General features: G+C 38.9%; 2 protein-coding genes, 1 long non-coding RNA gene and 1 other non-coding gene across 4 annotated transcripts; all 4 read left to right on the forward strand.

Annotated features, from left to right (window-relative positions):
• The first annotated feature begins 16,960 nt into the window (after positions 1-16,960).
• LOC141627131 (uncharacterized) lies at positions 16,961-18,088 on the forward strand. Its single transcript, XR_012536691.1, has 2 exons — positions 16,961-17,047; positions 17,851-18,088. It is a non-coding gene; the product is annotated as an uncharacterized LOC141627131 (long non-coding RNA).
• A 7,555-nt stretch (positions 18,089-25,643) lies between these two features.
• Positions 25,644-26,000, forward strand: LOC141630302 (uncharacterized). The gene has a single exon (XM_074443143.1). The coding sequence runs from the start codon at positions 25,644-25,646 to the stop codon at positions 25,998-26,000; it is 357 nt and encodes a 118-aa protein (XP_074299244.1).
• A 665-nt stretch (positions 26,001-26,665) lies between these two features.
• LOC141630303 (uncharacterized) lies at positions 26,666-26,986 on the forward strand. Its single transcript, XM_074443144.1, has one exon. It carries the CDS (start codon positions 26,666-26,668, stop codon positions 26,984-26,986), a length of 321 nt encoding a protein of 106 aa, XP_074299245.1.
• A 25,277-nt stretch (positions 26,987-52,263) lies between these two features.
• On the forward strand, positions 52,264-52,370 carry LOC141635532 (small nucleolar RNA R71). Its single transcript, XR_012540214.1, has one exon. It is a non-coding gene; the product is annotated as a small nucleolar RNA R71 (small nucleolar RNA).
• Positions 52,371-72,089: the final 19,719 nt, after the last annotated feature.

The raw sequence follows: 72,089 nt of genomic DNA on the forward strand, positions 1-72,089 counted from the left end.
AGCTTGAAGAGTCTTCCTTGATTGTTGGTCCATTTGATAGATTTTATCCATCCTTTCTGCTGTTTCGCGTCGGTTTCTGTGATTAACGCGGTGGGGTTGAAGCGATCGTCTTGAAGTATCATAGTAATGATCTCATCCTGCGCGGCCTTAACGAATCGATCTTCTCCAAATAATAGGCTAACAGCTTGTTCGTCTAAGCAAGGTGCTTGACGGGTTTTGACGGTAGGAACCGTTTCTGGAGGGATGAAGTAGCAATCGTGAACGATCTCGATTCCGGCTAACTTCTTCTCGAGATAATGCCAAGGTTCGGGAAATCCGTGAAAGAGTTCTAGACTTCCTTCTTGAACAAAGTACCCATTTAAAGTAGGGAGATAGGGCCTCATTTGGACTCCTACGTGCTTGCGGTTTTGGACTTGGGCGAGCATTTCGAGAACCTCCTCTTTTGTAGGTTTGTACCCTAGTCCAAGTGGTACCCTTGTTGAGTTGCCTTCCTTGTATGGTGCGAAGGTATTCTTCCGAATAGGGTTCAAAGGCATTCCAGGGAAGTATCCCTGGGATTTGAGTATGTGGTTGACCACCAAGTTAGAGTAGGGATTATAGTATAAGGGTGCCAACTTACTTTCTATGACGCTTACACTTTGGAAGCCCCCAAGTTCGTATACGGGATCCGCAAGGATTTGATTGTTCGACTGTTTTTCGATTATTGCCTTGATGGGTGACGAAGTGATCGTCACTACTTTGCCATTTAGTGGGATCTTGATCTTTTGATGAAGGGTGGATGTTACCGCTTTGGACGCATGAATCCAAGGCCTTCCCAGAAGTATGTTGAATGAAGCTTCAATGTCCACTATTTGGAAGCTAACCTTTCGTTCGATTGGTCCCGTGGCTATGGTTAAGTTAGCAAGTCCTACTACCTTTCATCGTGTACCATCGTATGCACGCACGCCTTGATTGGTAGGGGTCCAATCCGACTCTTTCATGCCTATCTTGTATGCCGTTTTGAGGGGTATGACGTTGACCGCGGAGCCATCATCCACCAAGGTCATTGGCACATTCTTCTTTAGACAAATGACATTGATGTATAGAGCAAGGTTGTGACTAGCGCCAAAAGGTGGCAAGTCTTCGTCTGAGAAAGTAATAGGATTACTTAGCTTAGGTGATTCTTGGAAGACCAAGTTGACTACATCTTCAGGAGTGGAGTTATGTGCTACATTTAGTTTGGCCAAAGCTTGCAGTAAGGCTTGGCGATGTGGGAATGAGCTTGCTACTAGTTGCCAGACTGAAAGATCAGCCTTTGTTTTCTGTAATTGCTTGAGCAAATGATCAGTGGAGTCATCCTCGTTGTCATTTGGTGTAACAACGTTGGTTGGACCGTTTTGAGTAGCGTTTTGATATGGATGACCCGAACGAGTTAGGTGGTCCACATCTTGGTCTTCACCATTTTGGACTATTTCTTTGACTAGGGAGTTTTCAATGAGATATTCGTCCTCATCATCATCGGCCCAAACTCCATTGATTGCAGCTAGTTCCCTCATTCTCACGATATCATCTTCTAGTCGTATGATTTGATCGACTAGTTTATCAACCACGGTGATTATTTCTTTCATAGTGGCATTTTGAGAGAAGATTAGTGGCACACGTTCTTCGGGTATTGCGTTGGGATTGCGTAAAGTTGTTACCATGTTTTCTAGTTCCCAAACTTGCCTATCTACACTCCTTGCCCATGTGACAAAGTCGGAAATGGTAGGGGAGATAGTAGAGTAGAGCCCTTCATTCTTGATTGCATGAATTTCATTTTCGATGGGAGAAATGAGGTGTGAGCAATCTAAGGTAGATTCATCACTTGTGATCACTAGAACTCCAAGAGGATTCTGAGTGTTGTTGGGCTTACCTCCTGGTGGTATTGGGAGTCGACCATCTTCAATCATGTCTTGAAGCACGTTTTTCAACTTGTAGCATTTTTCTCGTGTCGTGCCCCTTGCCCCTATGGTATTCACAAGATGACGAGTTCTCGTCCCAAAACTTGGACTTCCTTTCGGGTTCGGGAGTAGGTCCAATGGGTTGGAGTTTACCTTGCTTCATTAACCTCTTTAGAGCGTTGGAGTAAGTGTCCCCAAGGTTTGTGAATTTCCTTGGTGGGGTAGTCTTCTTGGATGGCTCAAGAAGGTTAACTTCATCGGTCTTACTAGTAGAGCCGTATGAACGACTTGTGGACCCTTGATATCCTCGACCTACCGTTTTGGACAAGAGTCCTTTACGGATGTCGTCTTCAATCCTTGTCCCTAGTACGGTCAAGCCTTTGAAAGTCTTGATGTTTTGGTATCTCAAATGATTGGCATAGATGGGCTTGATATTATCCACAAACTTCTCCACAAGAGTGGCCTCGTCCGGGCGTTCTACTAGTTGAGTGCTAGTCTTCCTCCACCTACTTAGGAAGTCGGTGAATCCTTCTTTGTCATTTTGGGTAAGAACCTCTAGAGTACGCATGTTGACTTGGATCTCGGCATTATCCGCATATTGCTTGGAGAACTCGATTGCGGCATCTTCCCAAGTAGCGACCTTCTTGTGATCTAAAGAGTAGAACCATTGCCTTGGGATGGTATCGAGAGATGAAGGAAAGATCCTTAAGAACATCTCGGGTTTGATACCTTTGATAGACATGTAATCCTTGAAGGCACGAATGTGGTTCAAAGGGTTCTCGTGTCCCTTGAACTTAGGGATATCCGTCATACTAAAGTTAGTTGGCAATTTGGAATTGACGGCCTCATACTTGCGATTGTTCTCCCTATAAATGTCATCACCCTTAAGGTACATCAATTGCTCCTCTAGGTATTGGAGTCTTTTCTCAGCTACAGTCATCCCCATGAGAGGATTTTCATCCTTGGATTCGTTGTCAGAGTCACGTAGTACTTCACTCTCATGAGGAGGCAACCTTCCCTCCACGGCAAAGATACGTCCTTCGATGAGCTCAAGGCGGTCATAGCTTTGTTCTTGAGTAGATTGCATTTGGGCTAGCGCGGCTAGGATTCGATCATTACTATTTTGAAGTTGGTTGAAGTTTGCTTCATCACTTGATCCGGGCATCGTGGAAACTGGATAAGATATCGGTGACTAATAAAAACACGATCGACCATTCTAACACACTTGCTAAAAGAGGAAAAGTTTTGCCTCGTGAAGTGGGTGTGTGCCACTTGTGCTGAGTGAGTTTCGAAGAAAGACAAGGTCTTTGAAAATGTGTGTCCTAGTCAACTATAGTGTAGTTGTAGGAGTGGACTCAAAGTGAGGTTTTGAAATGGGCTTGTGGCCCGAATTTTGACACGACAAATGGACAGAGTTTTGACCGGATTTTGCGCGAATTAAAAGCCCATTTCGAAATTTTGCTTGAAAATGGGTTTTGATTTTTGAAAAATCGTCATGGTTTTGTTTAGAAATGGTGATCACATAAGGTATACACATTTATAGAAGCATTATAACGGGATGCTGAGTGCATTTAGAAGGGTTTTGGTTTAAAGGGTGGGTTGCCATACCGAACCATCAAACCCAAAGTCTGTGGAGAGGTTCGTACCAAACAAGAGTAAGGCCGATTCCTAGTCCATTTCCTCAAGTAGTGAAGGCCCTTGATACAAACAAGAGTAAGCACCATGGTATGGATGACGTCAATCGCTATCCATCCTTAGGCTCAAATAAGAATTAGGACCGTTTAGACGGGACGATTGGTCGAATGGGTTGGGTTGGGCCTAGGAAGGCCGAATAAAACGGTCTAGGAAGACCGAGTTATGAAAACCGACAATTGTCTTGTACAAACTATTCCCTAACCTTGTTCAAGTTTCACCCTTGGCTACACGTAAGTGTATTATCCCCAGCGGAGTCGCCAAACTGTGGACAGCGGGGGCCACGGGGGCGCTTGGGAAACAAGCGTTTGCATTTTGTATGGAGTCGCCACCAATTTTTATGGGAAATTGGAACCGTTCGAGTACCTCGCGTCATGTCAAGACACAAAGTAGAGACATGAACACTAAGCAATCGTTACCCTTATCATTCTATGTCTAGAATGACTCTCGTGGATGCCAATGAACACGGGTGTTCACAGATATCTGGAGTAAGGGGTGAGGGTACGTATTAGGAAGCTCTTTTGATCGAACACCTAATCCCGCCCGCCTCGATAGCGGCCTCTACTAATGATTAGGGAAGTTATTCGTACTTGATATATCGTCGGCTATATGCATGCAATGCAACATCCAAGTTTTAATCCTAGCATGTGAGAATTAATACTAAGTCGGTTGACACGTAATTTAATATGCAATTAGGTCGAAGTAGGATTTAAGTTCGATTACATGTGAAAACATTCAAGCAATAAAAGAAATACAATAATTATAAATTACAATAATGAAAATTACATTAATTACAACGGAATAGGCGATTTATGTCGAAAATACCTTTTAAAACGAATAATTTGAGAAAAAGAATAAAGGAATAAAAGAAATAAATAAACTAACGAACAGGAATTAGCGTGATATTACGGCTAATAGTTGATTAATACGTAAACTAATTAAACTAGGTCAAGGCATAAACGGAGTTCGGGGGACAAATCACCCTGAACAGCGCGCAAAGAGATCGCCCTTTGGAAGAGGCGCAGACACCGCGTCTGTTCCAAGGGTGAGTTCTCAGGCGTGGCGAATCGCAAATCGTTAACATTAATTGGTAAATTTAAGGATTGATTACGATATTTACTCGGATGAAAGTGATTAATAGGTTATTTAACATATGAATGGGTCATAAAAGCAATAAAATATGAGTGAGACGGGATTGAACGAATTAATCATAAGATGGAATAATGACAGAAGTGAAAAATATATCAACAAACTAAACGAATTAATTGAATTGATTAACTTAGATACGATGGATTAATGACAAATATGCGATAAATACGACAAAAGACAGATGAAAACTATATCAAAGACGAATTCCAGAAACCCAATATTGATGAATTGAATCTCTACAACCCGGAATTGAATTTAATGACGAAAACCCGCAAATATTGGATTATTTGGGATTTAAGTCGGATTTGTATAATTAAAACATATTAATGATAAATAATAAATATACATGTGAATTATATACTGTCATGATGAAGAATTAACATACAAACGAGACAAAATAGAAGAACTTTGACGAATAACGAGGATTTAACGAAGAAGAAAGGAAGCGAGAAATCTGCGGCCCTCACGAAGAGGCGCAGCAGGTACTGCGCTCCTTCGAAGAGGCGCAGCTGTTGCTGCGTCCTTTCTCGACGGTTATCTACTGGAAATCCGTAAAAAGAGGTTTTAAAGCATAGTTTTAGAAATCGGTTTTAATGGTATTTTCGACGTAAACCTTACAATTGATTATACAATAAATAAATACAATAAATAAAAGGAGAGATTTACACCCTCAGACTTACATGTTGACGAAACGAGAAGGACTAAGATATCGATTTGTGATGCTCGACGCGAATGCAAAGAAAGTGCCTTCGTAAGAGGAAAACGATTAAGTTAATTAAGTTGATTATTGTGGAGTTGGTCAAATTGGTCGGTCATGCAACGGGGAGGCTGGTACTCAGAAGGATCCGAACTTACGTGGTCGAAAGTTCAAGCACGTAGACGCCAAAAGTAAGAACAAAGTCTAGAATGTAAAGGGAGAAGAGAAGGGCGGACACTCGCGTGAGGAATATGAGGAGCGAAGGCTCCTATTTATACTAATCACGTGAAGGAATTAGGGTTTCGGAGACTCTTTGGAAGTGAATCTCGGAAAGATATGAAAAAGATACGAGAAACATGCAGAAAGGGGCCTGGGAAGAGGCGCAGCAGCCACTGCGTCTCTTGGAAGAGGCGCAGCACCTGCTGCGTCTGTTCCCAAGTGGTTTCCTCCTACATAAGAAAGATTTCCGTGTTTGAGTTATGGTAGGACGGAAATAATTCGGTTTTCCTTAATATCTTACGTGAATATTACGGGAAATTGCTTACTAAAAGATAAAATTTATGAAATATGGAATAGAAATATCCGGAACATTCCAAACATTCGACTCGGATTTAACGGTTATCGAAAAAATGGAGACGGTTTTAGGCCCGACTCGAATGTACTCTAATTATCAAAAACGACCGTATCGGGACGTAGATGACAACTAAGAGGTAGACATTAATATTTGAGCAATCACTTGACGATAATCTTACGAATTGTCACAAATCGTTCCGCGTATCAAACATGCGGCCCAATCATCACCGGGTGGTTTGCGGGAGGTGCAGAAATGAGGTATCTACAGGCTGGTTTGGGGAGGTCCCTTATTCGCGCAATCTTGTGAGCTTTCCGTATTTACTCTCTTTCTCTTTTAGTTTGCATTTCCTTTCCATGATTTGGTACAATGGGGGCATTATACGGTTTGGTTTGGGGAGGTTATGCATCCATATATGTGTCTGCATTGTTATTTTTATTGCATTTTTGTTATCACGTTTAATTTCTATATGCATGGTTGTTTATTTCTAATAAAAATTCAAATCTCAAAAAAAAGAAATTCAAAAAAATTCAAAAAATTTCACGTTTATTTTTGCATATAGGTTGAGTCGGAACGGTAGATTTCTATGATGATATTGCACTGAAACTGTCTTTTTGCTTAAGCCCTGCATTTAAACTATTATCTTTTAGCTTTGTCTTATTGCATATCTACGAGTTTATGTTAAAATTTAGTTGAACAAATAGACTTGACCTGAGATTTTGGCAACCTACTTATCAATTCTTAGGTTTTAGAGCTTAATAAACTGGTGTCATTTATGATCAGTTTCATGTAGTATTGTATGTAGTTTACTCCTTGCATAGCATGTTCATCAATTTGCAAATATATGAAATTCAATTGCTTATTGCCTTCATACATTCGGGTTAGTGGTTGGTGTCACGTGCAGGGAGGTGCATACAATCTCCCTTTCTTTCATTTTTACCCATTCAACTCCACAATAGCCAAATTTGCCTGTTGACCCTTAGCTACATTCCAAATTTAGCCTGCCTTGTCAAGCTAGTTAGTGTATGTTTTGCGGTATATATTTCATTGTGCCAAGTTTAGCTTGTATATGATGATTTGGAGTTGGTAATTTATGAAGAAAAGGAGAATGAAAAAAAAAAAAGAAGCTGTGAAAAAATCGTGAAAAAGAAAAAAGAAAGAAAAAAAAAATAGAAAAAGAAAAAAAAAGGAGAAACCGAAAAGAAAAGAAAAAATGAAGGAAAAGATGTTGTTTGATGAGACAGTTTCTGCTCCTATGCTTTATTTACATTTATTGAGGAGTATTTTCAGTTCGGTTTGGTGAGTTTGTGCCAAATGAAGGGCATATGCGCATAATTCTATAATTGAGTTGGAAACGGATGTTGTCATATGGTTTTGTTTAGGTACTAGCTTGGCCACCTGTACCTCCACATTCCCATAAATGTTTTGCCTTTTCTTACCCATTGCCTCACTTTACCATATTTTTTTAAGCCCTCGGCTGTGACAGGACCTTGTTGGTTGGAATGTATGTACAGTAGTTAGAATTGTCTATCATATTAGTTGCATGCATTTTTATGTAACTCGTAGTTTAGGTGAGCGACTATTTTCTTTCTCTCTTACATTCATATGTTCACCCTTTGCTTCATGAGAGAAGAGTGACCCGTGAGAGTCTAGTATTAAAGGTCTTGCAAGGTCGATGGTTCAGCTATTTTATAAATATCTTATAACTCGTTTGCATTTGACTGTTTGCTATAAGTGTTAGTTCGCTTGCATTAAATTGGTTTAAGTGGCCATTTGTAGCTAGCTGTGAGTTATCTTTTCCGTTCCATTAGTTTGCATTTAGTTTACTGGAGGACGAGTAAAGGTTTGGTTTGGGTATATTTGATACGTGCATTTTATATAGTCCTTTTTGGCCTTTTGATGCACGTATTTCTATGATATTATCGTAGTTTTATGCTACGAAATGCTCCGAATATGCTACTTTGGTTTGTTTTGTTCTATTTGCAGGAATGGATTAGAAAATAGTGAAATCGAGCCTTTTACCGTTTGTTTAGCATGCATTTGGAGGAAGAGTGAATTTGGAGCGGGAATGTAGCTATTTTGAGATGCGCAAAGAAGTAAGATAGCTAGGCGAGCAAAGGAAGAACTTCATATTGCTAGTGCCTACTTTGAAGAGCCATATCTCGAGTTCTAAAACTGATTTTCAGGTGATTCTAATTGGAGATGAAATCTTGTCCTCTTAGCTTTCAACGCCACCGGAAACGCCCTGTTTGCCTAAGTAACGAAGAAATGGAAGCCGTTTGAAGTTCAGTGCGCAAAGCAGGAATTGTGCGCTGGAAAGTACTCGATCGAGTACAATTATGTTCGATCGACTCCTTTTTCTACTCAATCGAGTAGTTGCATTTAGGGTTTACTCAATAGAGTATTTATTTTACTCGATCGAGTGGTTTGAGCTTTATTTTTCTCGATCGAGTGGTTTCAAATCACTCGATCGAGTGGTTTCTTATTGGGCCCGGGCTTTTTAGCTTTATTTTATTTCTAGGTCAAATAAAATCGTCTTTCCTATAAATAGGAAGACGACAGTACACCTTAGACATCACTTTTACAATACTTTTTCCCTGTTACTGTTACTTATTGCTTTCCTCTCTTTTCCGGATCTTTTCTCTGTAATTTTCTCTCTTTTCCCTTTTCTCTTTATTTAATGTTTATTATTTCTCTTTCCTTTGTTTTTGTTCTTCTCTTAACCGTGTCTAGCTAATTTCCCTGCTAGGATTTAGGGGAGTCGATGATTATTGTTAATTGTTAATTAGTTTGCAGATTCGTCGTTGTTATTATGTCTCTGTTGTTTATCACTGCTCTTAATTGTAACTAGTTGATTGAATCGATGCAATTAGCTTATTTAACTTTGGTAAGCCTTGACCTAGACCGGAAGGTTGAAAGGGGTGAGACCTGCAGTGAGCATTAGGGCACTTTAGTGAGGGCGGAAGCTAAGCTATTTGTGTTTTAGGGCGAATTGAGACCGGAAGGAGATATTTGTTACCCTTTAGACCGATACAACTGACTGATTTGTGACCTTAGCTGCAATTGACCGATAATCATTGATGACCATAGATCCCTTTTCTTATTGTTAATCTCTCTTTTTATTTCCTCTTGCCTTAATCTCAGTAGTTTAGTTAAATCAATTCAAACCCCCTTTTGGTGACTTTAGACAGACCGAGTTGACAAGTAGATAGTGACCGCCTCCCTGTGGAGATCGACCCTACTTACTGCTAGCTTCTGTTTGTGTAACTAGGTATTTTATTTTTGGTACCTGACGACGGTATCAATACTTGCGATTATTCTCCCTGTAGATATCATCTCCCTTAAGGTACATTAGTTGCTCCTCCAAGTATTGGAGTCGCTTTTCAGGTTCAGTAGGACCTAGTGGGGGGGTTGACATCTGGTTGTCCAACAAAGGGTAGAATGTTATCATGCACGCTCGCGTCAGGAACATCATTCTCTACAAGAGGAAGCCTAGTTTCCATGGCAACAATTCGGTCTTCAATAGCATTGTGGCGAGCGTAAGCTTGGTCTTGGCTTGTTTGGAGACGGATGAGCGCATCTAGGATTAGATCACTATCATTTCCGGGTTGTTGGGGTTGACCATTAACGCTTTCGTGGCTAGTTCCAGGCACCTTGGAATCTGGATAAGAGATTGACGATGAATCAAAACACGATCGACCATTTTAGCACACTTACTCAAAAAGAAAGACTTGCCTTGTGAAGTGGAAGTGTGCCACTGTGTTAAGTGAGGTTTAAAAATGACAAATTTTGAAATGTTTGTCCTAGGCAACTGTAGTGTAGTTGTAGGAGTGCTGACTCATGGTGGAGTTTTTGAGATCGGTTTTGAGGCCCAAATTTTGACTGGATATTTGGACAGAGTTTCGACTCACTTTGCTCTATTTTAGGCCACTTTTGAAAGTATTTACATTTTAAAAGGGATTTTGATTTTATAAAATTTCGTCATGGTTTTGTTTACAAAATGGTGATCACGTATATGATACAAGCATATATACAGGCATTATGACGGTATGCTGAGTGCATTTAAAAGGTTTTAGCTTAAAAGGTGGGTTGCCATACGAAGCGATCAAACCCTAGTCTGTGGAGAGGTCCGTACCAAACAAGAGTAAGGTCGGTTCCTAGTCCATTTCCTTGAGTAGTGAAACACTACGCCAAATAAGACCTTCAATAACGGTCAAATAATGCAATTACCGTTATTAAATAGAAACACGAAACAGTTATTGCAACGACTGTTGTTAAATATATACCACGGTTGTACACGAACACGCGACCGTTATATAACATCAATAACGGGTCTATAACACCGTTATCACAACTCAAGAACCGTTATAAAACTGTTGTTAAATATTTTTATGGCAACGGGTATACTTTTAAGAAACCGTTATTAAATATTAATAACGGTTTCAAACCCGTTGTCATAGTTTACTCTTGACAACGCTTTAGTGGTTCCAAAAACGTTGTTAAATATTATATATGATAACAGTTCATTTCATTATCTTATTTAATTAAATGTCAAAATTTAACAACGGTTTTATTGCGTGCTAAACCGTTGTTATATTTATCAGTTGATCAAACTTTAACAACGGTTCTTCTTAAATAAACCGTTTTTAACATTTTGAACTCGACAACGGTTATCGTTCGTTATCTTATATTTTTGGCGGTTTGAATGGGAGGGAAAAGATGTCAACGGTTATTTATCTAAATAAAATTGTTGTCAAATAATTGTTTGTAACGGGTTCTTTTTAACCGTTATCATTTTTAATTTTTTTTTTTTTTAAAAAATGATTTTAGCTTGTTCTAGCAGCCGCTGAAATGCTATTTTTTCAGCAGCGTTTGTGGCACCTGCTGGAATGCTATTTTTCAGCTACTGCTGAAAATAGCATTCCAGCAGTTGTGAACTGCAAACATTCAATCCTGCATCAAAATATTACACCCCGTGATCAATTAAAACTAGTTTCAAAACAGTACAAACAGGATGATCAAACGCCATAAAACACAACTTCCTCAAAAAAACAAAAGAAGCCAATACACAATGGCTCTATATATACACACACACACACACACGTACATAAAGCATGAGCAAACTATTGAGACTCTGCTAATGAAACAACATAACTGGCCCACATATTTCTTATCTGATTGATGTCCTCTGGCGAATATTCTGGGGCTTTGTATCATTGCGTAACCAAGAAAACCATGAACTTTAGTCCAAGCTGGGTTGACCTTTTTAACGTTCGTATAACCACCTTGACGAAGCATATCTCTCATCCAAGTAAAACTTCTCGAAAAAGCCTTACCATTGTCATCATATTTGATTGGAAGGTTGTGTATAATACACGTAATAGGATGGACATAGCGCGTATTTGATTGTGATTCGGCGGGTGTAGAAGACGGCGACAACATGGTGATCGAAGTGTAATATTTTTAATTAAATTATAGGCTATGATTAATTGAACTTTAAATTGGTGAATATGGTTAATTGATCACATTATAAGTGATATTTATAGGATAATATGTATGCATGTGTGGATATAATAATGGACGGATATTAAATAATGGTCAAACAAAACAATGTATGCAACAGTTCATTATTTATCATACATGCATCGGTTGAATATTAAACATTGAAAAAAGTATGAAACAGTTATTTTTCACCCGTAAATGATAAATGACAACGGGTACAGAGGAACCGTTATATCATAATAGCAAATGATAACGGTTACAAGAAACCCGTAGCTATAACATAACAACAGGTACCAAAAACCGTTGCTAGTGTTAATTTAGTAACGGTTTTCGAAACATCGTTTTCTTAAACTGGTAACAGTTATCTAACAACCGTTGATAAGGGTGATTATATAACGAGTTTATGGAAACCGTTAAACGTTTTTTATAACGGTTTGTCAAACAACCGTTGTCACATTATAATAAGAACGGTTTTCGACGGAAGACGTTATTCTTATTAGCGCGGTCTAGGTTTTTGCCAATATTTTGAAAACGGTAATCTAAGTGTCGTTATTAAATGAATTAAACCGTTGTGATACGCACCTTATTGATGGTCCGATTTGGCGTAGTGCAAACTCAATTTTTCTTGCATTCAGTTTAATTGGATTTGGCTTGAAAACAAAGATTACACAAAAAATGGCTTCTTCTCAAATAAACAAAGCTTCATACCACACTCGTTCTATCAGTTTGTCGTCCACATCTCACCCAATAACAGCTCAATTTGATGAGCAATTGTGTAGATTAAGGTCTTCCCAAGCTGCCTATACATCTTCATCCTCGTCACTGTAAAGTATTGGTATTGATATATGAATTGAATGTACAACCTAACTGATAATTACAAGGTATATATAGTGTATAAGGTAGAGTTAAATATGGCTAATGAGAGGAGCCTCTAGACAAGAAATATAATCTTCCTATAATTACATGTGAATGTATCACTTGTTTGAGGATTGATTGATTGTGTTGATTGTCTTGCTATTTTTGCAGATTTCTGAAGATATGGAAGATATGCTTGGAATATTGTTAATACGCCCCCTCAAGTTGGACGTCGGAGGGAGAAGTCCAATCCTGTCTCGTAGTTCCTGGAAACGAAGTTTGTGGAGTGGTTTGGTGAGAGTGTCGGCCAGTTGATCTTTGCTTACAACATGTTGGATACGGATGTGACCAAGTTGTAGTTGTTTACGAACGAAATGAAAAGAGAGAGCCATATGCTTCATTCTTGAGTGGAATACCGGGTTCTTGGCATAGAGCGTGGCAAACATATTGTCACAGTAGAGCGTCGAGGGTTAGGTGATGGTTATGTTGAGTTCAGTGAGCAAGTAATCAATTTCTCAGTTTTAAATAAATGAACTCACTAGTGAATAATAGAGCTATGAGGCTGTAAAGATTCAGTATATATGTCCTCAGTTATATATTGCATTGCATTGTCTTCTAACATCAAGCATTTGCCTATGTGTTTGGATCATGTAATAAATTTCTCAATTTTTTTTTTTTTTTTTTTTTTTTGAGGGGAAAAGCCCGAAGGCCTTACTTCATTAATGGAGAATCAAACATCAGAGCATCGTTCGCGATCGGTGGTAAAACATCCGACCACACTACTCTACCAACTACCATAGGCATGATATGAGCTAACGCATGTGCCACGCTATTGTTTACACGATTCGTATACGACCATAAAACCGAAGTAAAAGAAGAACAAGAATGTAAAATATCCTCTAAAACTAAACAAAAAACACTCCTCCCAGTAGCCTTCTTCTTCAAAGCCTCAATAACCAGAAGGCAATCGCTTTCCACCACGATCTTTGAATGTCCTCGTCGTCCCGCTTCCTTGACACCGTCTAGAATGGCCACTGCTTCAGCAATATGAGGTTCCCACCATTGATCTTGCACCGTGGAAGCACCCCAAAACACCATCCTCCCTTCATCCCGACACACCACACCTGTACTCACCACTTCTCCTTCCTTAACCCCCGCATCCATATTAATCTTCACAAACCCCGCTCCCGGCCTACTCCACCCCCGTTGTTCCATTCGCTCCTCCTCCCTACTCTCCTCCATTCTCCCTCTATCTTGTATATACCCACCCCCATTAATTTCCTCAATCACATCTCGGGCTCGTCTCATTACTCCCAACGGGTCGACCTCAACCGAATAAAAAATGACACGGTTGCGATGTTCCCACATCGCCCAACAGCCCACCATGAATAAGGCGTGCTCTCTATGCCCGAACTCCCTCCACCTCGCTTCAACCCAATCCCGCAGACCCCCTCCCCCATCACACTCATCGTCATCCTCCTCCAAACCAAGTCCCTGCCAAACTAGTTTTGCAATAATACATTCACGAAACAAGTGAAGATCCGACTCTAGAAACGAATTACAAAGAGAGAAATATGAACACTCACCTCGTACTCGCGTTGAAATGTTCGCCCTTGTTGCCAGAGCCTCGCTGCACAGCTGCCAAAACAAGAGCTTCACTCGGGGCCAAACTGGGACTTTCCAGAGCCTATTCCATAACCATTTTTCCTTTTCCCATGTCGAAAAACCCCTAACATCCACAGCCTCCCTAACCCCAGCCATCCATCTATAAGCCGATCTTACCGAGAACATCCCGTCCTTTTTCGTCGTCCAATACCATGTATCCCTCGGCCTATTCACACTTACCCGGATATTGCACACCCGTTCACTCTCAAAGGGCAGGAGCAACGAGTCCACAAGCTCTTTATTCCACAATCCCCCCTGCTCGTCCAGCAGCTCAGCCACCAACATCACCTTATTTCCCGTACCACGAGGTGAAACAATATACCCTGTCTGTGTTCCCAGCAACCAGGCATCCTACCACACCCGTGTAGTCATCCCATCCCCGATACGCCTACGCCAACCTCCTCTCATAGCATCCCTTGCTTCCAAAACCCCGCGCCATGTGTAGCTTGGATAATATCCAACTTTCGCTGACATGATATCACCATTTGGGTAATATTTCGCCCTCATAAGCCGAGCCCACAAACCTTCAGTCTCCGTCATAAGCCTCCACACTTGTTTACCAATCAAAGCAGTGTTAAATAAATGGAAGTCTCTGAAACCCATCCCCCCCAAGCTCTTCGGCCTACATAAATGCCTTCATGACACCCAACTTATGCCTCTATTTCCCTCTTCATGGCCCCACCAAAACCGAGCTATAAGAGATCGAAGCTCATCACAAAAGTTTACGGGAATTTTGAAAATACTCATCACATAGGTAGGGAGTGAATTGGCCACTGCCTTTATAAGGACCTCCTTACCCGCCCTAGACAATATTTTCCAGCACCAACCGCTTAGCCTCTTGTTGAGCTTGTCTCGTAAAATGTCCGTCAACACCTTCTTGGATCGTCCCACTACAGTAGGAAGTCCAAGATATCGGGCCTGCTCTTCGACCTCCACAATGCCCAATCTCGTTGCCAAGTTACTCCTATTCTGTCTCGAGATGCCCTTGCTAAATGAGATGGTGGTTTTCTCTAAACTAACCTTTTGACCCGAAGCACTTTCATACCGGTGTAAGATATCAGCGACCACATCAGTCTCATCATTATTTGCTCTTAGGAAAAAAATGCTATCGTCCGCGAACAAAAGGTGCGAGATAGGGGGCGCTTCACTCGATATTCGAACCCCGTGCAAACTGCCCACTTCCACTGCCCTTCTCATTAAGTTCGACAAAACCTCAGCGCAAAGAATAAAGAGATAGGGCGAGAGCGGATCACCTTGCCTTAGCCCTCATGACGGTCTAAATGCTTCCGATGGGTGACCATTAATGAGGACAGAAAAAGGAGACCGTGGTCACACAAGCCATCACCCTATCGATCCATCTTCTATCAAACCCCATAACCACGAGCACCATCTCCAAAAACCGCCATTCCACTCTATCATACGCTTTGGCCATGTCGAGCTTGATCGCCATATGCCATTCAGTACTTTTCGAAATTTTCATAAAATGGAAAATTTCAAAAGCTATCATGACATTATCCGATATTGCCCTCCCCGGTGTAAACGCACTTTGATTCTCCGAAACAGTGTCCCCCAGGAAGCGTTTCAAACGGTTAGCCATAACCTTAGATATGAGTTTATACGCCACATTGCATAAACTAATTGGACTAAAGTCGTGGATTGTATCAGGAGCTTTCTTCTTCGGAATGAGCACAATATTCGTCTTATTCAAATCTCTGGGTGATAGATCTCCTCGTAAAATTGCAAGCACAGCACGGACCACCTCCTTTCCCACCATACCCCAATATGTTTGATAGAAAAGTCCGTTCATCCCATCGGGACCCGGAGCCTTTAACGGGTGCATCTAATTCAGGGCGTCAAGAACCTTCTCCTCTCCATAATCCCGCCTCATGCTTTCATTCATGGCATTCGTGACCCTACTGTCGAGGTCCTGTAATTCTGTAAAATGTCAGGAGGGATCACCGGGTCCGAAGAAGTGAACAGCTGTTGGAAGTATTCATTCGCCACCTTCGCTACTTCTTCATCCCCACATTTCATGATTCCTTCATCATTAAGTTTTGCTATATAATTCTTGCTCTTGCGTTCCCCCAGCTCGAGTATGAAAGAACTTCGTGTTCTTGTCCCCATCCTTAGCATAGTGGTTCAATGGTACAAGCAATCGCCCAATTTCTCAGTTTTAAATAAATTTAATTTGTTTGATATTTTCAAGATCGACGCAAATAAACAATTAATACAATCCTGCAAATAATTCAGTGTAGCTCGTGCATATCATTTACTGTAATGTGGCCCTCGACATGATATCAGTCATAAGATTTATACAGATAAGCTTCGGATTTTAATCACGTTTTTTTAATAGGAGACAAGGAATCATTTCATTCGTGTGCATTAATAAGCGAAAATGCAATGAACTTTGCTCAGCTTCCAACTGCTATGTTTCCAGTTTGTCGTCTCCTGTCCGTCATCACAGCTAAGATGTATAATCATTTCATTCTGATTAGCGGTTTAAGTTAATCAATGTCAATTCATCAATCGTGCTTGCAGAATAGCATTTCTCGACATGGTCGTAAGTGCATATTATAAACTGTCCATTGTCCCCTACCCAATATCATATCAATCAATCAATCAATCAATATATATACTTAAAAGATGAACTTTTAAAGCGATTTTATTGGCTATTGTAATGGAGCGATTTCATTAGCTATAATAGGATATTGCTTATTAAAGATAAAGATCAATTTTAGTTTTAATAAAATATGTTTATTATTAAGATAAATTTTAATACGGAGTAGCATATAGGTCAACTACTTTCCCTATTAAACTAAAAGACCTAACATACCCTATAAAAAGCGTTTTACCTCTTTAATCAGTAAACCATTATTATTGTGGGGTTTTTTCATGTATGATTTTTAACCCCTTCCCTAAGCTCATCAGCATTTGGTTTTATTTTGCAGGTACTCCGTACAATATAAGAGGGTACATTAATCAACTTGATTCAATAAGGTATGTAATATATACATGTCTGTAAATACTTTGTATTAATTAGAGCTTTTTTTTTTTCAATAAGTCTTACTTGTGACGGGTCAAGTATCACCATATGGGTAGATAATGATAAAAATTAAAGTGTCTAGGGAGTCAAAAATTATTTGTCTTTATCTAGCCATGCGAGTTTTACTTGACCTTGAGTAATCATACAAAACAGTTAAAAAAAGAATTGGCACCCCTTAAGCTTGATACGATGGAAAAACTACATACACGAGTACATAAACTATCTTATTCTCAAATTGCCAAAGTATTTTAGTTGTCATAGTCCTATTAGAATTCATAGCTATAAGAATCCTATCTAATTCAATATATTTATGTGATCTAATAGTCATGTCATATGTGTATACGTTTCTTAAGTTGTATAGACTATAGTCTACAGATGATGTAATATTTTTGAGATACCAATGAGCAAGTACACCAATTTCTAACTATATACCGCGTAGATAATTTGCTTTGGCGTTGAATGGGCTTATTTGGTGATATAGAAGAGGGAGGAAATGTTAAATGAATTAATCACGATTTTTCTCGAATACGGAGTAGTAGTATATTACATTCCAAGAATCTGATGCGTAAGTTGGTGGTGGTTAGTTTTTTTGGCTTGCCTAATCAATTAATTATAGTATCATATTTTATGATTAAATAATGTTCATTATGATGATGATCGATATGCATAATTTTGAGTTTCTTTTTTATGTCTGTTTTACAATTGATTAAATTTATGATCCTTAATACCTATAAATCATACGGCTTAATGTTAACAGGGAAAAGCAGAAGACTGAGAAGAAGAAGTAAAAGGGTTTCCAGAATGGAGATGACAATCATGCTACACATCGTTATATCTTTTCTTTCCATGCAAGATTTTAGTAGTAGTTGGCTTAATTTTGGAGCACATATTTTTCTACTTAGATGGATAATCAGCGGTACAAGAATTTAATATTCGTAGTACTTCCTTTGTCCCATTCATTCCCACTATTGTATCATGTATTGCAATTATTTGTTCACAAATTCTTATTTACCACCGAGTTATCCGTCTTAAACCTTAAAGCGGGTCAAATAGTTACCAAATCAAGTAACAAGTTCCCTAATAAATTCCCAAAGTTTTGATTTGTTAATTATGTAAGTACAAACGTATACAACTTTTAGAAAAAATCGTAATTATTTGATGTAGTACACATAGAATTACTATTGGAATTTATTTTTATGTTTTCTAATTATTTTATTTTTCACGTTGAGTATATGTTGTACTCTAGGACATGTATTTTTCTTTTGGTTCGGATCAAAACGAAATGACACCCCAAGAGCGGATGTATAAACCCCTTTCGGGGAGGTGTATAACCAGGGAAGTGAGGTGATGCGTGGGTAATCAAACCCAGGGGTAATCGTTATCATTTGCCTTCGAATATTACAACAAGTATTTATCTATGGCAATTTGTTAAAGCCGTGTGTAACAATTTGGTGCCAAATGAAACTGATGCTTTATTATCTTTATGTGGTGAGTTTTAATTTCTCACTCTAATTGTCCATATATCCCGTCTTTATTATATCGAGACTCTTCACTTATAATCACATGGTGAAGTAGATAATAATTATTAATGATTTATTATTTATTTATTATTTATCACAAGAGATTGAAATTGAGTTTGAACACGGTACAAACCTCACATAGGAAAGTGGGATTGAAAGATAAAGATAAAAAATGCAACACATCCGATTAAAAGAAAGTGTTTTGGTAATTTCTCATATTAATTAGTAAATATATAAATTGTTACAAGTCGTTTTGAAACACGCGGTTTAAGGACGAGTCAGGAAAAAAAACTCTTATTAAACAGATTTTAGGGTTTACAAACACACTCTTAAACATATATGGGTTGCTTTAAACACACTCTTAAACATATATGGGTTGCAATCCAAGCAATGTAGTCGCAACTTATAATGAAATAAAGATCAGGAGATTTTGGCCGGCAATATCTGATATCCACCACCTTGAATTGACCTTAATATAAAGTGTTGGAAATATAGGGGCTTTTATTGCCTTTGGAGTGTTTCCAATTGTCCCACATTGGTGAGGAAAAGGAAGTTTTATGGGTTTATATATACCCACCCTCCTTACCATATCACTAGTGGGTCATGGGAGGCTTTTGTGGAAGCTTTGCGAGGTGCTTAATTCAGCTCGCACACGCGCGCGCGCGCGTGCCCGTGCCCGAGCCCGGCCCGGCCCGGATTCGTGATTCGGGATTCGGGATTCGCCTGTCGCCTGCGGCGGGCTGTGCCTATCTTTTTGGGCCGGAGCCGAGTTATGAATTGGGCTGTTTTTTGTTGTTAGTTGTGTTGAATAAGTCAGTCAACCTGACTGTTAGTGGGGAGAGTCTTTCTCCCACTAACTCGGATTTGAGGCACAGTTTCAGGAGTCGGTTTTGGCTCCGTGAATCGCTTCTCTGGCTTGCTATAAATTCGAGTCTTCAGCAGCTTCTAAATCACACAAAAACTCAACTCTCTTCTCTCTCGTCTTATCTGCTCTCTCATAAAATTAAGGTGCGATATTTTCTTCGTTCCAAGTCTCACGATTCCCGAGTGGGCGGAACTGCGTGGGGACTGTAGTGTTAACCTTGGGGAACTACCGGCACTAGGCGATCGCCACCACGGTCGTCTTAGGAGAAATAGTTTTCAAGGCAGTGGTTTATACACGGCACTACATTCGGGTTTTTCTCATCGCTTATTTTTCCGTCTTCGACTGGTATTTCCTTTCTCCTTCCCTTTCTGCATTGTTTCGAATAACAATTTGAAAACTATTTAGTTCTTTGTAACTATGTCTCATTATGTCGAAAATTGCTCCTGAATTGGCGAAATTGGAGTCGTTAGACGGTCACAATTATAAGCGTTGGTCCCAGAAACTTTTGATGTATTTTGAGCAGTTAGAAATTGATTATGTTTTACTTAATGACCCGCCTAAACCTATCACCCCTACTGATGTTGAGACGACCCCTCCTGCTGCAAAAGATGTTAAGTCTAATGAAGAGGACATTGCGAAATTTGTAAAGGATAACAAAACTGCTAGGTGGCATATTCTGAATAATATGACTAACACCCTTTTCGACTTATTTGCTGTGAATAAGTCTGCTAAGTTTATTTGGGAGTCTTTAGAAACTAAGTATGGGGCTGATGATGCTGGGAAAAAGAAGTATGTTGTGGGAAAATGGTTGGGATTTCAGATGGCTGACGGGAAATCTATCATGGATCAAGTCCATGTCTATGAAAACTTATGTGCTGATGTTGTGAATGAGGGCATGAAACTTGATGATATTTTCGTAGCTAATGTTCTGCTAGAGAAATTCCCTCCCTCCTGGTCTGATTACCGAAACCAACTTAAGCATAAAAAGAAAGACCTGTCCCTTAAAGAACTTATAGGACATATGAGGACCGAGGAGGCTAATCGCCTTAAAGACCTTCCTGCTAGTCAATCTGTGACTGTTCCTGCTGTTGCTGCTGTTAAAGCTAATTTGGTTGAGTCTGGTGGTCCGTCTAATGCTGAGAATTATAAGGGTAAGGGTAAGGCCAAGGTTGGTCAGGGTAAGAACCAGGGTCCTGCTAAGAAGAATGGTCCAGGGAAGCATACCAAACCGGTTCCTAAGATTCAGAAAGCTGCTAAGGGTCCTATTGTCTGCTATGTGTGCGGAAAAGCTGGTCACAAAGCCTACCAATGTTCTGAGAAGAAATCTGCTGAGGCCAATGTTGCTGTGACTGATGATGTTATTGCAGCTGTGGTTGTGGAAGCTAATCTGGTGGGTAATGTTGCTGAATGGGTCTTGGATACTGGAGCTTGAGACACCTATGTCTTTGATAGGGGTTTATTTCTTTGAGTTCGAGGAAGTTCTTTGATGGGGAATGCGTCTACATGGGTAATTCTTCATCTGCAAAGATCACAGGCAAAGGCAAGATCTTTCTCAAACTCACCTCGGGGAAAACACTTGCTCTCAGTAATGTTTTATTTGTACCCTCATTGCGTCGAAACCTTGTGTCTGGTGCCTTATTAAACAAAGCTGGTTTGAAACTTGTTTTTGAGGCTGACAAGGTGGTAATGTCGCGTAATGGGGAATTTGTGGGCAAGGGTTATCTTTCTGGGGGTCTTTTTGTATTGAACTCTGATTCTGCTATTAATAATATTGCATCTTCTTCTGCTTATATCGCTTTGAGTCTGTTGATATTTGGCATGGTAGGTTAGGTCATGTGAATGTGGATTATATTAAAAAACTTAGAACTATGAGTTTAATTCCGAGTTTGACGAGTCAAGAATTCTCTAAATGTGCTAGCTGTGTTGAGGCTAAGTTTACAAAGAAACCTAGTAAACCTGTGACTACTAGGAACACGAGTCTTCTTGAGTTAATTCACACCGACCTAGTTGACTTCAAAAATGTTGCAAGTAGAGGTGGCAAGAATTATTATGTTACGTTTATAGATGATTGTTCTAGATACACCCGTGTCTATTTGCTTAAGACTGAAGATGAAGCTGAACACTCTTTTATAAACTTTAAGAATGAAGTTGAGAACCAACTTGACAGAAAAATTAAAAGGGTAAGATCTGATAGAGGTGGTGAGTATAAATCCAGTTATCTAGCTGACTTTTGTCTTTAAACGGTTTAATACATGAGACTAGTCCACCTTACTTACCCCAATCCAATGGTGTAGTTGAACGTAAAAATAGAACCTTAAAAGAAATGATGAATGCTATGCTTTTAAGTTACGCCTATCTGACGACATGTGGGGGAAGCAATACTTTCTGCTTGTCACATTCTTAACCGTGTACCTCATAAGAAAATTGACAAGACCCCCTATGAGATTTGGAAGGGCTATCCTCCTAACCTAAGTTACCTTAGAGTGTGGGGGTGTTTGGCTAAAGTGGGCTTACCTGATTTTAGGAGACCTACCGTTGGACCTAAGACCTATGATTGTGTGTTTATAGGTTATGCTCAAAATAGCTCTGCTTATAGATTTATGTCTTTAAGTGACCGTTCTATATCTGAGGCTAGAGATGCCGAATTCTTTGAGCATGTTTTTCCCTTTCAGAAAACTGTTGTACCATCTCCTAGTTTATCTGTTGCATCTCATGATTTGTCTTCACATGCTAGTAGTAGTAGCACTTCTATTGATGTTCTGTTGAACCTAGAAGAAGTAAAAGACCTAGATGCCCAAAGAACTTTGGTGATGATTATGATACAACTATGTTGTCGAACTAGGATACACTTTGTTTGTGCTAGTGATGAGTTTGTTTCAGCTTTTTTAATAGAAGATGACCCAAAAACTTATAGTGAGGCAATAAAATCCATTGATGCTAATTTTTGGAAAGATGCTATTAAAAGTGAACTTGACTCTATTGTGTCAAATCAGACTTGGGAGTTGACTGATTTACCTAAAGGTAGTAAACCCATTACAAGTAAATGGATCTTTAAAAAGAAAATGAGACCTGACGGTACAATAGAGAGGTTCAAAGCTAGACTTGTAGTTAGAGGCTTTACACAAAAGAAGGGTATTGATTATTTTGATACTTACTCTCCTGTGACCAAAATTTCGACTATAAGGACTCTTGTCGCCTTAGCTGCTATTCATAACCTTGTTATACATCAGATGGATGTTAAAACTGCCTTTTTGAATGGTGAACTAAGGGAAGAGATCTATATGTCTCAACCTGAAGGTTTTGTGATTGAGGGTCAAGAGAGTAAAGTGTGTAAACTGAACAAGTCACTCTATGGATCAAAACAAGCACCTAAACAATGGTATGAGAAATTTAACAACACTTTGATAAGTAATGGCTATGTGGTTAACAATTCTGATTCATGTGTTTATTCAAAGGTAATAGAATCCGATTGTGTGCTTATATGCCTTTATGTTGATGACATGTTAATACTTGGTAATAATTTAGAGGTGATAATTAGAACCAAAGATTATTTGTCATCACATTTTGAGATGAAGGACTTAGGAGAAGCTGATGTTATCCTAGGAGTTAAGGTCATCCGAAACCCCAATGGAATCTGTCTAAGTCAATCTCATTATGTTGAAAAAGTGTTGAGAAAGTTTAACTGCTTTGATGATGTGTCTGCTAGAACACCCTATGATCCTAGTGTACACTTGTGTAAAAACTTGGGCAAGAGTGTTTCCCAAGAAGAGTATGCTAAAATCCTAGGTAGTGTGATGTTTTTAATGAATCGTACTCGACCGGATATTGCTTATGCGGTTAGTAGACTGAGTCGTTATACACATAACCCTAGTAATGAACACTGGAATGCTCTTCGTCGTTTACTAAAGTACTTAAAAGGAACAGAGACTTATGTTTGCATTATAGTAAATTTCTGCTTTGTGTTAGAGGGATATTGTGATGCGAATCAGGTTGCGAGTAACGATGAGATCTGTTCTACTAGTGGTTATGTCTTTACCATGGGTGGAGGTGCTATATCGTGGAAGTCTTCTAAACAGACTTGTATTGCACGCTCTACCATGGAATCTGAGTTCATAGCTCTTGAGTTGGCGGACAAGAGGCCGAATGGTTGAGAAACCTTTTAGGCGATATACCGATATGGGGCGGACGGCTAACACCGGTCTCCCTACACTGTGACTCGCAGGCTGCTATTGGTGTTGCAAAGAATAGTGTCTACAATTCAAAGAAGAGACACATTCGAATAAGGCATGCTGCAGTTAGACAACTCCAAGACAACGGAGTGATTGCTTTGGACTATGTGAAGTCCGAAAACAATCTTGCTGATCCCTTTACTAAAGGGCTGGCTAGGAGACTAGTCGTTGATACGTCGAGGGGAATGGGGCTTAAGTCCTTAGGTCAAGAGTGAGACTTGACTAAGTCTAAAGCTTCTATTCCTATGGCGTTGTATGATTCATAGCCTTAATGGTGGTGTTTTTGAGACGCACTTGATGGATCATACACCAGGTTGGACTTAGGTCCTTAATGACTCACGTGAGAAGTCTTTGTTGAGAAGCACTTGAGCCACCTATGCAAGTGTGATGATCACAAGACTATGAGAAGTCATGTGAACATGTCCGCAATACCAAGTTAAACGCATTACTCTAAAAGAGCGCGTTGCACTTTCGCGGAACGATCTTAATCTGAAGGTATGATATGTGTTGTGGGGGGTATCGACTGAAGCTCAGCTAGGAATTCAAATCGCAAGATATTCTCTCGCTGTAAGTAAGTTGTTTCCTCATTTCACTAAAGTGTCAATTCAAATCGAAAGATATTGATACCTAAGTATCCAATCCTTCCTTTACCCAGGATTTTCTTTCTCTGTCTCTGGCGCCCCTAGTGGGGGATTGTTGGAAATATAGGGGCTTTTATTGCCTTTGGAGTGTTTCCAATTGTCCCACATTGGTGAGGAAAAGGAAGTTTTATGGGTTTATATATACCCACCCTCCTTACCATATCACTAGTGGGTCATGGGAGGCTTTTGTGGAAGCTTTGCGAGGTGCTTACTTCAGCTCGCACACGCGCGCGCGCGCGTGCCCGTGCCCGAGCCCGGCCCGGCCCGGATCCGGATTCGTGATTCGGGATTTGGGATTTGGCAATCGCCTGCGGCGGGCTGTGCCTATCTTTTTGGGCCGGAGCCGAGTTATGAATTGGGCTGTTTTTTGTTGTTAGTTGTGTTGAATAAGTCAGTCAACCTGACTGTTAGTGGGGAGAGTCTTTCTCCCACTAACTCGGATTTGAGGCACGATTTCGGAGTCGGTTTTGGCTCCAGAATCGCTCTCCCGGCTTGCTATAAATTCGAGTCTTCGGCGACTTCTAAATCACACAAAAACTCAACTCTCTTCTCTCTCGTCTTCTCTGCTCTCTCATAAAATTAAAGTGCGATATTTTCTTCGTTCCAAGTCTCACGATTCCGAGTGGGCGGAATCTGCGTGGGGACCGTAGTGTTAACCTTGGGAACTACCGGCACTAGGCGATCGCCACCACGGTCGTCGAGAAATAGTTTTCAAGGCAGTGGTTTATACACGGCACTACATTCGGGTTTTTCTCATCGCTTATTTTTCCGTCTTCGACTGGTATTTCCTTTCTCCTTCCGTTTCTGCATTGTTTCGAATAACATAAAGACTTAGATCCAAAGTTGGATTGATGTTTTTTGTTTGATTTAATGTTATGCTATGTAAAAACACTAGCAAATAAGAAATGGTTGAAAAGAATTATGGAAATAGTCCATTTCGATTTATTAGAGTGACGTCGGTACTTTAGACAACAACTTTACTCTTAATCCGTCAATAAACATAAATAATCTACGCTACTGTCATGGTAAAGCAATAATCGCAAGATAAATATCAGAAATTATTTTTTGGTATTACCCGGCCAACGGCCGGGCATGGAATCTAGTACAGTAAGATGACCGTAAAAAAATTGATTTTTTAAATACGAAACGGTGTTCATGTACTTAATATAAGATTCCTCTTGTCTTCTCTTGTTTTCATATAAATAGGTAGAAGCAAGGAAGAGAAGTCATCATCAAACTAATAACTTTCATTCAACTTTAAAGCCTCGACCTTCCAAAAATTCCTAATAAAAAAAATGGCTTCTTACCACACTCATTCGATCAGTCTACCATCCACATCTCACCCAATCACAACTCAATTCGATCAACAGTTGACCAGATTGAGGTCATCTCAAGCTGCCTCCACTTGTTCATCTTCGTTGCTAACCTACAGACTTACATGCCTTACAGAACTGTATGTCGTTGTCGACGACATGCTTCAACTACCTTCTTCCAAACAATCGTTGTCACAAATCCAGACAGTATTGGACGGTTCTCTAAGGCTTCTAGATGCTTGTAGCACATCAAGGGATGTCTTGCAACAATCCAAAGAACATCTTCAAGACATTCAATCAGTGCTCCGCAGAAGGTGCAGTGGTGCAGTGGTGAACTGATACGAGTACGGATACGGCCCAAAGAAGCTGATGGCACACGGTCCATGGCAGCCATATTTGAAGCTAATAAAATGATATCTTTTATTTACTTATTGCTAATAATGTAATCAATAAATTTGTAATTACTTTAGACCTTTCATTTTACTATATGATTGTATTTAGCGAGGGAGTAATGACAACTCCTCACTTAGCTAAGTTTTTCAAGCCTTGACTGCCTATATAAGGCCATGAGCTTTCAACAATAAGGGAATTCAGAAATATATGAAAGATTAAGAAAAGAAAACGCTTGTGTTTTTTGTTGTTTTTGAGTATGTAGTTCACATACCAAAAATCCGTTAGTTTTCGACGTGTTTCGAGTCTAACTCGATCGTAACTCAATAGGTCTTGAGTTCAATCACCATTACTCGTGTTATAGGTCTAGCACCGAGTAAATATCCCAGTGACTTGAATTCAAAACATGAATTCAAGGCAAATATCCTTTTGTTTTTATTTTTATGTCCTATTCCGCTTCCGCATATTCGCGTCATGAATATTACTAGCGAAGTCACTGAGTACCTTAAGACGAGAAAGACCATTAAGAAATTAGTCAAGAAGTGCTTAAAAAACATCAAAAGTAACAACATCAATGCTTCTGAGATGTTGTTGTTGATGTCGAAGATATAACAATGGACATCTTTAAGTCCTTGTTGTCTTACATTGGCGGTACAAAGTCACACCCAACAAAAAGTTGGTCTTTGGTCACCAAATTGATTAACAAGACATCCGAGAAAGAAGCATTAGAGGCACAAACCAGCAAATTTGTTGTCGTTGATGCGACTTTGGCCTCACTAGAGTGCCAGAAGAAAACAAGAGTCAATATAGATGATACTTGGAACCAAATGGTGAACTTGGAATCGGAAATTGAAGAATTTGACGAAGTATTAGAATGTTTATTCAGGCATTTGGTTAAGACCAGATCAACACTTCTCAATATACTTAGCAACTAGATCGAAAATCATACATGTACAAGATTTAGGTCTATATCAAACATCTGAATACATTATACTGTTCCACAATTCTGTGTTGTTTTCATAATTATTCTAGTCCAATTTTTTCCATTTTGGAATGTGAATTGAACGAAAATATACTTTATTTGTCCCATTTACTACAATTTGATGATGAATAGCTGATGCTCCCAAACAATACGCGTTAAATAATGAAATGAAGCATCATAGCACCGGCACCTTGTGGAGATACAGATTAACGAACCTAGTCTTCAATTTATTACAAAGCTCTCAGGCTGTAATTATTCAACATGTCCTCAAGAACCCGAGACAAGTTTGGTATAAAATAAAGGGCCTGATAATGTCGCTATATGGTTTGCTTGGAGTGAAGTTCCAAGCCAACCTTCAGTCTATCAGGTACTACCAAGATCCGATATATGGTTCCCATAGCCGACATCAAACCAAAATGACGTTTATGACAAATACAAAAAAAAAAAAAAAAAAAGATGAGCTAAATTGTGACAGTTTACATCCTACCATGCCTCAAGAGGCTAGAATAGGATACATCTTGTGTGTTAGAGATTGTATATGCACGAACAGGAATTGACAATAAAACCGCACCGAATCGACTCCGCTTTCCTAATAGAATATTTAATGCCTGGGTGAAACCGAATTTTCTACTGAGATAAGACGGTGCCCTCTCATTTTTAGCACAAAAATCAGAGACGTAATATAGAAGTATTGTGTGTAGTTTGTTATAATTTCTTAGATGCAAAAGGATGGAAATTTTCAGTGTAAATTTCCTTCTCATCCTTTATCTATTTCTATAGAAAAGGAAACAGGGGTAGGGAATCAGGGGGATGCATTCCTGAAGGGTTGTAACTCTTAAGAAATTCAGATTCAGATTCAAAGTAACTAAATTTCGCGGAATTTAATTACTGCCAAAGTTATTTGAACGAAAACTATACCGTAATCCGGTAAATAATTATGCAAGCGTACACTCCGTACTTCCCAAACTCGCATTATATTATTTAGAAATTACCCATCTACAAACCAACCTTAATTACCCCAAATGAACCGGTAATTACTCTTAAATCGCCAACATTGTGAAGAGAAAAAGAGCCGAAAACAAAAATACAGAGTGTATTTTGAAATTGTAGAATCGGTTCTGACTACTTTAAGGGTCATCAATCAACTTTTTAATGATAACGATGCCATTCATCTGGCCTATATTATATCGGTTTAATGTCAGTTGTATTAGTTATATACACCGGCCTAAGCATGGTTGCATAGTTCAAATCTTCAAATCTCAGCCAAATAAAACATATTCGGATAAGGCGAATTATCCGATGCTTGCAAGAAACTATACTTATGTGAAAATAAAGAGAATTCACGAAGAAAGTACATTGCAATTTGCAATCCATCGTCATTCGCAGAATGAAGCTATGTGCAACTAGTACTGCATATCTCGTCTTTCGTTTAATTGCTAAGAATGTTGAGCAGAGTAGCTCTGGTCTTAAACAAATATTGAAACAATCATTTAAATACCTCAAACTCTTGAATTTCGGACTCTAATTAAACGATCTGGTTTCTAATATTCTTTACCTTAAGGCTGGTTTTCTTCTAGTGGTATACTAGTGAATTAGTGATTCCAGAGTTGCATCGACAAGTACTAAAAAACATCAAAATCATTAGCCAAGGCTTCTTTTTTTCACTTTCAATTTCTCTTTCACTTTCACTTTCCCTTTTCTTCCCTACCGGGATTACTTTGTCCCTATAGGGTATTAGGTAGGGATGTCAGCGGGGCGGATACAAGTGGGTACCGCCCTGCACCCGCCCCAGTTGGGGCGGGGATGGGTAGAGCTTTGGCGGGTGGTGAGGCGGGTACAAAAATTGTACCCGCCATGGGTCATGGGGCGGGTATGGATTTCGCATCTTACCCACCTAATATCCGCCTACCCACCGATCATTAAAAAAATTAGTAGGATTATGATAATTTTATAAATCTTATTTAGTTATAATTAAGATATAATGATAATAATAGCTATTTTATAAAGGCTTTTACTAATTTATTTGGTGATAAATAAAAATTATAAAGATAAATTAAAGAAAAACCAAAATTAATAATGATTAAACCAACTTTTACGAAAAAAATTATTGAATAAAATTATGGTGTAGTGGGTTAATAGGTAAGCGGGGCGGGTACGGTTTTATATTTTTACCCGTTGGGGCGGGGATGGTTTTGGAAATTTGTACCCGCCACGGGTGGTGGGGCGGGGATGGGTACGAGTTTATGTTGGTGGGTACGGGTACGGTGGAGCCTATATCCAGCACCGCCCCGCCCCAATGACATCCCTAGTATTAGGATGGAGGGCAGTCTAACCAGCTTTGTATTTCGTTTCGGGAAATATAGCAAATCAACCCTTTTGTGAAGTTTGATACTATCTGCAAACAAACCCCTTCACTTATAAATATATCGAATCGGTCCCATAAGTTTCTCTTAATGTGCAATTAACCAATATCTAATTTTTAAGAATGAAATTTACTAAATTAAATATTATTATTATTATTAAAAGTCAAAATTATTGATCAAATGTTAATCCTAAAATTCTTAATTATTAGAAAAAACATGTTGAGAATTTTTTTTATTTATTTCGGTGAAAAAATATTCATAATTGATAATTTTTAGTGAAGCTACACTGAAAATTACGAGACCCAATTTTTGTTTATATTAAATTTGGTTCACATTTTTCATTAAATATGTAAATATTGTATTTAATTTTTAATAGATAAATTTTAAATGGTTTTTATAATAGAAAATAAGAGGTTTTAGTTTAAAAAAAGTTGGAAAACTTGATTTGTGCTTCATTATAAATTTATGGAAATTTATGGGGCTAATTTGCTACAAGTGAAACTTAAAACTCTTTATTTCTTGGCCCGTTTTGCCATTTCATCTCGCTTTATTCCCGAATCGGTACCTACGACCTACAAACATTAAAATAACAAAAACAATACCTAATTCTATCAAAATAACAACTATTCGCAATAAATGTTACTCTCTCGAATACACACCAAACTACCCATTTGACTTTTTATGGTTTACAAGACGACACTTTGACCACGTTTTTCTTCTTTCATATATTATTTTTTCGTGTTGAAATTATAATTTTTCAAAACCTCTTTCTATAACAAAACTAAATATGTGAATTTTAATATTTTATATATAAATTTTGAAATTTGATTAAATATAATCAAAGTCACTATTTAGCAATTTTAACCCTAAAAAGTGAACGAGGACTTTGGCCTGGATTGGAGGTTGTATAAAATTAATAAATTTTAAATAGTTAGTAAAATGAGTTTTTTTACAGATTAAACACAAAATCGAATCAAATAAAGGGCATAAATGGGTGGTACTACTAATATCACTCTAACTCATTTTCCTAAATGGGTGGTAAAAGTAAAACACTACTAATATCACTCTAACTAAGGCTAACAAATAAGAATATAGATTAAGCTAAGGCTCTCTTTGGTAAAACTACCTAAAAAGGTAGTTGAAACCTGAAAAGGTAGCTGAAAACTCAAAAGCTAACTGAAACCTGAAAAGGAAACTAATAAGGTAGCTGAAAATTAGGAACTGATAAGGTAGCTGATTATATTAAAAAAAATATTTGGCAAACTAACTGAAAAGTTAACTGATTTTGATGAAATGACGTAAAGGGATATGATAATTATTTAATAGTATAGATTTAAAGGGTAAAAACGGAAAATCAAACCAAATCAAGTACTTGGAATCTCAAATGCTACTCTAGGTAGCATTTAATTTTAGGTAGCTTATTTGGTTAAATAAGTTATTTGCCAAACACTTACAAAAAAATAAAGTACCTGGAATTTTGATCAAATAAGCTACTTCGACCAAATCAGATACCTAAAATGCCTTGTCAAACAAAACATAAGTTAGTTGTCTAGCCTCTTTATTCCAATCCCAAACATGTACTCCATCCTTTTACTACTCAATACTCCATTACAACCTTCTTCCTCACTCCATCCAATTATTTCTGAGGGCTTGTCAAGCGGGCTCAGCTCATTTAAAGCCCTAATTCCATCTACCATTCTTTATTCCATTCCGCAAGTAAGTTCTTCCTTACACCATTCCATCCTTCTTCCTTACTCCAATTATTTCGTATATAAACATAAACCATTTTTTAATTCTTACAATCACATCACAAACTAAATAATCAAAACCCAATAAACTCAAAAATAAAATCCAATTATTTGCCCATGTCTGTTGAGTGAATTAAATACAAACATTTCTTCTTCTAATTTCATCACAAACTATTTCGTCATTCCTATATTTCGTTTTCCAACCCACTCCATCTTTGGCTCATTCCTTCATATTTCGCTTCACAGTCGTCTCAGGTTTTCTCCACCGATCGAGAGGTTCATTCTGTAAAGGATGAATATAAATTGTATTGATGAATTAAACAGAGTACAAGGATGAGTATATATACAATTAGGTTAAGAGAAAGACTAGATAACAGTATCGTAGATACAAGCTAACAGCAACTACAAATAAGGGATATAATAGACAAAGTCAAAAACAAATTAAGTAAGACTAGGAGTAGAAATAGGAGCTACTTGATTCGGTTGAGGTTGACTCGGTGTTATATTCCTAATACGCTCCCTCAAGATGGACGGTCGTAGAGTAAGGCCAATCTTGGAAGTAAGTAATGAGAAACGAGGCTTAGACAGAGGCTTGGTTAAGGTGTCCGCAAGTTGATCATCGCCATTGATATGTTGAATTCGAATTGTGCCCAATTGAACTTGTTCTCGTACAAAATGAAAGGCAAGGGCGAGGTGTTTCATTCTTGAGTGAAATATCGGATTGGCAGAGTAGTTTGTCGCTCCAAGGTTGTCACAAAATATGGCAGGGGAATTTGGTAACTCAAGACGGAGCTCGGATAAAAGCGACTTTAACCAAAGAATTTCCGAAGTTGTATCAGCAACAACACGAAATTCTGCTTCGGTGGACGAGCGAGATAGAGCACGTTGCTTTTTAGACGACCAGGAAATGGGATTTTGTCCAATGAAAACAATATACCCGGTAGTAGAAACATAATCAGCTTGATCACCACCCAAATCCGCATCACAATAGGCATGAAGTTTAAAGGGAGCATTTTTGAGAAGATGAATACCGTGATGTAAAGTATGTAATACTCCTAATATTTTTAATATTTAATATTTTTATCGATATGAAAGATTATTTATTGAGTTTTTATTTATAAATCAAAATGGATATTTTAAATTATTTTATTATTGGTGTCAATATATTTTACGCTATCAAGCCCATCCTATATTACTAAAACCCTAAAAATATAAAGAGGTTAAAAGTTGGCTCTTATCTCACAACTTCTCAATCCTCAGGTTAAATTATCGATACTCTCGCCTCTTAATTCCCTTGGTTACCTCTACCAAAGATACTATAAATTACCACCATGTTACCTTGCTATTATGATTCTTGACCATTCTCGTAATCATCTAAAGATCAAAATTATGGTTCCCTTCTTCTTGTTGACTTTTCCCTTGCCATTCAGTCTTATGCGCCTTCTGTATATGCTACCCATATATTGGTCATCAATATTCCTCTTCGTGCTTGATGTTAAGTTATTGACAGTGGCCTAATTTTGTGAGTGGTTATGTACTATTTAAATTTACGTGCCCGATTCAGGTAACACGATTCTACCGATCCTAATACTCTTATTATTGTTCGGGGTTGTGTGTATATGTGAAATTATTTGTCATTAAATGATAGTAGTGATTAATTGTTGTGGTATAATATTATACGTATTACATATTAGTAATTCTATGTTTTTCCTCTTAATTTTATTATCTTGTGAGACGGGTTTACAATTACTGTCTTAGGTGGCATGAGAGTTTGACTTAATTGATAAAGGATAATCCGTGCGAAAATTGTAAGGTTCGTGTTTGGTTGGAAGGTACACTGAACGTGTATTTTATGCTGGAGTACTTGTGAGTGAGTAATTAGCTAAGAGGAATTGTTAGCAGTAAGAGAGGAGATAATCGTGAGTATTCTATTGTACACGTGCATTAATTTAAAGAACAATTTTATGAGAGGATGTGATTATACATGCATGAAGACGTGGAATTGGATTTTTATTGTTGGCATGAGCTACGGCGGTGTGATCTATATTTGGTAGTATTGTATTTTATTTGTTGTTTTCTTTGATCTTGACTCGTGGGTGAGTAGCTTAGAGTATTACTCTAAGTGTTGAGCTCGGTTCCTTGAACCTTTGACAATATCGATATTGAAATTGAGATGGAAAGTGGTTACTGGTATTGAGTTATGAGTTATGGGGCCTTTGAGCCGAGTTATGTTTACGGTCCAGAGTGACCATGGTTATTAAGTTATAGAGTTATTTGAGTTTGAAATCGATATTGAGATAATTCGTTTAATCTTTTATTTATCGTATTCGTTATTTAATTTAATTCCCGAGTCATTTATATAATTAGAGACGGGTTTTGAGTCGGGTTGGTTAAAATGGAAAACTGCTATATCGGGGAAGTTTCCATTTAAGGAAACTTTCCATGTTAGGAAGTTTCTATTTTTAGTAACCTTCTATTTTGGGAACGGGAATAGTTAAGTAATCCTTTATCATCTATTTATCTTTCAGAGGGCGAATTGATTGTGGAATATTATTGAGCATCTGTCCATTTGACTGCAGTACTGAGGTAGGGGAATACACTGATTGAGTTCTTACGATTATAAGGTGTTGGCATGTTCGGTGATTACATGACATATCTGACTATCTTATTTATCTTGTTGAGCATTATTGTTTCATACGTTTCATACATTGCATTTGCATCGGAGTTGGAGTTGGAGGAGATGAGATTATTGCGATTAAGGCCCCGAGGGGTTTCTGCAGGACTTGCCCTGGTGTCCTCGACTATGAGTGGTATATCGACGACGGTCGATTGATATAGTCTGCCGGGGATCGGTATGGTGGGCGTTCGGGGATGTGTGTGATGGAGTTGAGATTGGAGGATCATATCATTGCATTCTTTATTATATCTTATTACCTACTCAACCTCGCGGTTGACCACCCTGTGTATTCGTATGCGCTTTGTGATGATCCATTTGCTTGGGAGCGGTTGACGAGTTGTTGAGACAAATGGGCTGCAAGGAGAGAGCATGGATCACCGACTTAGAGCTAGCCCACTTTTATTTCGGTTTAGCTATCGAGACTTTATTTTCGATTCGGGACATGTTCCATTTGAGTTGTAAACATCTATAACTTTCAATTTAAAGTCTTTTTATTTTCCTTTGTTATCTCCTGCCTCGGGTTTCCGAGATGGTAACACCCTTCTTTATCCGAGGAGTCCTAGTCCAGGCCCTTAAATAAATGGGGTGTTACAAAGTGGTATCGAGCGAACGATCCTCGAGCCTAAAAACAAATGAACAAGAATAATGAACATAGGAAGAGTCAAACAAAATGAACCCGGGCTAGTAATCTGTTAGGAGCCCCGAGTTGGAATGAGTTAGGGGCCCCCTCAAACCAAGCCACTGGCCCTTTCAGTCTAACCTGGTAACCCTTGAGTGATGCAGAGAGTGGGTAGTAACAAAATAAAGGATCAGACCTTGCCTATATTATACTAACAGTTTTGCAGGAGCGGAATGAGGTAAGTAATGATGTGATACACGGTTAAAGATGTGCAATGAAAGAATATGGTTGATATTGGCATGCTGACTTATTTGAATAATTGAGTGAAATTTTAGTGTATGGATGACATGAATTGTGAATTATGAATTATATGATGATATGCATGCGGCTTTCTGATCCCTGAACCCTTAGGTAGAGATATAATATAATGATATGTTTAATGAGTTGATCATAGAGGCACCATAAGCTATAGCTACCTAAGAGGTTAGATGTAGGAAGGATATGACCATGATTGACTGGAATGGTTAGTAGAGCCAACCAGGCTATGTTGTTACAGGATGAAGAATCAAGTTAAGTCCTATGTGTAAAGCTAGTAGACCGAAACGGGTGTCGTGTCCGTTGATAATTGTTTTGCTGTTATTCTAAGTTTGTATATACTTCTTGTTGAATGTCTTATTCTTTGCAAGAGTTTACTATTTTACTTACTAGGCAAATGTGATCGAAATTTGAGATTTATGATTGTTATTATTTTACTAATTGCCTTAGCAATCCATGTCTAGTGGTATGTGGAATGTGTTGCCCTAAGCCATGAATGTTATATAGTTGTGTGTTGAAAATTTCATGCCAATTTTTACGTCTAATTATATACATTTAATTTAGTTATAAGGTTAGTATTCAATAAGTAACACCTTAGTGATTTCTAGGATATATTTTCGTATTTAAATAAGTTGTGATTGTTACGATGAGAAACTAATGCATTGTCTATACATACATGATTATTGAGTTATTTAGTTGATTTTATTTTCGGTTTTGCAATCTTTACCGTTTTCTAGATGGCAATTACATGTATATGGTGCAACGTGATTTCTATGCCTCAAATGATATGTAACATGTGTTGGAGGAAGAATGGTTGTGTGATAATGTGAAGTAATTTAAAGGAACCAAAAATTTTAATAAATTCCAGAATGTTACCTTGTTTGTACAGGCTGCCATTTAAAATGTGTTCTCTATATGATGGTGAAAATTTTATGTGTGTTAACATTCTGATTTAGCTTTTCAATGCTTTTAGTTTCATGCTAATATGAATTATATTTTGAGAGAAATAAATATTTTAGTTGACAAAGGTCGATTGTTACTTTGCACATTCTGTTTCGACCCATGTTTTTGAAAAAGAAACCATTTAAAACGTGTTTATTGTTTATGCATAATTCCAACTCTACTGTTTAGAATATTCATTCATGTTTTCAAAATGATAAGCCACGTAAAATCTTAACGAGTCGTTATTTAATAGTGATTTTTGCAAGTTGCCCAATTTTCTGTCTAATTGCTGTAAAGTTTTTGTTCCGACCAACTGAGTTGTAAAATTTGTTATAAATAAATTCCTTAAGCTTTGCAATTGATTCTCTTTCTTATGATTAGTTAATTCATTATATTTCCTAAAAACGATAATAGCTCGCGAAATAGCTAAGCGGTTATTTAATTATGAATTTTGAAAGTTGTTGCATGATGTTTGATTGTTGAAATTGTAAGTTATGTGAGTTTCATATAAAAGTTTAATCAAATATGAATTATGTGATGTAACCATGTAATACTCTGATATGAATTCTGTAGCATGAACGGTAGGCATATGATATGAGTATGAACCTTGTTATATGATAATATAATCTTATTTGTTTCGGTGAGTTTTATGTAAAGTAGTCTCAATTATACAAACGCTATTACATTGCTTGAATTTTGCCTAGTGTCTTTCTCTAAACCTGATTTGCAGAAATATGGATTTTAATTCTATGATATGATTACTGATATGAAATATTTTAATTCGTCAATTATGAAATATGAGTTAGTTGATTGTCTACATTGATGTAAATGTGTTAATTTGGTGTCAAAGCATCCAAATATTTGTTACCTTGATTTTTATGTAATGCGTAGCATGAAATTGACAAGTGTGTTTTGTTGCTTGAAAAGTCGGATGCTAGTTGGCAGTATAGAGTAATTAGCTTATCAGATGAATTGTGTCTATTGTTTCAGTAATCTTCTTGAACATTGGATGTGGAATTTTATAATGGGGTTACGGGGACGTAACCATGTTTTAAGGAGGATAGGATTGTAAAATCTTGATGGTTTACGATCTGGCTAAGTGGTATGTTATGATTGGCTGACTGAGAATTGACCATGCATGGAGTCTGCTGTTTTAATTTGTTATTATTCGGTCAATGTTGTGGCTCTTTAAGTGTCACATACTTCTGTTTGTTATTATTCGGTCAATGTTGTGGTTCTTTAAGTGCCACATACTTCTGTCGTATGTTCAACTTTGTGGACAAAGTTTCTTAAGGGGGATAGAATATAACACTTCGCATTTTAGAGCTTATGTATATGTACTACTTGTGTTTGTCTTATGCTTGTGGATGTTTGGTTATCGTTACGGGGTGGCGAACTTCGGGGACGAAGTTTCTTTTAAGGGAGAAAGAGTGTAATACTCCTAATATTTTTAATATTTAATATTTTTATCGATATGAAAGATTATTTATTGAGTTTTTATTTATAAATCAAAATGGATATTTTAAATTATTTTATTATTGGTGTCAATATATTTTACGCTATCAAGCCCATCCTATATTACTAAAACCCTAAAGAGGTTAAAAGTTGGCTCTTATCTCACAACTTCTCAATCCTCAGGTTAAATTATCGATACTCTCGCCTCTTAATTCCCTTGGTTACCTCTACCAAAGATACTATAAATTACCACCATGTTACCTTGCTATTATGATTCTTGACCATTCTCGTAATCATCTAAAGATCAAAATTATGGTTCCCTTCTTCTTGTTGACTTTTCCCTTGCCATTCAGTCTTATGCGCCTTCTGTATATGCTACCCATATATTGGTCATCAATATTCCTCTTCGTGCTTGATGTTAAGTTATTGACAGTGGCCTAATTTTGGGAGTGGTTATGTACTATTTAAATTTACGTGCCCGATTCAGGTAACACGATTCTACCGATCCTAATACTCTTATTATTGTTCGGGGTTGTGTGTATATGTGAAATTATTTGTCATTAAATGATAGTAGTGATTAATTGTTGTGGTATAATATTATACGTATTACATATTAGTAATTCTATGTTTTTCCTCTTAATTTTATTATCTTGTGAGACGGGTTTACAATTACTGTCTTAGGTGGCATGAGAGTTTGACTTAATTGATAAAGGATAATCCGTGCGAAAATTGTAAGGTTCGTGTTTGGTTGGAAGGTACACTGAACGTGTATTTTATGCCGGAGTACTTGTGAGTGAGTAATTAGCTAAGAGGAATTGTTAGCAGTAAGAGAGGAGATAATCGTGAGTATTCTATTGTACACGTGCATTAATTTAAAGAACAATTTTATGAGAGGATGTGATTATACATGAAGACGTGGAGTTGGATTTTTATTGTTGGCATGAGCTACGGTCGATCTATATTTGGTAGTATTGTATTTTATTTGTTGTTTTCTTTGATCTTGACTCGTGGGTGAGTAGCTTAGAGTATTACTCTAAGTGTTGAGCTCGGTTCCTTGAACCTTTGACAATATCGATATTGAAATTGAGATGGAAATTGGTTACTGGTATTGAGTTATGAGTTATGGGGCCTTTGAGCCGAGTTATGTTTACGGTCCAGAGTGACCATGGTTATTGAGTTATAGAGTTATTTGAGTTTGAAATCAATATTGAGATAATTCGTTTAATCTTTTATTTATCGTATTCGTTATTTAATTTAATTCCCGAGTCATTTATATAATTAGAGACGGGTTTTGAGTCGGGTTGGTTAAAATGGAAAACTGCTATATCGGGGAAGTTTCCATGTTAGGAAGTTTCTATTTTTAGTAACCTTCTATTTTGGGAACGGGAATAGTTAAGTAATCCTTTATCATTTATTTATCTTTCAGAGGGCGAATTGGTTGTGGAATATTATTCAGCATCTGTCCATTTGACTGCAGTACTGAGGTAGGGGAATACACTGATTGAGTTCTTACGAGTATAAGGTGTTGGCATGTTCGGTGATTACATGACATATCTGACTATCTTATTTATCTTGTTGAGCATTATTGTTTCATACGTTTCATACATTGCATTTGCATCGGAGTTGGAGTTGGAGGAGATGAGATTATTGCGATTAAGGCCCAGGCGGGTTCTGCAGGACTTGCCCTGGTGTCCTCAGCTACGAGCTGGTATATCGACGACGGTCGATTGATATAGTCTGCCGGGGATCGGTATGGTTGGGCGTTCCGGGGATGTGTGTGATGGAGTTGAGATTGGAGGATCATGTCATTGCATTCTTTATTATATCGTATTACCTACTCAACCTCGCGGTTGACCCTGTGTATTCGTGTACGCCTGTGATGATCCATTTACTGGGGAGCAGATTGACAGGTTGTTGAGACAAATGGAGCTGGCAAGGGAGAGAGCATGGATCACCTGACTTAGAGCTAGCCCACTTTTATTTCAGTTTAGCTATCAGACTTTATTTTCAGTTCTGGGACATGTTCCATTTGAGTTGTAAACATCTATAACTTTCAATTTAAAGTACTGTTTATTTTTCCTTTGTTATCTACTGCCTCGGGTTTCCGAGATGGTAACACCCTTCTTTATCTGAGGATTCCTAGTCCAGGCCTTTAAATAAATGGGGGTGTTACAAAGTACCTTTGAGATAACGTAGCAAGCGCTTCAAGGCAGACCAATGAGCGGATGTAGGGTGCGTAAGAAATTGGGCAAGCTTGTTGACGGGAAATGCGATGTCAGGCCGTGTCAATGATAAATATTGAAGACTACCAACAGTTGCACGGTAGGAGGACTCATCTTCGATCGGTAAAGAATCATGACGAACTAGAGGAGGATGAGCTAGCATGGGAGTAGTAGATGGACAACAATCAAACATGTTGTAGCGAATAAGAATGTCGGAAATATACTTAGTTTGATTAAGGTGTAAACCGGCGGAGGTGGGAGTGACTTCCATCCCGAGAAAATAAGATAGCGGACCCAAATCTTTGAGCGAAAAACGTTGAGAAATAGTACGAATGATTGAGTTAACATCGTCTGAACTTGAACCTGTAATTATTATATCATCCACATATACAAGAGCAAACAAGCGAATATTAGTGCGATCATAAATAAATAAAGAAGGATCGGAAATAGAATTTCAAAAACCCGCAGCTAGGAAATAATGTTTAAGCTCAGTATACCAAGCTCTTGGAGCTTGTTTCAAACCGTAAATAGCTTTTTGTAGTTTGCAGGCATGAGTTGGGTTATCGGGATTTGCAAAACCCGGTGGCTGAACCATGTACACGGACTCTGTTAACGTTCCTTGGAGGAAAGCATTATTAATAACGATTTGACGAAGACACCACCCATGAGTCACAGCGAGAGAAAGAATAAGGCGAATAGTGGTAGGCTTAAAGACGGGACTAAAAGTGTCAGTATAATCAAAACCCGGTCGTTGATGAAAACCTTTAGCAACAAGGCGAGCTTTGTGTTGCTTGAGACTCCCATCCGGATTATATTTTATACGGAAGACCCACTTACAACCAATGATGTTTCGTGCTTGATCATGTGGAACAAGTGTGATGTGACCATAATTAGAGCATATTTAGTCCCCAAATTAGCCTTGTTCCCATGTTTTTTAGTGCATATTTGGGTCATTTATTGTCTTTAGTCCTTTGTTTTGCATATTCTTTGAGGTTTTGTGTTCTTGGTAGGAAAGGAGTGCAAAACTTGCATTTTCATGGCAAAATGAGGCTAAATTGATTGAATTCAATGACCAAGCATGAAAGAGAAGACAAGATTAGAAGGCCTTTGTACATATTATAGTAGATGGGCAATGATGAGAAAAGATCCTTGCATCCCCGAGGAAATACCCAAGGATTTTATGAAGAAAATGGAAGAAAAGAAGAAGGAAAGAAACTGTAAGACAATCCGGGCGGATTGTCCCCAAGACGCTCGTCCAGCACCCACAATCCGAGCGTCTTCCTCCACAAGACGCCCGTCCAAAAAGCCCAGAATCCGCCTGTCTTCCCCTTTTGGACGCCCGTCCAGAAACACCCAAATCCGCCCGTCCCGTGCCTAAGACGCCCGGATTCCCTTACAGCCTTTTCGTCTTCTACAAGCTTCAAGGAAGGATGCGCATATTTTTCTAAGACCGGCGAAAAGGAGACCGGAGTCTCCCTAGAGACCGGCGATTCCTCAAGGACTTAATCGTCATTTAAGCTCTTAGTAAACCCTAATTTATGTAACTAATCCCCACTATAAATACCCCATTAGTCTAATTAGAAGAGCATGTTCTTCTTAGCAATCTTTAATGTAGTTAATATCAATCAAATCTCTCTTTAATTTTGTAATCAACATTTAATCAAGTTTTAATACAAGTTTCATTTCCTTAATCTCTCTCTTGTTCATCCTTTGTTTTGGGTAATTGAAGACTATTTGGGTTATTATTGAGAGATTGACAACCTTCCCATCTATCATCAAGTACTTCTATTATTCTTTGCTTTTGGAATCATTAGTAGGTATAATTCTCTTAATCCCTTTTTAATTATTGTTAATCACTTTCATTTATTCATCATGTTTTACTTTGTTGGTATGATTGACAACCTTGCTAGCATGTTCAACATGATAATGAGTGAGTAGTTTCCTTAGCTAGGGTTAATGGGTAATTAGGGGAAACCAACATGGGGGATGATTCATGCTTAAATTAATATGTCTCCAAATTGGGAACTACCGTTCGAGATTATGTGTGATGCTAGTAACTACGCCATTGGAGCGGTTCTTGGCCAACGGGTAGGAAGAGCTCTTCAGGCTATCTATTATATAAGCAAGACTCTTGATCCCTCCCAAGTGAATTATGATACCACCGAGAAAGAGCTTCTTGCCATTATCTATGCTTTGGACAAATTTCGTTCCTACTTACTTGGATCCAAAGTGATTGTCTTTTCGGATCACCGTGCTCTCCGACATCTCTTGATAAAGAAGGAGGCAAAACCAAGGTTGTTGAGGTGGATTTTGCTTCTTCAAGAATTCGACTTGGAAATAAGAGACAAGAAAGGAGCCGAAAATGTAGTGGCGGATCACTTGTCAAGGATCCGGTTTCATGATGAACAAGGAGAAACACCGATCAATGACTCATTTCCCGACGATATTTTGATGTCCATTCAAACACAACTTGAAAGGCACATCACCCCATGGTTCGCCGATTATGCCAACTATATTGTTGGAAGAGTACTCCCTCCAAATTTGAACTACAACCAAAGGAAGAGATTCTTATTCGAAGTAAAGAGGTACTTTTGGGATGACCCAAACCTCTACAAAGAGTGTAGTGATGGGTGATGCCTGTCGTTGTGTGCACCAAAAATAATATTTATAACCTAATTACTACTAACAAAAGTTAGCGGTAAGCAGGGTCGAACCACAGGGAGGTAGGGAGTTCTAATTGTCTTATTTCAGTCTATGAGTTTCTGGGGGGTTTTGGAGTGGATTATATCTATGTTTAAATGCATAAATAAAAGGCAAGTAATAAAAACAGGAGTAGACAATAATAAAAAGAATGCTAAGACGGTCGGTTCACTGCTGCTACGACGATGGGTTCCTAAGTAAGTCTGAATAATCACAATAGGTGGGAAAATAAGAAGTCCTCTCGGTCCATACTTAACCAGTAGCGCCTCTCAGCCTATGCTACTAATCCCTAGGTCTCACTAATACTAGCTCTCGCCCTAAAAGTGATTCATAATGCCTAAACTTTACCTATCTTTCGATCTTATTAAAATTTAGTCGTTTCAATTTAGTCAAATTTCCTTCCCTATCTCTCGATCTTCTGGGTCGGTCAATTCCTAAGTAATTAACAAGTCTCCTCTCGGTCTCGTTGTCAAATATTGCAATTAAAACATTGAAACGGTGCTAATCTATGGCGCGTCAGTCGATCGACCAGATAAACCAGTCGATCGACCAACGGGTCCAGTCGATCAACTGACTAATCAAGTCGATCGACCAAAGGCCGACATCAGGTCTACTAATCTACATCGTCTTTGCCGCAGGTCCCCTCACATCTTAGCACGGGGTTTCTAGCTACGCATATCAATTCTAACTACGACTAATAAAGCGATAAAAACGAATAGCGAAGGCATAACTAAACTACTTGAATTATAAACTTGCAACAATTGAATTAAAGGTTTGGGATCTAAACTAACAATCTAACTACTAAATGAATTGAAATAATACTGAAATAAAGAGCAGAAATACCGAATAAAAGAAAGGCAGGAAGAATCAGATTGCAAAAGGAGAACTTTATTGAAAACTAAACTAATTATAATTGGATCTAAACGGTAAAGTCAAATCAATAGATGGGATTAACCCCTACTGAATGCCTCTTCCAAAACTGATGTTCGAGGTCCTATTTATAGAGATGTCGCGCAAAAACCTAAAAACTAATTACAATTGGGCTTCTAATTCTCGTTCTTAATTTGCGCGTCAGATTAAAATAGCGGTCGATAGACCACATAGGCCAGTCGATAGACCAACCTCCGCTGTACAGTAACTTCTGATAATCGTGCTATGGTCGATCGACCAAGGTCATCAGTCGATCGACCAAGGGTGTTGTACAGTAATGCATTCTGACGAATTCTGCAGCGCGCACCGATCTTAAAACAGCTGCCATTACTTTGTTACTTGGTCAAATCAGGCGTTCTACGCGGCGTTGGAAAGCTAAGAGGATAAGGTTTCACCTCAAATTGGAATCACTTGATTATCAGCTCTAGAACTCGAGATATTTCCATCTGAAGCAGGCTGCAATATCGTGAAGTTCTTCTTTGCTTGTCAAATGCTTGTAACTTGTACGCACCCATGCTTTTGCTATCTTTAGGCCTTGAAACGCGCACCAAGTTCACTCCTCAAGCTTTCCCTTCATGTCAAATGCTATGCGAAACACTTAGGGACGGATTCGGCTCATTTTCCGCTGAAATCTTCATATTTCTGCAATATCACACAATAACACAAAAGTAGACGGAAATAGGAAAAATAGTAGAATAAACTACTAATTAAGCTCTGAAACGCGCTATGAATGAGGTGTAAAACATCATATAATAGACACGCATTAAACTTCCTGATCGGTCCGTTTCGTGTTCACAATTAAATAGATGTGGTCATTGGGTCACGTCCGTATCAAAACACAATTTATAGCTTCACAAACAACTCTACAATTAGTAAAGAGGCAAGTAAAGGTCGGATCCCAAGGGACGGGAATTGAGATGAGATTTCTATTGAAACTAGTGGTGTCTTAGGGGTGTCACAATTTGGGATGATGTAGAAGGTCACTAAACTAAATAGCAAAGAAATTAAATAAGTAAGATGAATTAAAAGGGTTGTAAACAATTGATAAAAAGCACTAGGGTGTCATGGGGTCATAGGGGATTCATGGGAATTGATCATACAAACATGTTCTCAAATTATAAGCAAGCAATTATTGTTGTGATGGATTGAGTTGGGTTATATCTTACAATCCTAGGAAAGTTTGGGTCCCGGAGCCGAATCGATTAGATTGTACAACACCTACAAGTCGACTTAGTCTTCCCTACTCAACAACATGCATGGTCTAATGAGACTCAAGTTGGTTTATGTCTTACAAGTCTCATTGAAAAGATAGGTGATGGGTAAAAAATGCAAAGATTCATAGGCTCACATTTCATCAAACATAACATATGCATGAGTTGAGATCAAAACAAGCAAGCAAATAAACCATGAAAGCATATTAATTTAAGCATGAAGCATTCCCCATGTTGGTTTCCCCTAATTACCCATTAACCCTAGCTAATAGACTACTCACTCATTATCATGTTGATCATGCTAGCAAGGTTGTCAATCATACCAACAAAAGGAAACATGATGAATAAATGAAAGTAATTAACAGTAATTAAAGAGGGATTAAGAGAATTATACCTACTAATGATTCCAATAATAAAGCAAAGAATAAAAGAAGTACTTGATGCTTGATTGAGAGGTTGTCAATCTCCCAATAATAACCCAAATAATCTTCAATTACCCAAAATAAAGGATGAACAAAAGAGAGATTAAGGAAATAAAACTTGTATTAGAACTTGATTAATTGTTGATTACAATACAAAAGAGAGATTTGATTGATATTAACTACTCTAATTATTGATAAGAAGAACATGCTCTTCTAATTAGACTAATGTGGTATTTATAGTGGAAATTAGGTGGATGCATTAGGGTTAACTAAAGGCTAAACTAGTAATTACACTTTTTAGATTGAGCAGGGAGGAGCCGGTATTTTTCGAAGGAAGGGCTTCTTTCTTTGTAGCTTGGAGAAGACGAAATTGCGCTGTACAAGAATCAGTGCGTTTTGGAGTCGGGACGGGCGGATTCAGGTGGGGGAAAACGGGCGTCTTCAGGTGAATCCGGGCGGATTGTGGTGGCTGCTAACCCGGGCGTCTTAAGGAGAAAACGCACGGATTGTGCTGTGGAGGACGGGCGGATTGTGGAGAAACCGCACGGATTGTACCTCAGCAATATTTCTTCTTCTTTTCTTCCCTTTTCTTCACAAAATCCTTGGGGATTTCCTCGGGGATGCAAGGATCCTGTCTCATCATTGCTCATCTACTATAATATGTACAAATGCCTTCTAATCTTGTCTCTCCTTGATGCTTGGTCATTGAATTCAATCAATTTAGTCTCGTTTTGCCATGAAAATGCAAGATTTGCACTCCTTTCCAACCAAGGGATCAAAATCTCAAAGAATATGCAAAACAAAGAACTAAAGACAATAAATGACCCAAATATGCACTAAAAAGCATGGGAACAAGGCTAATTTGGGGGCTAAATATACGCTAATTATGGTTACATCAAATATCCCCAAACTGAACCTTTGCTCGTCCCGAGTAAAGAGGTGACAAAGACTAGGACCATTATTTAAACTAACCTAATAACATAGCCGATATGAGATAATTAGCGGGTCTCACTCCGCCCCTTCAACTCACAACAAGACAACCATGAGGTTGGATGCCTTCTTGCAAGGCAAGGTGGGTCTTGCCAAAATGGCGACACATCCAAACATTAAGCACACAAAATCAAATAATGGATGCATCTAGAAAAGGAATAGCCACTTCCTCATCAAGTGGCGGAGGCAACTAAAAAGGAACAAATTTAAGAGCATGTAATCCTTCACAAATACTAGTTCAACAAATTACTAAGGCTAAGAGGATGGCACTAAATCACCTCCAAATGGTGTTAAACTAGACTACTTTCGTCCTCAATTTCCAAATGCTTTCGTCAAGGGCGATCGGATGGTGGTGGAATGATGATCCCTATGATGCTAGTAGCATATGACATGACAAGTCTCGAATTCTCTACAAAAATAAAGGTCATGGATCGTCCCAAGCCCCACAAAGTGGCTTGACAAAAAGGCTTTTTGGGAATGAAATGCTCAAATCTTTATAAACAAGGGTGGATATGACTAGTATTCAAAATTGTCCTCATTCAACTTTCACATTTCAAAAATTTTAAGATGAGGTTTGTCCCTTCCGGGCTAGTGTCCTTTGCTTTCGCCAATCGCTTATTAGGCAACCGGTTAACCTCTAGACAATAGCTTTTCGGGGTGATAGTCACTCTGTCTCTGGGCGTCCGAATTCACAACCGTGTGGGGGCCCAATTCAATGGATCCCGCTCCAAAGCACATCGAAGTGGTACGCCTCCATCAAAACAATTAAATTTCTCAACATTCAACAATTCATAACATTTGAGGTTTCCTTGGCATTAAATTACTTCCACATGACAAAATTCTTTGAAATGAGCACTTCAAACTTATTGATAGAAAGTATTTTTGAGTTGCCTTACCACAAGGTCAATCAAGGTCACCTAAACAAGTTAACCAAGTCCACATCGCATCACGGGGTTGGATAGGTGATTCACATGCAAACCCTTGACTAGGCTTTGGGTCATGGGTCAAAAGACACTAGTATGACACTATCTAGGGTGTTTTACAACCATTCTAGTAGTCAAAGTCTTAAGTTTAAAAAGTATTTGTAATGGCTTAGTTGCTCTTGTCAAAGTTCCTAATTAGGCATTTTTGTCAAAAAATTTGTCTAAATGCAACTACATGCTATGATGCAACTAATATATACATCATAATGCAAGTGATTCTATCAACTAATATGACATATAAACTAAATGCAAGTCCTAAGTTCACATTGTTATACCGCATCAATCAAAATAAAGCCACATAGTCATTAACATAAAGAGGAAAAAGGAGATTGGAAAGATCATACCATGCGGTCTTCATGATCCTCATGTCTCGGATGTGGCGTAGTCAATCAATGTGAACAAGGATAGAACAAACACAATATATACAATATATATAATATAACTACACTACAAAAGGAATAAACATGTTTTTGGGTTTTTCAATTTTCAAATTTTTATGGTTTTTCGAAATTTTTCAATTTTTTTGGATTTTTGAGTAAAAGTTGAGTTAGAATTCCCCATCCCCACACTAATATGGGCATTGTCCTCAATGGCCAAAATGATGGGAAATTATGCAAACATGATGCATGATTTCTACACTAAATGCAATCTACACTAATCTATACTACATGATGCATGGTTTTTGTTTATGACGGAGAGGATAATTTAGATTACCTCCCGTTGTGTATGCAATGCATGAAACTAATTTGTCATTTTGGATTTTGAAAGTGGGAACAATAAAATGAGAACACCTCTAAAAGTACCGAGGTGTGAGTCCTCAATGGTGCTAGGACTACTCCAACAATGATCAAGAAAAATAAATAAATAGAACAAAGAGAGAAATAGACAAACCTTGAGAGGGTAGGAGCCTCCAAAGCTTGCTAATCTTCCATCATATCATCACTATCATCATCTTCCTCATTAGAAGTGGTCTCATTGCCACTTCCCTCTTCACTTGCTTCTTCGCCTTCTTCTTCACCTTGCTCATCATCCTCTTCTCCTTCTTCACTAGCTTCTTCATCAATGTTATCATCAACTTCTTCATTACCAACAACCTCATTATCACCCGGAACAACCCTAGATGCACTCGGAAATAGGACTTCCTTATCCGCCCAACTAGGCAAAGGACATGATGGGTCAAGTAGTCCTTGCCTAGCTAAGTGTAAGAGGGGTGGATATTGAGCTAAGTAAGCATTTTTCCGATCCTCAAAGGCTTGCTTGTGCATTGCTTGCATGAGAAGAGTCAAATAATCATTTCTTGCTTCAACACCTTCCGGCTTGAACTCTTGGTACTCAAAAGGGTAAGGTGGTGTGACAATGGAAGAGGAGGGTATTTCAAGTTCACCCTTTTGTTGTTGGATAATATACTCGGCCTCTTTTGAAAGGGGAAGTAGATAATTGGTCCGGTGGACACTCAATCGACAAATCTTTGAAGGGAAAGTGAAAGAACTAGCCTCACTAGTGAGCCATCCATACTTGGTGTCAAGAGGGTTATGGGCAACCCACTTGTACTTGTGTATCATAGTATGCAAATCAACGAAATGACCACCTTCTTTCGCCTCATACTTGTTATCTTTGTTGAAGTTAGGATCAAAGTATTTAGCTAGGATAGTGACCAGGCCTCCATTCACAATAACGGTAGTGCCTTTCTTCCCACAATCAATGTTGAGCCATCTATCCACCAAGAGCCTTAGAAAGTTAAAAGGCTTGGTGTGTACTCTTCCAATGTTCAAAGCCGACTCAAGAAGAACAAAATCGAGTTTGGTGAAATGGTTGGTGTCTTTTGTTGCATTGATGGTGCTCCCTACGACCTTGTGCCATACTCTTATGCCCGGATGGTGGACTAAAAGAGCACGACTCGCATGAAAGTCTTCAAATTTCCTTCCGGAAATCGCCTCCCAAAGAGGGTCGGGGTCATATTTGCCAACATTCTTAAAATAACTCGGTTCATCACTAAGACCCAAAGCTTCACCCAATTCCTTAAAGGAGATGCGCCTACTAACATTAGCTAGACGAAACTCGAGGTTCTCCATAGTCTTAACCTTGTTAACTTTCAAAGAACTCAAAAATTCTAAGGTAAGGGAGGGGTATGTCAATTCTTTTGATTCAGACAATTTCTCCAACCCCATGGCTTTGAAAAAGGCTCTAGTTTGCTCAAGGACACCCAACTTATTTAAGGTATCTTCACAAATAAACTTGGTGGATTGAAATGATTTTCTAGCAAACTTAGCAAAAGTGTCCCTATGGGTTTTGGAAATGAAAGTTACCTCCGGATAGTTTACAAGTTGATCAATTTCCGGAGTAGTAGATGTTGTTGCACCCATGGGAGGTTGTTGTTGTTGTTGCACTTCCAAGTTTGGGTTTGCTACCACCATAGCCAATGCTTTCTTTGCTTGAAGAGTCTTTTGCCTTAATGAAAGTGTCTTTGCCTTTGTTGCTCCCTTAGTCCTTGCCATTGATGAATTAACCAAGAAAGAGTGAAAAATCTTCAATTTCTAGTTCACCCAAATCGATTTAAAGATGAAAGGCTTTGCCTTTATGAATTCGAAAATCGACTCAAAGGTTGAAGATTTTGTGCTTGGTTTTGATTTTTATTGAAAAAGGAGTGATTGATTTGTTATTAAAAGGATGTTTTGATTTGATTTTGGTGAATGTAGTTGAGGAATTTTGTTTTTGTGATGGAGAGGATGAGGGTTTTGAGGGTTTTGAGTAGTGTTATGAATGAAGGAATGAAGAAATGAATGTGGGAGGGGTTTTATAAAGCCCGAAAAAATTTGAACTGCAGGGGCAATCCGTGCGGTTTCTGCTCGGGACGGGCGGATTCTGCCTTTTCTGGGTTGGGAAAAACTCGTCTAAAGACGGGCGTCTTTAAGGGAAGACGCTCGGATTTGCAAACACGGGATGGGCGTCTTCTATAGAAGACGGACGGATTTCAGTCCAGGAACTTTTCTTGTTTTCCTCAGCCAAGAAGACGGGCGTCTTCCTTTCAGGACGGGCGGCTTTTTGAAGACGGGCGGATTAGGATGTAGGACGCCCGGATTCGCTGACAGTCAAAAATTTCAAAACTTCAGCTCATTTAAGGACGTGCGTCTTCTACCCAACACGCCCGGATTGCTTGAAAACGGGCGGATTCTCCTGAATCCGCTCGGATTCGACCCCTTTGTACCCGGATTCAGTTCCATCCGTGTACAACGCATATCTCTTGCTATTCTTCCATTCTTCTTCATATCTTGTGTTCTTCATTGTGAGGGCACTACTAAGGCATGGATAGCCTAGGCAATTGACATCCCCACACTAAGCTAAAGCACTACACATTAATTGAAATTATTAATCCCTCCCTCACTTTTCTCAAACATGATAATTATCTTGATCAAAGTATAAAAATCCAAAAATAACAAAAATGCAATACAAGAATTGAAATGCAAGTTAGGGAGTTAGAAATATTTACAAATGGTGGTTTAGGGAGGACTCCACCAAACTCTCATTCTTGATGAGATGTCAAGGGGGCATGTTCAAGGTATTGTTGATGTTGCTCAACACCTTGAAAAAGTAATCAAAAGCTTGTTCATTATCATGGTAGAGGTCTTCAATAGACCTTGGTCCTTGTTGTCGGTCTTGATCGATGGCATTATCAATGTAGGGATTAAAAATCCCTTCAAATTCGTCGTCCCAAAGACCACAAACTTCATTAAGTTGATCATTGAAAATCTCTTGATTTGATGGAGACAACTTTCCCATTTCCTTTTCTTGGCCAATGAGGCCATCTTCTTCATTGCTTGTCTTTGATGAGCTTTGTAAGCTCTCTTTGTCACAATTCACTTGCTCTTTGAATGGAGCATCTTCAATTTTCTTCTGCCATTGGAGTTCCGACTTCTTCCTTTCATCCTTCCGACTATAATGATCGATTATAAAACACGGTTCATGTAAACGGGGAGCTCTCATAGTCTTGTCAAGATTAAAAGTTATACTCTCATCTCCCACTTTTAGAGTGAGCTCACCATGTTTTACATCAATCACCGCACCCGCGGTGTGTAAGAAGGGTCTTCCAAGAATGATTGGAATGTTGGAGTCTTCCCCCATATCAACAATGACAAAGTCCACCGGGATGAAAAACTTCCCAATTCGCACGGGGACATCTTCCCATATCCCTAATGGTGTCTTCGTCGATCTATAGGCCATTTGGAGTGTGATATTGGTGCATTTAAGCTCTCCCATCCCCAACCTTTTACTTACCGAGTACGGCATAACACTCACACTAGCCCCTAGATCACATAAGGCTTTGTTGATCGTGGTGTCGCCAATGGTACACGGTATTGAGAAGCTTCCCGGATCCTTTAGTTTTGGAGGTGAACTCCCTTGAAGTATTGCACTACTCACCTTAGTGAAGGCGATAGTCTCAAGTTTCCGGATCGATTTCTTCTTTGTGAGGATGTCTTTCATGTATTTCGCATAGGCCGGCACGTGATTGATTAATTCCGTGAAAGGAATTGAGACTTCCAAATTCTTCACAATTTCCATAAACTTTCCAATTTGGTCATCAAATTTGGGCTTCGCTTGACGACTTGGAAAAGGAAGTCTAATCACAATGGGCTCCTTCTCCTTGACCTTGTCTTCATTTTTCTTTGAAATTTCTTCTTTTGATGATTCTCCATCTTTGGAGTTTTGCACAATTTCTTCCTTATCACTAGCTTCCACAACTTCATCCTCAACTTGCTTCTTCGGTGCTTCATACCTTGTACCACTTCTCAAGTGAATGGCACTAACCGTTTCATGTCTTGGGGGATTACTTTGAGGTGGTAATTGCCCCTTTTGTCTTTGTGAGCTTGAAGATGCTAGTTGAGTCAATTGTGTTTCCAACATCTTGGTGTGAGCTAGGATGTTGTTGATGGTGGTTTCCTTTGCTTGACTATCTTTTTGCATTTGAGTGAAAAACTCTTGTTGATTCTTTTGCATTTGGAGGACCGCTTTTTGAACATCAATACCTTGGTCATTTTGGTGATTGTATGGATTTTGATTTTGGTAACCTTGGTTTTGGTTGTAAAAGGGTATTTGATTTTGGTTTCTCATGAGAGGTGGGGTGTAAGTTGTTTGAGGGGTTTGAACATTTTGGCTTTTGTATGAGAGATTTGGATGAAACTTGGTGTTTTCATTGTAATAATTGGAATAAGGGGTACCACTCTTGTATGCTTGGAAAGCATTTACTTGTTCATTTGTTCCCCTACATTCACTTTGGTCATGTCCCAAAGTTCCACAAGTCTCACATATCCCACTTGGGATTGATGAGGATGCCGTCATGGCATTAACATGATGTTTTGGTGATTTTGAGACTTCTTCAAGTCTAGCCATAGCTTTTTCAAACTTGAAATTGATTGTGTCAATGTGGGCACTAAGTTGAGCACCTAATTAAGTAACGGAGTCCACTTCATGCCTTCCTCCTCTATTAGCCTTGCGAGATCTACTATATTGTGAGTTATGGACCGCCATTTCCTCAATCTTGTTCCATGTTTGATTGTCATCAACTTCGGTGAACATTCCATTTGATCCCATGTTGAGAATGTTCCTTGAATCTTCATATAAACCGTTCCAAAATTGTTGTACCAAGAACCATTCGCTAAAACCATGGTGAGGACATGAGCGACAAATTCCCTTAAACCGCTCCCAAGCTTCATAAAAAGATTCTTCATCCCTTTGCTTAAAACCCGTAATTTGAGCTCTTAGCATGTTAGTCTTTTCCGGTGGGTAGAACTTTTTGTAGAAAGCTAGAGCCAACTTCTTCCAAGAATCTATTCCGAGAGTGGCCTTATCAAGGCCCTTCAACCATTGTTTCGCGGTGCCAATTAGAGAAAAAGGAAATAAGACCCATCGAATTTGGTCTTGAGTCACACCGGTTTGAGAAATCGCATCACAATAGTCACAAAAGGTTTCCATATGAGAATGAGGGTCTTCACTAGGCATCCCCCCAAATTGGCTCCTTTCGACTAATTAGATAAAGGCGGATTTAGCAATAAAATTTCCGGTTAGATGTTGTGGTGTGGGAGTACCATTGGGTAGGTTCTCCTCGGTGGGTACGGAATGTGATGAAAACTTAGGCATTGTAGGTTGATTTTGTGGGGTATTTTGTAATGGGTTATCCTCACCTTCTCTTGCAAAATGGTTGATGAACTCAATAGTTGGTTGAACAACCTCACTAATACCTCTCAAATTCCTCCTAGTAAATCTCGTATTGTTTGTCAAGGTTCTTTCAATTTCACGGTCAAAAGGTAACAAATCACCTTGTGACCTTCTAGACATGCAAAATATCAAACAACTTGAAAACAATTAGAACAAACCTTGAGGAGTTTTACTTCCCCAAGGCAAAGAAAGACACAACTAATAACAATAAAAGAAAATCTAAATCAAGTAAACACCGTCCCCGACAACGGCGCCATTTTTGATTGGTCCGTTTCGTGTTCACAATTAAATAGATGTGGTCGTTGGGTCACGTCCGAATCAAAACACAATTCATAGCTTCACAAACAACTCTACAATTAGTAAAGAGGCAAGTAAAGGTCGGATCCCAAGGGACGGGAATTTAGATGAGATTTCTATTGAAACTAGTGGTGTCTTAGGGGTGTCACAATTTGGGTTGATGTAGAAGGTCACTAAACTAAATAGCAAAGAAAGTAAATAAGTAAGATGAATTAAAAGGGTTGTAAACAATTGATAAAAAGCACTAGGGTGTCATGGGATCATAGGGGATTCATGGGAATTGATCATACAAACATGTTCTCAAATTATAAGCAAGCAATTATTGTTGTGATGGATTGAGTTGGGTTATATCTTACAATCCTAGGAACGTTTGGGTCCCAGAGCCGAATCGATTAGATTGTACAACACCTACAAGTCGACTTAGTCTTCCCTACTCAACAAAATGCATGGTCTAATGAGACTCGAGTTGGTTTATGTCTTACAAGTCTCATTGAAAAGATAGGTGATGGGTAAAAAATGCAAGGATTCATAGGCTCACATTTCATCAAACATAACATGTGCATGAGTTGAGATCAAAACAAGCAAGCAAATAAACCATGAAAGCATATTAATTTAAGCATGAATCATTCCCCATGTTGGTTTCCCCTAATTACCCATTAACCCTAGCTAAGAGACTACTCACTCATTATCTTGTTGATCATGCTAGCAAGGTTGTCAATCATACCAACAAAAGGAAACATGATGAATAAATGAAAGTAATTAACAATAATTAAAGAGGGATTAAGAGAATTATACCTACTAATGATTCCAATAATAAAGCAAAGAATAAAAGAAGTACTTGATGCTTGATTGAGAGGTTGTCAATCTCCCAATAATAACCAAAATAATCTTCAATTACCCAAAATAAAGGATGAACAAAAGAGAGATTAAGGAAATAAAACTTGTATTAGAACTTGATTAATTGTTGATTACAATACTAAAGAGAGATTTGATTGATATTAACTACTCTAATTATTGATCAGAAGAACATGCTCTTCTAATTAGACTAATGGGGTATTTATAGTGGAAATTAGGTGGATGCATTAGGGTTAACTAAAGGCTAAACTAGTAATTACACTTTTTAGATTGAGCAGGGAGGAGCCGGTATTTTTCGAAGGAAGGGCTTCTTTCTTTGTAGCTTGGAGAAGACGAAATTGCGCTGTACAGGAATCCGTGCGTTTTGGAGTCGGGACGGGCAGATTCAAAGGGGGGGAAAACGGGCGTCTTGGGTGAATCTGGGCGGATTGTGGTGGCTGCTAACCCGGGCGTCTTAAGGAGAAAACGCACGGATTGTCTTTGTGGAGGACGGGCGGATTGTGGAGAAACCGCACGGATTGTACCTCAAAGAATATTTCTTCTTCTTTTCTTCCCTTTTCTTCACAAAATCCTTGGGGATTTCCTCGGGGATGCAAGGATCCTTTCTCAACATTGCTCATCTACTATAATATGTACAAAGGCCTTCTAATCTTGTCTCTCCTTGATGCTTGGTCATTGAATTCAATCAATTTAGTCTCGTTTTGCCATGAAAATGCAAGATTTGCACTCCTTTCCTACCAAGGGATCAAAATCTCAAAGAACATGCAAAACAAAGAACTAAAGACAATAAATGACCCAAATATGCACTAAAAAGCATGGGAACAAGGCTAATTCGGGGGCTAAATATGCGCTAATTATGGTCACATCACTTCCCCAAACCAAACCCTTACTTGTCCCCAAGCAAGAACTAGACTCGATCCTAAAACCTAGTGGAACGATTTCAATCTCAGAGCGAAATGCAACTATTAAGCCTAAGCCAATTTAATGCAACAACTAACAATCAACTAGCAATATGAATCATGCAAACGAATTATGTAGTCGTTAAAAACTACTGAACCGTCAACTGTAGAGACTTATCATTATGGACTCTCCGGGTCGCTCAAATCACTCAAATAAATACAGGTGAATATATGTAAAAGAATAGAAAGAATTCATTTTATAATGAGATTCACCTAACTACGACCTATAAGAACATGCCTGCAGTCTAATATGAAAATAATCTCTACAACCGTACATATGCATTCCAACCAAACAAATGACCATGACACATGCCGAGGTAAATATGGATATGTGAGGTATGGGTAAGAAGAGGCTAAAATAAATTTGGATAAAAACGGAGTTAAAAGCCAAGCTAGTAACTAAGGGAACCAAATTATAACAACATCCAACTTCTTGCTCAAACTTTCAATCGAAGCGGTGCTAATTATCAAGCACAAATCTCACAATCTCTGATATAATTGTAATTCCCCAAGTGATGATAATAAAGCATGGGAATAAAATCACCAACTGATCAAAACTCCAACCACGTGATTTTGATTTTTCTCTTTTCTCGGGTTTCAGTCGATCGACCAAGATGGCCAGTCGATCGACCGCCCTCTACAGTACAGCATGCGTTTTTCTCTTTTTCGAATCAATTTTTTTTTCTTTTTTTTTTTCTTGTTTTTTTTCTTGTTCCTTTCTTCCTTTTTTCATCTCTTACCAACATCATCTCAAAATGAGCATTAACTACCAAAAATGAAGTAACAATCCCAAGAACATAAACTACTAGCTTGACAAGGGCAGGCTAAATGTAGGATGTAGTAACGGGACAAAAAGACTATTTTTGGCAGTGTGGAGCTTATGGGCAAAACGAACAAAGGGGTGACCTCTTCCACATGTGTCGACACACCACAAACCGAATGCATACAGGTATTAAGCAGATTAAGTTCATATTTATGCAAATTAATGTAACATGCCTCATAAGGAGTAACTACTCACAATCTTAGATAAACTGGTCATAGATGTCACCAGTTATAGGTTCTAAACCTCAGAAAATGATGTAGGTTGCCAAAATTTTAAGTCAAGTTTCAAGTTCAGCAAGATATTAACGAAAACTCGTAGATATGCATATGTGATTCTACTAATAACATGTCAATTTGCAAGGCTTAGGCATAAACAGCTGAAAATGCAATGTCATCATTGAAATACTACCATTCTGACTCGACCTATATGCTAAAATAAACGTGCAAATTTGTTTGAAATTTTTTTTGAAATTTTTTCAATTTTTTTTGATTTTGTATATATATATGAAATGAAAAAAAACAAATGCAAACTGAAGTGCAATAAACGTGAAACAGAAATGCAATAAAACATATGAATGCAATGCAAAACCCTTCCCCAAACCAAATCACACAATGTCCTCATTGTGCAAAATCATGTATAAAGAAGCAAAAGGAAATGGGATTTTGTGATAAATAACTAAATAAGACATGAAATTAAACTCGGAAACTCACAAGACTTTAAGCGCAGCAAAAGGAAACCTCCCCAAACCAGCGTGAGCTAGGAGGTTTCAGTAGCCAGCAGTGCTACCATAGGTACCTGAAAAGACAAACAAAAGTACCGCGCGTAATTCGAGAAAACAATTGCAGAATTATGTGCGAAATAAGAAAATAGAAGAAAACAGAAGTGAGTAGGAGAAGAAAGTGGAGAAGAAAACTCCCTCAACTCCAAAAATTGACCAAACACAGCAGGGGAATGATCGAAAATAGGTACAACATCGGGCAACGGTCGATCGACCACATCACCCAGTCGATCGACCAGGATGTCAGGAATAGAAGCTCCTGGAACCGCGCCGTCAGTCGATCGACCATGAAGGACAGTCGATCGACTGAATTACCTGCTGTAACTTTCTGATTTCTTCGAATTAGCTCAATAACTCGAGCTAATATGGTCTATAAACCTGTAAATGCACATAATAACGCGCCCAAAATTGCGCAAAACCCAAATGTAAAGTCTATAGACGGAAATTAAACTAAGCACACACTAAGAGTTTTTATTTATTTTTTAAACAACTACGAATTTTATTCGCAAAACTAAACAAATCACATCCGGGTTGCCTCCCGGCTAGCGCTGGTTTCAGACTGGTCCCGCTCGACCTCTTTTTCTTCAGCAGCTTACTCTAATGGACCCCAATAAAAACAACTCAAGGCTCTCATCAACCTATCATACATCTGCGCATGTGCTACACAAAACTGTAAGTAGCACCATAAGATAGAAATAACATAGGAAATCAAAATGTAAAAACATTTAAACCTAACATATTTCCTATGGCAGCTCCTAAAATCATCCACAAAATAATTCTGCCCTCCAGCTAAGGGCGGAATATAAAAGCTCAAATTATCCGTAGGTGGAAAATTAGAGAGCTCAGGAGCAATTGACTCAAAAATAACGCGAGTAGAATTAAGATGCTCAGACGGGTATGAACTGTGAGGTGGAGAAGTCTGGTCATCTAAAGGAGAAGGTGGATAATCATCCCAAATGCAAGGGGCGGTAAAGTCAAATGGGTCAATCAGGTCCTCTATAATAGGTTCATCTATAATATCGTTATACACATCCCAATTAACCTCAAGACTGTCAAAATTTTCCTCCTCACTCTCCTTATCGCTAGACTCATCAAGTTGGAGGTTCTCAAAGAGATCATCCAAATCGACCTCACTATCAGTGCAAGAATCATAACGGGGTTCTAAACTATCCTCTTAAAAAGGATTGTCAACCACGCTAATGGTCTCCTCTATGTCTCCGTCAGCATTTCCTAGATCGGTTTCTAAGGTCTCACCCACCCCCTCATCTGAGTCAACATGAAGAGAAAAGTTGGGTTTAAGAGATTCAGTAGCAAACCAATTAAAGAATTCTAATACCTCAATTACGGAGATTCCTTCGAAATCTCACTTACCTATAGACTCGAGGTATGCTCGCGTAAGGTCATTCATATGCTTGGACAATAGTGCAAAGATATTTGGAGATCAGAAAAGGCATCTCGTCTGGGCTCAATAAACTCCCAAAGTCTGGCTAAATAAGCACCAAAGATTTCATCCTCTTCCTGTGGAAAACTTAGAACATGAAACATGAGAAAGGTCTCAAGGAACCGAAGTTCCCTGAGACTAAGGAAAGAAATACTAAAATTAAAAACAACTAAAACTAGCGCTGCCTCCCCGGCAACGATGCCAAAATTTGATGCTTGTCGTTGTATGCACCAAAAATAATATTTATAACCTAATTACTACTAACAGAAGTTAGCGGTAAGCAGGGTCGAACCACAGGGAGGTAGGGAGTTCTAATTGTCTTATTTCAGTCTATGAGTTTCTGGGGGGTTTTGGAGTGGATTATATTTAAGTTTAAATGCATAAATAAAAGGCAAGTAATAAAAAGAGGAGTAGACAATAATAAAAAGAATGCTAAGACGGTCGGTTCACTGCATCTACGACGATGGGTTCCTAAGTAAGTCTGAATAATCACGATAGGTGGGAAAATAAGAAGTCCTCTCGGTCCATACTAAACCAATAGCGCCTCTCAGCCTATGCTACTGATCCCTAGGTCTCACTAATACTAGCTCTCGCCCTGAAAAGTGATTCCTAATGCCTAAACTTTACCTATCTTTTGATCTTAGTAAAATTTAGTCGTTTCAATTTAGTCAATTTTACTTCCCTATCTCTCGATCTTCTAGGTCGGTCAATTCCTAAGTAATTAACAAGTCTCCTCTCGGTCTCGTTGTTAAATATTGCAATTAAAACATTGAAACGGTGCTAATCTATCGCGCGTCAGTCGATCGACCAGATAAACCAGTCGATCGACCAACGGGTCCAGTCGATCAACTGACTAATCCAGTCGATCGACCAAAGGCCGACATCAGGTCTACTAATCTACATCGTCTTCGCCTCAGGTTCCCTCACATCTTAGCACGGGGTTTTCTAGCTACGCATATCAATTCTAACTACGACTAATAAAGCGATAAAAACGAATAACGAAGGCATAACTAAACTACTTGAATTATAAACTTGCAACAATTGAATTAAAGGTTTGGGATCTAAACTAACAATCTAACTACTGAATGAATTGAAATAATACTGAAATAAAGAGCAGAAATACCCAATAAAGATCGAAAGATAGGGAAGGAAAATAGCCTACCTAATTAAGACGACTAGATTAATGAGATTGAGAGATAAGTTAATTTAGCCTTTTGAGTCACTTTTCAGGACGAAAGTTAGTATTAGTGATATTAGGGACCTGTAGCGAGATCGAAAGATGCTACTTGTGAGAGAGGACCTCTTATTTTCCCGTCTCACGTGTTTGTTTTAGACCTACCTAGTATACTGCCACCGAAACTACAGTGAACCGACCATCTTAGCACCCTTTTAATATCTTTTTTCATCAATTAACTTAGTTTACTGTTCTTTTATTGCCATTAGTATAGAACAAACCAAATCAAACCCCCACACACTGTTACTTTTAGACTTAAATAAGACAACTATTAATTGCATCGCCTCTCTGTGGTTCGACCCTGTTACCACTAGCTTCTGTTAGTTTTAATAGGTATTATAAATTTTATCTTTGGTGCACACAACGACGGGCATCAAATTTTGGCGCCAAAATTTGATGCCTGTCGTTGTGTGCACCAAAAATAATATTTATAACCTAATTACTACTAACAGAAGTTAGCGGTAAGCAGGGTCGAACCACAGGGAGGTAGTGAGTTCTAATTGTCTTATTTCAGTCTATGAGTTTCTGGGGGGTTTTGGAGTGGATTATATCTAAGTTTAAATGCATAAATAAAAGGCAAGTAATAAAAACAGGAGTAGACAATAATAAAAAGAATGCTAAGACGGTCGGTTCACTACAGCTACGACGGTGGGTTCCTAAGTAAGTCTGAATAATCACGATAGGTGGGAAAATAAGAAGTCCTCTCGGTCCATACTTAACCAGTAGCGCCTCTCAGCCTATGCTACTAATCCCTAGGTCTCACTAATACTAGCTCTCGCACTGAAAAGTGATTCCTAATGCCTAAACTTTACCTATCTTTCGATCTTAGTAAAATTTAGTCGTTTCAATTTAGTCAATTTTCCTTCCCTATCTCTCGATCTTCTGGGTCGGTCAATTCCTAAGTAATTAACAAGTCTCCTCTCGGTCTCGTTGTCAAATATTGTAATTAAAACATTGAAACGGTGCTAATCTATCGCGCGTCAGTCGATTGACCAGATAAACCAGTCGATCGACCAACGGGTCCAGTCGATCAACTGACTAATCCAGTCGATCGACCAAAGGCCGACATCAGGTCTACTAATCTACATCGTCTTCGCCGCAAGTCCCCTCACATCTTAGCACGGGGTTTCTAGCTACGCATATCAATTCTAACTACGACTAATAAAGCGATAAAAACGAATAGCGAAGGCATAACTAAACTACTTGAATTATAAACTTGCAACAATTGAATTAAAGGTTTGGGATCTAAACTAACAATCTAACTACTGAATGAATTGAAATAATACTGAAATAAAGAGCAGAAATACCGAATAAAAGAAAGGCAGGAAGAATCAGATTGCAAAAGGAGAACTTTATTGAAAACTAAACTAATTATAATTGGATCTAAACGGTAAAGTCAAATCAATAGATGGGATTAACCCCTACTGAATGCCTCTTCCAAAACTGATGTTCGAGGTCCTATTTATAGAGATGTCACGCAAAAACCTAAAAACAAATACAATTGGGCTTCTAATTCTCGTTCTTAATTTGCTCGTCAGATTAAAATAGCGGTCGATAGACCACATAGGCCAGTCGATAGACCAACCTCCGTTGTACTGTAACATCTGATAATCTCGCTATGGTCGATCGACCACGGTCATCAGTCGATCGACCAAGGTCATCAGTCGATCGACCAAGGGTGCTGTACAGTTATGCATTCTGACGAATTCTGCAGCACACACCGATCTTAAAACAGCTGCCATTACTTTGTTACTTTGTCAAATCAGGCGTTCTACGCGGCGTTGGAAAGCTAAGAGGATAAGCTTTGACATGCAATTATAATCACTTGATTATCAGCTATAGAACTCGAGATATTGCCATCTGAAGCAGGCTGCAATATCGTGAAGTGCTTCTTTGCTTGTCAAATGCTTGTAACTTGTACGCACCCATGCTTTTGCTATCTTTAGGCCTTGAAACGCGCACCAAGTTCACTCCTCAAGCTTTCCCTTCATGTCAAATGCTATGCTAAACACTTAGGGACGGATTCGGCTCATTTTCCGCTGAAATCTTCATATTTCTGCAATATCACACAAAAACACAAAAGTAGACGGAAATAGGAAAAATAGTAGAATAAACTACTAATTGAGCTCTGAAACGCGCTATGAATGAGGTGTAAAACATCATATAATAGACACGCGTCAATGGGCTCTACCGGAGATGCATCCCTCAATGGGAAGTCCAAGGAATCTTGGAAGGATGTCACTCATCACCCTACGGTGGGCACCATGGAGCAAGGAGAACCATTGCAAAAATCCTTCAATCGGGCTTCTATTGGCCTACAATTTTTCAAGACACGCGGGAATTCATCATTCATTGTGATGCTTGTCAAGGAACGGGGAATATCTCTTGGAGGAACGAAATGCCACAAAGGGGCATTCTAGAGGTGGAGATCTTCGATGTTTGGGGGATCGACTACCAAGGTCCGTTTGTGACATCCAATGGGAAAAAGTATATCCTTGTGGCCGTAGATTACGTCTCAAAGTGGGTGGAGGCAATTTCCACTCCAAACGATGATGCCAAAACGGTCACCAAGCTCTTCAAGAAAATAATCTTCCCAAGATTTGGAGTTCCTAAAGCAATCATAAGTGATGGAGGAACGCATTTTCATGAAAAGAAGCTCGCATCCCTTTTGACAAAGTATGGAGTCCAACATAGAACCGGCTTGGGATACCATCCTCAAACAAGCGGTCAAGTTGAAGTTTCGAATAGAGAGATTAAGAAAATTCTTGAGAAAGTGGTAAATAAGACCCGAAAAGATTGGAGCACAAAGCTTGATGACGCTCTTTGGGCTTACAGGACGGCCTATAAGACTCCCATAGGAGCCTCCCCTTACAAGCTTGTCTATGCAAAAGCATGCCATTTGCCAATCGAATTGGAGTACAAAGCTTTTTGGGCAATCCGAGCACTTAACCTTGATCTCAAATTAAGTGGTCAAAAGAGGATGATTCAAATTCAAGAGTTAGAGGAATTCCGACTACAATCATATGAGAATGCCAAGATCTAAAAGGAAAGGACAAGATTGCTCCATGACAAGAGGATTAAGCAAAAAGCCTTGCACAAAGGGGATAAAGTCCTTCTATTCAATTCCCGCTATCGAATTTTTCCGGGAAAGTTGAACTCTAGATGGATGGGTCCCTACGTGATCACCGAAGTTGGAAGATATGGGGATTTTGAAATCAAGGCGGAAGATGGAAGAAAATTCAAGGTCAATGGTCAAATATTGAAGCCATACTATGAGGGAGCGTTTATTGGAGAGGTCGAGGTCACCTACCTCGGGCCTCCTCATCCTTGAAAGAATCATCAAAGGGAGAGTTTGGTGGAGTCCTCCCTAAACCACCACTTGTAAATATACTAACCCTCTAACTTGTATTTATAATTTTGTTGCATTCCTTTTATCATAAACATAAATTCTTTCCATGAGAGTAAGTGAGGGAGGGTCACTAATGAATTTTGAATGAAGGAAGGAATAAATCTTCAAGTGTGGGGAAGCCTTTATCGAAGTCAAGGAAATCAAAGGGAATCCGCAGCAAGCAACCCGAGCGTCTGAAGAAAGAATCCGGTCGGCTTGTACAAAGACGACCGTCTTTTTGAGAATCCGCTCGTCCTGCTGGAATCCGAGCGTCTGAAGACGAATCCGCTCGTCTTTTTGTCAGTGCATTTTAAGAAAAGTTCCTGTCACAGAATCCGCCCGTCTTTGGGAAAAGACGCTCGTCCTGCTCCAGAAAAGACGCCCGTCTTATGCTCGAGACGCTCGTCTTGGCTGCGTCAAATTTTTAAGAGAATTCGCTATAAGGGAATCCGAGCGTCTTCCCTTAAATACGCTCGTCCCGAAATGACAGAATCCGAGCGTCTTGTGACTGAGTCGCTCATCTTCCTGCGTTAATCAATCCCGATTTCTCCTAATTTAAAAACACCCCACCACACAATTTGTGACACATCACCCTTCCTTCCACTTTTATTATAAAAACCCACCTCCTTATGACTCCAAACCATATCCCAATCACTCTTTTACCCCACAAAATCAAAAAGCCCCAATTTTCTAGGGTTCCAAAGGCAACATTCAATCCACAAAGAGCATCTTTATACTTTAACAAATCAAAAATCCCAGCTCAACAATCAAAGAATACCACCAAAGGGATCTTCCTTTAGGGATAGAAGAAGACCAAGGGTAAGAGGAAGTTCTTCTACCTCCCACATCAACACCTTAAGAAGGGAGCATGAAGAAATTGTAGATCTTACAAGGCTTGATGACTTCTCAAATGTTGAATTCGTCAATGATGTGCAAAGACTCGTTTTCCACCGGCTTCTTCGTAAGAACATTCTCCCTACTAAGTTTTTATGTCATAGAACTTTAAAGAAACTTGGGATTTATCACCAAATGGAAGCTCTTTTTGAGTTGTTTTGTCTCTCTACCCTTTTCCACATGCACGAGCAAACTTACCGATCCCTTGTGCTTGAATTCTTGAGCTTCTTGAAAATCACAACCTTGAATAGAACAATATGCATAGAATTTAGGTTGGAAAGTGTTTCAAGAATGATGACTCTAGATGAATTTGCTAATGTGCTTGGTCTCGATGTCTCGCCTAACCGGACATCAAAACCGAAGAGATATAGTGTTGCACCCCTATGGAGGGCCATGACCGGCCGAGATTTCATGTAGATCAAAGAGTGTCTAGCTTTCCACATTCAAAATCCTATTTTGAGACTTACTTACCGGTTCCTTTCCGGGACTCTACTTGCTCGCCGAGACCCGGCAATAGTGAACGAACTTGACCTTGTGTTCATGGAGTCTTATCTCAATATCCAAGGAAGGGGTGGGTACCACTTTAATGCGCCTCTTGTGCAACTCGAAAAATGGGCAAAGTTTAGGAACGATGATGATGATGGGATGAAACGCATTGTTAATGGAGGGCTCATTACAAAGATTGCAAAGCATTTTAATCCGAAATTCAATGAGAATAATGAGTATGCTCCTCTTTCTGGAAACACAAAGATAAATGAATACCTTCTTCTTATTCATCATCATTGGATAACCCTTGAGGGGGTTGATAAAAGGGTCAAGTGGATTACAAAAGGAAGTGACCCAATCTACCTACCAATGATCGGACTACCAAGAATCTCACCAAGAAGGGGACCTTTATCACCAATCCCGTCCTACCTCATCCCTCCAAACCCAACCCAAGCAAGCCAAGCACCACCACCTCCAAATCCCCAACAACAACAACAACAAGAGCAACAACCACAAGATGAGAAAATCAAAGTGCCTCCCTACCCTTTCCCATATCAACCGTACAACCACCCCAACCCCTTTATCCTTCCCCGTGATGACTTTGCAACGGGAATTCTACAATATTTTCACTTCCGACAATATAAAGCTACCGTGGACAATTATTATGCACTCTACCCTCAACACCACGATTTGATTCAAAGGGGAAAGATTAGTGAGAAGGGAGCCTTTCCCTCTTGGGCACAATTGGATATACTCTTCCCCAATTCGGAGAGGGAAAATGAAAGGGCAAACGGGCGACAAGAGGAAGGGAGCGACAAGTCTTACGGTGGGGACACGGTGGAGCTTGGTAGCGAAGAGTATGAGTTCATGGACCCGAATACAAGTGATGCATCCAAGGAAATATGCGATAGTGATCTAGAGGGAGATGACGGCGATCTCTAGTGGATCTCTTCATAGTTAGATGGAGCGGGCGTGAGGCACCCATCTCAAGCTTAAGTGAAGTTTCCTCATCTCTTCTCTTTATTTTCAATTTTCATGAAAGAAGTTTATGTTTTGTTAACTTGTATAATATTTAACTTTATCTTTGGTTTGAGAGTCCTAGCAACATGAGGACTAGCACCTCGGCCCCATTGAGGTGTTCTTATTTTATTGTTCCCACTTTTGAAAATCCAAAACGACAATTAAGTTTCATGCATTGCATCTTGTGTGCATGAACTACCTCAACTATTAGGACATTAGAAATAATGTTTATCTCGGTTTGGGGAAGTACATTCATACGCAACGGGAGGTAATCTAAATTACGCTCTCCGTCATAAAAAAAAAACCCCATGCATCATGTAGTGTAGATTAGTATAGCTTGCATTTAGTATAGAATTCATGCATCATGCTTGCATAGTTTCCCATCATTTTGGGCATTGAGGACAATGCCCATATAAGTGTGGGGATGTGAAATTCTAACTTAACTTTTATTCAAAAAATTCAAAAAAAAATCAAAAAGTTTCAAAAAAATTGAAAAAAAAAAAATTGAAAATCCAAAAACAAGTTCATTTCCTTTGTAGTGTAAAATTGTATATATTGTGTTTGATTTATCCTTGTTCACATTGAATGACTACGCCACATCCGAGACATGAGGATATTGAAGACCGCATGGTATGATATTTCCAATCTCTTTTTTCCTCTTTATGTTAATGACTATGTGGCTTTATTTTGATTGATGCGGTATAACAATGAGAACTTAGGACTTGCATTTAGTTTATATATCATATTAGTTGGTAGAATCATTTGCATTAGGATGTTTATATGCTAGTTGCATCATGGCATGTAGTTTGCATGTTAGAAAATTTTGCGAAACCGTCTACTTGGGAAGCTTGACAAGTGTATATAGGCCCTAGTAGATGCTTTTTCTTCTTAATACTTTGCTTGTTAGAATACTTGTAAAACACCCTAGAATGTGTCATCCTAGTATCCTTTGACCCATGGATTAACGCTTAGTCAAGAGTACCTTGTGGTGTGATAACTCCTTGGCTACCGTTTATTCCAAGGTGACCCTTGAAACCATGCATCCATCATCCATGTTCTATTACATTTTGTCATCAAAGGGAATGGGCACAAAAAGAAATCAATTTGAGTTCAATGAAATAAAATGTGAAAGAAAAGTTTGCAAAATGCATCAAATGAAAAGAGGAGCAAAAATAGAACTCATATGCTTCAAATATAAAGCACCCTCACTACATATGGGGTGACTTTGAAAATGTTCAAAAAGAAATGCAAAGAAAAGTTGAAAGTTGTGAAGTGTTGAAATGCCAAAAATCAAAAAGAAATGGCAAGAAAGTGTTCTCAAATGTTATGTGCCACAAGAAATTGGGGGGAAAAACAACAACAAAGCAAACTCCCAAAGTGAAACTCAAATATCTATCGATCCCTTTATCCATTGTATCCATTTTTGTGCATGGTAGAGAGGGGACGACCCTTCTTCTTGTCTAGGCAAGAGGGGGAATTCCGCGATCCTCTAGTGTTTCTAACACCATAAGGAGTCTATTCTTGACAAAAGCATTTAACGTTTGAGGGCAAAGGTACCCTAGCCTAACACAACTTGGAGGTGATTTGTTGGTATCCTTTTAGGCTTAGTAGTTTGAAGAAATTGCATCTATGAAGGAATGTGTACCCTTGAATTACTTCCCCTGTAGATAATTTCCGCCACTTAGATGAGGAAAGTGGCTATTCTTTTGTAGATGCATCCTTTATTTGACTTTGTGTGCTTAATGTTTGGATGTATCGCCATTTTGGCAAGACCCACCTTGCCTTGCAAGAAGGCATCCTACCTCATGGTTGTCTTGTTGTGAGTTGAAAGGGCGGAGTGAGACCCGTTAATTGTCTCATATCGGCTATGCTATTAGGTTAGTTTAAATAATGGTCCTACTTTTTGTCACCTCTTTACTCGGGACGAGCAAAGGTCCGATTTGGGGATATTTGATGTGACCATAATTAGAGCATATTTAGTCCCCGAATTAGCCTTGTTCCCATGCTTTTTAGTGCATATTTGGGTCATTTATTGTCTTTAGTCCTTTGTTTTGCATATTCTTTGAGTTTTTGTGTCCTTGGTAGGAAAGGAGTGCAAACCTTGCATTTTCATGGCAAAATGAGGCTAAATTGATTGAATTCAATGACCAAGCATCAAAGAGAAGATTAGAAGTCCTTTTTACATACTATAGTAGATGGGCAATGATGAGAAAAGATCCTTGCATCCCCGAGGAAATCCCCAAGGATTTTATGAAGAAAATGGAAGAAAATAAGAAGGAAAGAAACTGTAAGACAATCCGGGCGGATTGTCCCCAAGACGCCCGTCCAGCACCCACAATCTCAGCGTCTTCCTCCACAAGACGCCCGTCCAAAACTCCCAGAATCCACTCGTCTTCCCCTTCTGGACGCCCGTCCAGAAACACCCAAATCCGCCCGTCTCGTGCCTAAGACGCCTGGATTCCCTTACAGCCTTTTCGTCTTCTACAAGCTTCAAGGAAGGATGCGCATCTTTTTCTAAGACCGGCGAAAAGGAGACCGGAGTCTCCCTAGAGACCGGCGATTCGTCAAGGACTTAATCGTCATTTAAGCTCTTAGTAAACCCTAATTTATGTAACTAATCCCCACTATAAATTCCCCATTAGTTTAATTAGAAGAGCATGTTATTCTTAGAAATCTTTAGTGTAGTTAATATCAATCAAATTTCTCTTTAATTTTGTAATCAACATTTAATCAAGTTTTAATACAAGTTTCATTTCCTTAATCTCTCTCTTGTTCATCCTTTGTTTTGGGTAATTGAAGACTATTTGGGTTATTATTGGGATATTGACAACCTTCCAATTTATCATCAAGTACTTCTATTATTCTTTGCTTTTGGAATCATTAGTAGGTATAATTCTCTTAATCCCTTTTTAATTATTGTTAATCATATTCATTTATTCATCATGTTTTACTTTGTTGGTATGATTGACAACCTTGCTAGCATGTTCAACATGATAATGAGTGAGTAGTTTCCTTAGCTAGGGTTAATGGGTAATTAGGGGAAACCAACATGGGGGATGATTCATGCTTAAATTAATATGTCTTCATAGTTTATTTGCTTGCTTGTTGTGATCTCAACTTATGCACATGTTATGTTTGATGAAATGCGAGCCTATGAATCCTTGCATTTTTTACCCATCACCTATCTTTTCAATGAGACTTGTAAGACATAAACCAACTCGAGTCTCATTAGACCATGCATATAGTTGAGTAGGGAAGATTAAGTCGACTTGTAGGTGTTGTACAATCTAATCGATTCGGCTCCGGGACCCAAACTTTCCTAAGATTGTAAGATATAAACCAACTCGATCCATCACAACAATAATTGCTTGCTTATAATTTGAGAATATGTTTGTATGATCAATTCCCATGAATCCCCTATGACCTCATGACACCCTAGTGCCTTTTATCAATTGTTTACATCCCTTTCAATTCATCTTGCTTGTTCACTTTTATTGCTATTTAGTTTAGTGATCTTCTACTTCAAACCCCAAATTGTGACACCCTTAGACACCACTACTTGCAATAGAAAATCTCATCTCAAATACCGTCCCTTGGGATCCGACCTTTACTTGCCTCTTTACTAATTGTAGAGTTGTTTGTGAAATTATAAATTGTGTTTTGGTCTAGGTGCTCCTAACGACAAGTACCGAAAACTAAACCCTATCGAGGGAACTCGACCAAAGTGACCAAGTCGAATTGCGAAGAAGAGCATCAAACTCATCGTGCATATCAGCGCGCGCCAGAGGGGGTCGATTAGAGCTTGCTTAACTATATTAGGAGTGACATAGGTAGTGGGTAAGGCGGAAATTTTGGCATATTTGGGATTCGGTTTACGAATATTGTTGGAGAGGCGAGTGTTATGGAGTGGGGCAGATGTGGTGGTAACAGGGGTGGTGGAGGCAGGAGTTGTCGAAGAGGATGGGGCAGAGGAGGAAGCAGTGGAGGTAGAATTGGGACGAGTAGAGGCAGTGGTAGAATCGGAAGGAGTGGAGGAGGATGTGACGGGGTTGGAGGTGGAAGAGGAAGTGACGGGAGTTGAGGTGAGAGTAGAAGTGACGGATGTGGTGGTTGACAGAGGAGTAGAGTTAGCTAGAACAGAGACCGAAAGACGACACCAAGTCGTGGGAGTCATAGTGGCAGGAGGAGAGGAGAGTTTGAGAAGAGTAGGATACGGGAATTGATCTTCAATGAAACGGACATGTCGGAAAGTATATATACGGGATGTAATCGGATCAAGACACAGGTAAGCACTCTGTGTTTGAGAATAACCAATAAATACACATTGAGTGGACCGTAGGTCAAGCTTATGACGGGTATAAGGTCGTAACCAAGGCAAGCATAAACAACCAAAATTGTGTAATTTTTGGATATTAGGCTCTTGATTAAATAATATGGAATAAGGTGATATATTTTGAAGGGTATATGTGGGAAGACGATTTATTAAGTAAATTGCGGTTGTGAAAGCGTAGGGCCATAGAGTAAGGGGAAGATGGGCGTAGGTAAGCAAAGACAAACCTGTTTCGACAATGTGACGGTGGCGTCTCTCAGCAAAACCATTGTGTTCCGGGGTATGAGGTGGTGAGGTGAGGTGAGTAATGCCATTAATATGGAGATGATTACTGAGTTTGACAAATTCACCGCTATTGTCGGAATAGAATTGACGAATCGGTTTATTAAAATATTTTTCAACGATTGCACGGAATTTAAGTAAAGTAGATGCTGTGTCGGATTTTTGTTTAATTGGGTAAAGCCATATATAGTGAGAAAAATGATCAACAAACACGAGATAATAGCAAAAGGACTCGGATGAGACGATAGGGGAACACCATACATCAGAATAGATGAGATCAAGGGGGGCAGTGGAACGTAGAGTAGAAGTAGCAAAGGACAATTTGTGGCTTTTATTAATATGACAAGAAATACATTAATCGGAAATAGGAAGACGTAAATTAAAACGAGAATTAAAAAGCTGCATGATTTTGTTGGAGGGGTGACCAAGCCGATGGTGCCACGACGATTGACCTGGCGAGATAGCTAGTTGTGCGTGAGGCGATGACGGAGTCCACACATACATACCATCAATGAGTGGACCGTGAAGAAGCAGTGTGCCCGTCTGGATTTCCTTAATAGAGAAAGAAGAGTGTGAGAATATAGCGTAGGCATTATTATCATAACAGAATTGGGAAACAGAAAATAATTTATGTGAAATTTTAGGAACTACAAGAACATTAGTAAAAGAAAGCGTTTTAGAGGAAGATGGAAGAGTGAATGAACCAGTATGAGTTATTTGAAGCGGAGAACCATCACCGATATATATGTAATACCCGCCCTTTTAGGGACCCGTTGACCAGCGTTGACTGACCTTGGGAGTAGTAATGGTTCTTAGGATTACGTGCCATAGTTACCTTGTGTCTTGAGGTGTGGCTGGTACTCGATAGAGTAGAGGCTACTTGATCGAGTAGCTTGGATACTCGATCGAGTAGGGGCCACTCGATCGAGTACGTTAGTTACTCGATCGAGTAGCGTCTTTTCAGCGAGGGTTTATAATCGTGTTTTCCTAAAACCGCAAATTATTTCCGCCTCTTTTTTCTAAACCTAGATGTCGTCCCTTCCTCTTTCCTTCACCATATGCCTTCCATGGGAGCCTTTGAAGGTCCGGGTGCCTTAGGAGTGCATAGCTTGAGTCGGGCAGCGGTCCTTTGCCAGATTTGCTCATGTTGGTATGTCGGCATCATCATCCGTATCTTTGTTGTTTTCAGTTAGGGTTAGAATGGTAGTGATAGATGATTATATTGTGTATATAGGTGTTGCTTGTTTGCTTAGTTATGCGTGTATGGACATGGAATCGCAGTCGCTCAAAGGTAGGTTCGCCTACTCAGTTTCGGTTGAATATCTAGAGTGTCGGTTGTTGTGTGATGTTATATTGTTGTTGTGACCGTGTAGTTGAGTATACGTGGTAGTTGGTTGGTGTATACTGGATGTCGATTGTTGTTGTATTGCAGTTGCCTGTGATTGTTTGTCTCTGGTTCTCAAGGTGTGTCCTCGGCTGAGTGGAGTCACTTGCGGGAGTTGCTTCACGCCCTAGTTTCGCCCTACGTGGAACCCGCCACGGGAGGGGACGTGCACATTAATGGGATAGGGTTATCGCTCGGTATGATGAGTAGGGCTTAGGTGGTAACGGCTGCGGTCCCCCACTGGCAGGGCTGGTCCAGTGGACAGTCGGTGACGGAGATTGACTGGAGTGGGTATGATTGTGTGTGACTGGTTGTGTTTGTATTGTGTTGACGGTTGTTATTGGTTTATGTTGTGTCTTGCCTCAGTTACTGACCTTGTGTGGTTGTCTTATTTGTTTATGTGTCTGCCGTGATCCCTTATGGTGAGCAGTCAGTCTTAGCAGGTGCGGTTGTGGTTGATAGCTGGAGTCCTGGCAGGGGTGTGTCATCACGAGTTATGATAGAGATAATGTATAGCTGGTGAGTTGTACCTTTATTTTATTAGTTGGTTGTAACAGTTGTAATATAACTATAAATGTTCTTTTATCGACTTTTGATGATTACTTACCTCGGGCAACCGAGATGGTAATGCCTTTATATGCTAAGGAAGGTCTGGTTAAGGCTCTTCGGTATATGGGGGATGTTACAAAGTGGTATCAGAGCGACGATTTTGGAACCTGTAACCAATGAACCTAATGAACATAGTGAGTCTAATAAAATGAACCTGGTGTATGTGTAATGGGAGCCCCAGCCAATGCTAGATTTTGGGTGAGTAGGCACCCTCATTTCAAAATCCTGGCCCCATTGTGCTTAAGCCAGTCACTGGGTATGGGAATGTGGAGTCAGTAAGTATGTGCTTAACGTGTATGGTGATTATGTGAGAATTGTTTCTGGTTGAGTCTTTGTTGAAGTTAATATCGGTACAATAGTTATGTTAGAATCGTGTATGGTGAATTTATGGTAGAGTTAAGGTGTGTATGTGATGATAATGAGAAACGTAGAAGGTTCTATACGATAGAAGTGTGTGAAAAGAGTAGAGGTGTATGCAGTGATATGGAA

Source organism: Silene latifolia, chromosome Y, assembly GCF_048544455.1.
Source record: "Silene latifolia isolate original U9 population chromosome Y, ASM4854445v1, whole genome shotgun sequence".
Classification (NCBI taxonomy): Eukaryota; Viridiplantae; Streptophyta; class Magnoliopsida; order Caryophyllales; family Caryophyllaceae; genus Silene; species Silene latifolia.

Bases quoted from the DNA above. Each gene is read 5' to 3' on its own strand.
- LOC141630303 (XM_074443144.1), top strand. From the start codon at position 26,666: ATGGACATCTTTAAGTCCTTGTTGTCTTACATTGGCGGTACAAAGTCA.
- LOC141630302 (XM_074443143.1), top strand. From the start codon at position 25,644: ATGGCTTCTTACCACACTCATTCGATCAGTCTACCATCCACATCTCAC.